General features: G+C 41.1%; 4 protein-coding genes across 6 annotated transcripts; 1 reads left to right on the top strand and 3 right to left on the bottom strand.

The window, feature by feature from the left end:
• Positions 1 to 740: 740 nt before the first annotated feature.
• Positions 741 to 17,974, bottom strand: LOC139657289 (ras-related C3 botulinum toxin substrate 2). Its single transcript, XM_071535073.1, has 7 exons — positions 17,835 to 17,974; positions 13,688 to 13,759; positions 11,907 to 12,024; positions 11,266 to 11,328; positions 4,823 to 4,982; positions 3,508 to 3,641; positions 741 to 1,552 (listed from the first exon to the last, which is right to left on the bottom strand). The coding sequence occupies exons 1-6, from the start codon at positions 17,867 to 17,869 to the stop codon at positions 3,511 to 3,513; spliced, it is 579 nt and encodes a 192-aa protein (XP_071391174.1). The 5' UTR covers positions 17,870 to 17,974; the 3' UTR covers positions 741 to 1,552; positions 3,508 to 3,510.
• Positions 17,975 to 20,241: 2,267 nt separating this feature from the next.
• Positions 20,242 to 36,068, top strand: LOC139657281 (cytohesin-4-like). Its single transcript, XM_071535059.1, has 13 exons — positions 20,242 to 20,345; positions 24,376 to 24,458; positions 24,765 to 24,829; positions 25,251 to 25,317; positions 27,629 to 27,747; positions 28,872 to 28,952; positions 30,240 to 30,352; positions 30,894 to 31,042; positions 32,194 to 32,305; positions 32,654 to 32,730; positions 33,772 to 33,843; positions 34,384 to 34,538; positions 34,921 to 36,068. Exons 1-13 carry the CDS (start codon positions 20,327 to 20,329, stop codon positions 35,000 to 35,002), a joined length of 1,194 nt encoding a protein of 397 aa, XP_071391160.1. The 5' UTR covers positions 20,242 to 20,326; the 3' UTR covers positions 35,003 to 36,068.
• A 1,686-nt stretch (positions 36,069 to 37,754) lies between these two features.
• Positions 37,755 to 48,939, bottom strand: LOC139657286 (protein FAM83F-like). Its single transcript, XM_071535068.1, has 5 exons — positions 48,346 to 48,939; positions 42,283 to 42,450; positions 40,907 to 41,028; positions 39,982 to 40,727; positions 37,755 to 39,384 (listed from the first exon to the last, which is right to left on the bottom strand). The coding sequence occupies exons 1-5, from the start codon at positions 48,808 to 48,810 to the stop codon at positions 39,338 to 39,340; spliced, it is 1,548 nt and encodes a 515-aa protein (XP_071391169.1). The 5' UTR covers positions 48,811 to 48,939; the 3' UTR covers positions 37,755 to 39,337.
• A 1,677-nt stretch (positions 48,940 to 50,616) lies between these two features.
• grap2b (GRB2 related adaptor protein 2b) lies at positions 50,617 to 58,230 on the bottom strand. 3 transcript variants are annotated; one of them, XM_071535064.1, is made up of 8 exons: positions 58,127 to 58,230; positions 57,013 to 57,179; positions 56,154 to 56,241; positions 55,041 to 55,132; positions 53,902 to 54,024; positions 52,581 to 52,743; positions 51,841 to 51,912; positions 50,617 to 51,363 (listed from the first exon to the last, which is right to left on the bottom strand). In XM_071535064.1, exons 3-8 carry the CDS (start codon positions 56,229 to 56,231, stop codon positions 51,178 to 51,180), a joined length of 714 nt encoding a protein of 237 aa, XP_071391165.1. In that variant the 5' UTR covers positions 56,232 to 56,241; positions 57,013 to 57,179; positions 58,127 to 58,230; the 3' UTR covers positions 50,617 to 51,177. The 3 variants fall into 3 exon arrangements, with proteins under 3 accessions (XP_071391165.1, XP_071391163.1, XP_071391164.1); XM_071535062.1 differs by having other exon boundaries at positions 51,841 to 51,915; XM_071535063.1 differs by having other exon boundaries at positions 51,841 to 51,915; positions 58,123 to 58,181.
• Between the last annotated feature and the right edge of the window lie 13,190 nt (positions 58,231 to 71,420).

Consider the following 71,420-nt stretch of genomic DNA (forward strand, 5'->3'; position numbering starts at 1 on the left):
TTTAGTATGCGTCTTTAATTTGTTGACTGGGATTATGTACAGAAGTGGCAGGGTGGCCCAGAGGCTGGAGAGGCCATCCAGTAACTGAAAAGTCAAAGTTTGTTCCTCACAACAGCCTATATGTGTGTCCATCGACAGCTGTGCGTCCAGCCGAAACGTCCTTGAGCAAGACACCGAACACCCACCTGCTCACCCACTGTAAACCACTCTGGGCGAGAGCTGAAATGATTATCGTGTGTGTTGCATGTCTTGCTGCAAAACAGATTAGAGTAAGGATTAGGGCTGCAACTAACGATTATTTTCATTGTCGATTAATCTGTCGATTATTTTCTCGATTAATCGATTAGTTGTTTGGGTTAGTGTTAGGGTTAGTTGTCTATAAAATGTCAGAAAATGGTGAAAAATGTGGATCAGTGTTTCCCAAAGCCCAAGATGACGTCCTCAAATGTCTTGTTTTGTCCACAACCCAAAGATATTCAGTTTACTGTCATAGAGGAGGAAAGAAACCAGAAAATATTCACATTTAAGAAGCTGGAATCAGAGAATTTTGACTTATTTTTCTTAAAAAATTACTCAAACCGATTAATCGATTATCAAAATAGTTGGCGATTAATTTAATAGTTGACAACTAATCGATTAATCGATTAATCGTTGCAGCTCTAGTAAGGATGATAGATTCTTGAAGCTGAACTTGACACCTCCACTCTGGAGAAATAACATTGTCTCTGCAGATCATGTTTTTCACTATAACCAAATATTTAATTTTAATATCACAAGAAACAATACATTTTTTTTTAATACATTTCACTGTAATATAATCTTGTTCAGCTCCCCGCTCTGAGAACAATTACATTATCCCGCCATTTTCCATTATGCATGCTTATTGTTCGTTCCTCTCAAAAACACAATCGTAACACAATATGCACTACCTATACTACCTACCAATACTACCTGACTGAATGCTAACCTCCACATTTTCCATCCATCTGGGCCTGTGTCTGATCATAACACTACGTTTGCTCTCATTAATACAAATTATTACCATTATTTGAAGCTGCACTAGGCAACTTTGCACGTTGCCGACCCCGTTGGCAGTAAGAGGTAGTCTGACTTACAGGAAGTTGGCAGTTAGGATAAGGCCAGCACGCTGCTGTTCACTTCCTATGAGCAGTGCACATAAAGCAACCAACTCCCAAATTTTATCTGAGCAAATGAGGTGAATCCATGGCGTCTTAATTAGGGCAGATGGGACAGCCAGTTGCAGCCCACTTTGTGATTTGGGCTGATAAGTTGGGTGTATTTTTACATAAAAATCTTGCCTAGTGCAGCTTTAATTGTCTCTAAAGCACTTTATAATTCTCTTTCAAAATGCACTGTACAAAAAGGTTTGCTATTGTTTTATTCTAACTGCAAAAGTTTACTGTTATCATTATTATTATAACTAAGGCAATGTCTGTTGTAGTTTCCCATTAGAGACATAACAGGACTTTCAAATCTTCTTCTTTTAACCCAGGGTCAGCAGACCGTCTCTCACCCTCTCTCCTCACTGGTCCTGGGAGAAATACGAGACAATAGAGACAATATGAAACTAGAACATCTTCGTCACCAGACACACACAGGTTGAAATGACAATGCATGTGGGAGAATAGAGACGGAGTATATGTTTTTTTTTTTGCCATCATCCAGAAACTTAATTTAATTTCTGCTTCAACATAACGAACTAAATCGATTCTTTGTCTCAGAGGACAAATGACTCATCATTCCACGTAAAATCGTAAAATAAATTCCCTTTCCCTACCTTCACATTCTCTCCTTACCTTGGCCTACTGCAGTCCCAGCAGGATGTGTTCAGCACCACAATTATGATGGTCATTTGAAAAAGTCAGGAGCTCTAAATTAGCTCTATTTTTCTCTGGTCTTTGTGTTTTGAGGTTGCTAATGTATCTCCTGCGGAGAGAAGGGTCTATCAAATTATTGCTATATTTTCTACCTCATTGACTGCCATTTGTCTCTCTCCTCCTCTTCCTGACAAATTGGAATCTGCCCTTGAGGCTTGAAAATAATTACCCAGGCCCTGCGGTAGGAATGTTTCTCGCATATCAAATGTGACATGAGTGAAAATCGGTTTACAAAGAGATTAAGGAGATCTTGTGAGAGAATTCGGCTTCATCTCCCGGAATTACTTTCAACACATCTGTTTCAACCTCTCTCTTTGTCTCACACTGTCGCTGTCTACTATCTCTATTTTTCTCTCTGCTCCTTGTGTCTCTTTTCTCTTTCTCTTTGCTTCCGTCTCTTTGCCAAGAGATCCAAGTGTCACGTAGAACGGTACTTATGCAGCAGGGGGGTGACTGATGGACTAGCAGTTCATAAATCAATTCATCAGTCTGTGTTCAGTGCATTCCAGGAGTTATTTTGTGATGTAGAGTTGTAATTTACTTTTTTGGTGTACCCACTTTTCCTTGTCCGGGTTGGTCTAAATCTACTTCAGTTTGTGCTTTCCTACATTTCCCAGACTGACTTTCCCCAGAGAACTTGTTGCATTCAGCTGTAGGTGGAGTGAGTGATAATAAGAGCAAGAGAGGGAGAGGTTTTTCCAGTTGAGAAAGAGTCGCGCCCCTTACTCAAAACGTCTTGTTGCTTCATTGCATTTTGGTCTATTGGTCTCTCTCCTCTTCTACGATGGATTTCTCCCTGAATGATTGCTGAACGTCTCTTGGTGCAAAATGGCGGCTCTAGAAAGAAGCCCTCGCTCTTTGATTCTGAGGGACTGACACCAAAAGCTGACGTTTACCGTTGAGGCGAACCGTTAAGGTGTGCTGCTGCACCGCTTTTGGCCCGTGCGGGTGTTGGTTTCCACGCCATTTATTTAAGCACGGTACATGCCAAGGCTCGGCGAGAATGGCGAGGAGTGCGGCGAGCAGCGGAGATGGGTGCAACAGTGAATTGCTTGTGCCATTCAAGCTTACACGCAACCGTAACTGTTCTTCAAGCACGAAATTATGGAAATATGTTTGTTCCAATTCAAGGGAGGTTTCTCAGTCAACTAGGGCGGCTACTATCACGGGTTTTGCTCCGAGTCCATTGTCGTTTGTTTACGCAATGATGTGTTGCTGCCGGCTGACAGATTGTACTTCATCTAAGTGGTTTTCTCCGCCTCGATGTGATGTCATGTTGACTATTTTTGGCCAGTTATCTGTGGGATTAATGAAAATACACCACCAAACAACAAAAGGGTCTCTCTCTCTCTCTCTCTCTCTCTCTCTCTCTTGCTCTCTCTCTCTCTCTCTCTCTCTCTCTCTGTCTGTGCCTCTCTCTTCCCTTTTACCCCTCTCACTTTTTTCTCATTACTCTGTCCACTGACTCCCTCCACCTCCCTCCTTCCCTGCCTCCTCCCCTCCATCCCTCCCTCACTTGTTCCCTTCTTCCCTCACTTGTTCCCTACTTCTCTCCCTCTCTTCCACCCTCCCTCCCTCCCTCCCTCCCTCCGTCTTCCAATAGTCTTACCATTTACAGCAGTGAGCACGGCTTCTTCTTCACTTTGGTGGGCTGGGGGCAGAGGACGGCCCGGATGGCCTCATCAAACACAGTCTTTAGGCCACGCTGGGTCAAAGCCGAGCACTCCAGGTACTTCACTGCGTCTACACACACACACACGCAAAGACACACACACACACACACAGATCAACATGGAGGCACGCAAGAACTTTAGAACTTTAAAATTGTTTAAAGGAAAGTAATTTTGTTAAAAAAAATACATGTCAGTGTTTTTACCCAGGATTTACTGAGTTTGAGTATGATGAAAGGTTTTCACCAATATTGTACTTCATTGATGGACCAAAGATTACCTGCAGCTCTAAAACACCTTTCCAAATCGCAGCAGCAATTGTTCAGCTCTAGTTCCCGTACTTGATGATTTTGGGGGGTTGCGAGTAAAGATGTATTGTCATTTTTAAATCATTATGGTAAATGTCTTTTTTCTTGTGAAATAATGACAGATTTAAATAATAAATCAAGCAAAACAGGGATCATATGATGTCAAAGTTCACCACTCAAGTATGCTTGGAGTGGCTGGATGTGAATAAAGCTTAATCCCTATGTGTCGTTGTTTTTTTTAAACTGATATCTATACTGATATTTTTGGAATGAAGCTACTGATTGCCAATATTTTATGCTGATATTCAACATCTTTCAGTTTGACCATTTGTTTTTACCTGAACAATTCAAAAACTTACAAAGATTCAGTGTTTCCTTGGCAAGGTGGAAAAGCCTCTGAAACAGCTTTTAAACCACGGGACACTAAAACTCTCCACTGAAACCCATACTAATGGATTGGCACCCCACCTATTCAATTGTAGGGGAAACTGTGACACGTGCACATTACTACCTTTAAATGAAGAATTAATTTACAACGACATAACTGAACAATTAAATGAATAAATATAATTTTTAATAGGTTTTACAGGCTTTTCTCAAGGCTGCACTCTTACCAAGGATTTGTCATTTTTAACACATCTTTGTTATCACTTTTAAACACAAGATATGTTATTAACAACACATGCTGTGTTAAAACTATCATTAAAATATGTGTGTGTGTTGTCCCAAAGAAGACATATGTTTTGTTAAAAATGACACATCCTTTCAAAGGTTGTGTGTAGTCAGGGCTGAACTTCCATCATATTAGAGTTGCACGACAGTGACTGGCAGATCTGATATTAATAAAATTCCAATATTCACTTGATATATTGGCAAGCTGGAGTATCAGTCTAACCAGTCAGTAGGTTTTTGGAGGCCAAATAGGTAACCCATCGGCACGACTGACCTATCTCCTTCGCCAGAGCCAGGCCCTGAGGATAGGTGATGGGCGCCAGCTTCTTCTCCTTCAGCTTCTCAATGGTCTCCTTCTCGTCCCGCAAGTCCAGCTTGGTACCCACCAGGATGATGGGCGTGGAGGGGCAGTGGTGGCGCACCTCCGGGTACCACTGCCGGAGGGGAGGGTCAGGGGAACGAAAAGGGACGGGGTGTCGAGGGATCAAGCATGAGAGAGACAGGGGTGATGGAGGCAGAAAGAAAGAGAAAGAATGTGTGGGGGAGAGAAAAGGAGAGGGGGTGAAGGAGGACAAGAGGAGAGACAGGAGGTAGACACAAGGATGGGAGAGTACGGGGAACAAATCAGCTTGCTTTCATGAAATTTTGTGAAATGAGCATGATGACTTAAAATACAAATAACATGAAGAAGGAGAGGAATACATTTTCGCACCATGAAAGGATGATGTGGAGCAGACACGACTAGAAACAGGCAGTAGTTTGATGCGGTAGAAAGTCTGGGTGTGGAGGTTGTGGCGTTGGGTAAGTGTAGACATTTGCCGTCAACTCCAGCGACTCAGGTTTCAATCCCAGCAAGCTTTCATTTTCAGCAAAAGCTTTTCTTATTTAACCATGAACCCAAATCTTATACCCAATCTCTCTCACTTGCTGTCTCTTCTCACCTCCTATCTCCTCTTTTCTCTTTAAACTCCTCACTCTTGCTCTATCGCTCTCCCAATTCACTTTCCTCTTTTGCTTCTTCTGTCCTCCCCACTCTCTCTCTTTCTCCTCCCTCTCTCTCTCCATCTCTTCCCGGCTCAGTGAGGATATGAGAGATGCTATCTGCTAAATGGATAGATAGATTCTGATAGCGCCCAGAGGCCGATGACAGGAGTTTTAGCCGTTTGACTGGCAAATCCAACCTGCATAGCACTGCCAGCCAGTGGACGTTTGGGTATTACCTGGGTATTATGGGTATTACCTGGTAATTCAGACTGCTGTCAGTCTCGCTGTGAGGCCCTAGGTTAATTCTTCTTTTTTAATTTCTTACCAATATATCACCACATCTTAAAGCACCATGTAGTTTAAAGTCATGGATTCCTTGAGTCTCTCTCTTTCTCTCTCTCTCTCTCTCTCTAAATATATAGCTTTCTCTCCATGTCTGCAGGATTATAAAAAAGAAATTTAACCTTAACTCTGATGTCCTGTCTTGCTCACAGACATCAGAAATATATCCAGGTATTTTTAAAACGTAATTTATCAGCGGCGGTTTCCTGAACGTGGTACGCACTTTACAGCAGGGCCCTGCTTCACAGGACACATTCACACCTGACCAGTACAACCACAGTCTTCGGCTTTGGGCCACTGAGCAGCTACACTGGAATAGTTAGGGGTTAAGTGCTTTGCTCAAGGGCACGTTGACAGTAGTTGTTGAAGAAGGGGGGAGCAATACTCATTCACATTCCCCAGATTTTGCACAGATTCCCCTAGATATTCACGCTGCAAAAACAAAAACACCCCGCGAGTTGAGAAAACACATTCATCAACCTGACAACACATGCAGCGCATTTTAGAAACGCACTGCAAAGTCACAGATGCGATGCAATCACATGCTCCAAACAACATTAACAGGGATGGTGGATAGGAGGAGATTAAGCATGGTGGATTCAAGGTGGAGTAAAATGTTATTCTCTTCCTGTCTCCCAGATCGGTGCACGTGTTTACTGAGTTTGCATCGCGTCTGTGACTTTGCAGTGCGTTTCTAAAATACACTGCATGTGTTGTCAGGTTGATGCATGTGTTTTCTCAATTCACAGCGCGTTTTTGAATTCGCAGCATGTTAGGCTCTCTCAACCACCCTAGTTTTGGGGCATTGAACCAAATAGCTAGATTGATGGGGAACCACACAGAGAAAACTTACTCCTTCTGCTGTCAAAAGAAAGCTAACTAATTAACTAAAAACTAACTACAATTTTGGTGGTTTTCCTTTAGTTACATGAATTTGAAAGTTTACATGGTCATGTTCATGTAGCCTATGTGGGGAGGGAGAGGGAGTTTCATGACTGCTGGGCCCTTGAAATCTGTTGAATCCCCACTACCACTGAGAAAATAAGGATTACATTTTTCTTTCCTGAAAAACTGAACTCTTTCAGATATGTGATTCTCTTTTTCTTCGATCAGCAAGCTGAATACAGAAGGCAATTTCTGGTCCTGCTGGTATGAGGACTGATTGCGCTGCTGAACATTGTATTCGGTTTCAGCAAACAGCAGGTGCAGGATGCAGTGGAGGGCTATGGCCATGCACTCATACCTAATCATATGATGATTGTTTATTCCTGATGTTAAGCATACCTACTAGTGTTACCATTGTAGTTGAAGGGTTTTCCTACTTGGCCCAGGCTGTCACTATGACCACTTGTTTCCCCACCACAAAAATATTACAAACAGGCAGTAGTATAACATTAAAATAGCATGGTGGAAAGTAAGGGTGGAAGTCAAGGTGGTGGATGGGCAGATGCATTTACCTTCAACTCTCCAGGTTTTCTACTTTGAATGACGTTTTCATTTCCAGGAAAAGTTTTTCTTATTTAACCATGACCCAAACCTTAACCTAACCACAGACTCCAAAGCTATGGGTAATACAGCAGGATCCTCTGTTTTTCCTCTTCAGTTTTATTTAGTTTAAATTTATTTCAATTTATTGTGTGTTATGTCACTATAAAGCAGTGTCTAGATGACCAAATGGAAGATTGAAGTGCCTTTTTAAATTGTACAGTAAACGCTTGTTAAAACTCAAAAAAATATCCCCCTTCTCTCCCTCTGGTTATCTCCCCTCGACATTCTGTCTTTTATTGTATTTAGTTGTAGTTAAAAATAAATAAATAAATAGTCACTGTGTTTATCATTTGTGTCACTGTGCACCAGTGTCATAGTGACCAAATGAAAGATGCAGTTGCCTTTTAATTTCTCAATAAGTCTTGTTAAAACTCAATCCTCCCCCACCAATCTCTTTCTTCTTCTCCCCCCCCCCTCTCCCATTAAACCCCCCTCTTTCATGCACACACACACACACACAGACACACTCACACCTCCTTTTCAGTTACCCATGATCTTTAGTTGATTGTGAGTCTTGTGGTGTAGCGTGGTGTGAATGCAGTCTGATTGGGGTGTATGGACACTGAGTGAACAGATTGCAGGCCAATCTGTGGCCCATTGTGTCATTACGCATCGACTTGCTGTTGACTTGCCTGATATTTTGCTGCTCTTGTGTCACGCTGTCAATGGGTATTTACCTCTGTGCAGGAAAAGTGAGCTTTCTCAATGTGATGATGGAAAGACGGTGAAAGGAGAGGACGGATTTGTTTGAAGCCAGCTGCTATCCTCACTTTTCAGAAAGAGTCTAAAAACAGGTCCGGATTCATGCATAGTTTGCACAGGGAAAATTACCAAAATAACCCAATCATAAGGTCATGCTATTCACTAACTGTGCACTACGAGTGGAAAGTGTGTCTAATAGTGTTGGTCAAAAAATGAACCCACTTTGCACCTGTCATAGGCATGCGGATGGACATACACATTATATGTAAATGTCATTATTTCATACGGATGGACATACAAAATATATGTAAATCTCATTATTTCACCCACATGCAGGTAATAGTTACTTGTAGGTCAGGCCATGAAAACTGAGATTGCATCCAACTCACTAACACTTTGCAACACCAACTGCCCTAAATGACAGTGCTTATAAAATCCTTTGGAAGGTGGCGTAAAACTTTGCACCTTTAGTTTGCAACTTTGAGTTTCTATCCTAGAATCTAAAACTAGTTCAGAGAGCACTTCAGTAATAAAGGGGCTTTAGGGTGCAAGGGTGCCAGCCTTGGAATAATCTTACAGCTGAAGCATGCAATTTGTTGTATGGAAGGTGCTTTACAAATATAGTTTCTTATTGTTGTTGTTTCTCCTATTTTTGCTCTTTATTGTCTCACTTTCTCTCTCTCAATTTCACTCTTATTCCTGTTTTTGTTCTCAATGTTACTCTCATTCTCAATCTAAGTCTTACTCTTACTCTCATTCTGTTTCTTGTTCAAATTCTTTTTCTTTTTCTTATTCTTCCAAAATGTAAATTTTGCCACTTGCTACGTGTTTGAACCAAAAACAGCTTTGTTCCCTGGGTCTAAAATTATCCCTCTGGCCCTCCTTCCTCCATCAAAGCCTCACCCAATAGATTTCATGTTGTCACCTCATCATCACCCTGTCACTGTCTTCCTTTTTCATTTCCCTCCACACCGACTAATCCAGCAGAAACCGCATTTACCACTCCACTTCCCTGTTACTATGGCGACTCTATAAGGGATTCACAAAAGAAGAGCAAAGCAGCTCTGAACATCATGCTCAGATTAATCTAATCAAGATTTTTGTTGTTGCTTTCTTGTTCTTTCTTCTTTCTTTAGTTATATAGGTGACGTGTGGGCAGAGGGGGACTTGCATGTTATTTGCATGTGTTTGGGATGAAGAGGAGTGAGTGTTTTTTTGAGAGAGGTCAGATCTGAAAGCCCTGCAGAACGGAGGCTCTGATCGTGTTTTAGTGCTCCTCCTAGCCTCATCCTAATGCTGGAGGGAAGCCAAATGGAGAATACGTGAATTTACCAAGAGAGATAGAGCACTTCAGATGAAAGGGCTATATTTGAAGGGTTTCAACTCAAAACACCATATGTCCAAATGAAAAAGAAAAATACAGAGTTTATGATATTCTTGTCCAATACCTCAAAAACTGATGATATAACAGATTATATCATATAAAATGCTAAAGTCGAGCCAGCAATAATTTTTGTAAGGATGGATGCCACTTACACTACCAGTCAAAGGTTTGGACACACGCATTTTTCTTCATTTGTACTATTTTTCACATTTTCATTTCATAATAGTAAAGACATCAAAACTATGAAAGAACACAAATGGAATTATGCAGTGACCAAAAACATGTTAAACAAATCAAAACTATCTTATATTTTAGATTCTTTAAAGCAGCCGCCCTTTGCCTTGATGGAAAAGCAAAGGCTTTGGAAAGAAATTCATACATAGGATCAACTTCACTATTTATATTTGTCTAAGAAACATGTCAAGAATTTAAGCAGAAGCCTTTAGATCAAAATGGCTTTAAGATAATGAAAAACAGTTGTGTCCAAACTTTTGACTGTATATGTATATACTGTAATGTGTACTGTCCATCCTGCAGTCCTATTACATGTATGTGAGGTTCGGATGTCTCTGCAGCATGTGTGTCAGCGGCTGCTGGCCATACTCTGTTGGTGTCCTCTGGTTGAGTGTCCTTGTTGCCATAAACAAAACAAGAACAAATATTCCTGTCCACAGCTAGGCCAGGAAAAAGGTACTAAAAGGTTTTGGCTGCCAGTTACCCCCCTCCCTCTGACTGAGCAATATTATAGCAATAATAGAGGGGAAAGAATGTGTGTGTTGACATTAAAATGTACGGGCAGAAGCGAGAAGATTAACCTTCCGGGCCGTTTTTCTGCTGCCCCACCTGAACGCCCCCCCATACAGTATATATTACATGCAATATACATGCTATGTTATATATTAGAGATGTCTGAAGAGATATAAGACATAAGAAATAACTCGCTCTATCATGAACCGCAGTGATGGTGAGGTGATGCAACTTTTTTTCCTCTCCTTCGCTCTTCACAGGTCAGACTAAAGATAGATAGTGTTGAGGAATATCATAGAAGACACATAATCACGCTCATGCACGCACTCAGGCCATTTTGCATACAAACACTGACACCCACTACCACACACACACAGCAGCACAGTCAGCCATCACTGTCGCCATATGGTTACCAGTATCAACAACTCCACTCAATATAATTATTAAAGCATGAAATGGGAATCAAACTGAACGTATTTTCGATTCACCTCGTGCCTATAGAGAAATATCAAAAGCGTTGTTATATCCTTTTTCCCGAATGGATGTGTTGGGTTCAAACAGAAAAGATAGTTTTACCGTTTTGTGTATCAAGTGTATCAATTTAATTAGAAACGAATGTCACTCCTTCATCCTTCAATGTGTAATACTTTTGTTCATTTTCTGCAGATGTAAGACATTTCAATTGACTTGTCAAATGGGTGAATTGATTGTTCATTGTTAATATACATTGTTGCTTATTTATATCCTTTGTCATTGTCAGTCTAAACATGATTAAATAAAGTAAAAAAAAAAACAACAACAACTTATAAACTGGGTGACTACTCACTCAAGTGACTTATTAACTGGGTAACTAGTCATTCAGGTGACTTATTAAATGGGCAACTAGTCATTCAGGTGACTATCTGGCTGGGTGACTAATAATTCAGGTGACTTATTAACTAGGGACTTATGATTCAGGTAACTTATTAAGAGGACCAGTCAGTAATGTATCACACAGAGAGGAGACTCACCTTAGCTCTGACGTTCTCATAGGATGCTGGGCTCACCAGGGAGAAACAGATGAGGAATACATCCTGGACAGATGGAGAAGCGGGGGGTGAAAAAGAGAAAAGGTAGAGATGGAAAGATAGAAAATGAGGGGATGTTAGCTGGCAGATTATATTATATATTTTTTTGAATATTAGATTGCATTTGTATGTATGTTTTTATAAGCACCTCCTGTTTTTATGTCGTTTATCTCACCTGCACAGATTTGTATTTTTTCCTATTATTTTTCTGCCTAACCTTTGCTGTTCATCACTGTGCAATGAAACTAAATATAAATGAGCTAGAATGCAATCATGTAAGGTTTATGTGTAGAGATTATTATTTGGATTTTTCCTCTCTCAGACATTAGTCACATGGTCTTCACACACTAAGCAGCTTTCTCAATGACCTCTCCTGTCTTTCATTTCTCTCCCTGTCTCTTCATTTAGTGGGAGGTAGCTCAATCAGTCTGTATGGATCAGGCAGTTAGGTGGCATGTCAAGCCTCCTGGGTTTGAGTCGATATCATCCAACGAGTGTTATTCTCACGGAGAGAAAGAAAGTGGATAGTGCTGTTTTTAATGAGCGGACGGTGTGTGTGTGTGTGTGTGTGTGTGCGCATATACCGTCTGTGGGTAGGACAGTGGACGGAGCCTGTCGTAGTCTTCCTGTCCGGCTGTATCCCAGAGGCCCAGGTTGACTGGCTTGCTGTCCACCATCACATTAGCGGAGTAGTTGTCAAATCTATGGGGAACACAGTAAATCAGCAATCAATCAGTCACTCAGTCAATAATTTATTTAATCCATTATTTAAGCAATCAATCATTTAATTTATAAATGCTGTAGTGAGGCCATGGTGCTGTCTCATAGGAAAACATCAGTGATCTACTTAAGTATGATATTATGAAGTGTGGCATCATCCAGTGAGACAGTGTTTCCCAACCTGTGGTCGGGGCCCTAAGGAGATCTCAAGGGGGAGGGGGGGGGCTTGAGGTCTCAGAGAAATTAAAGAAAAGGAAGCATATTAAAGAGAGTGTGAGAAGAGCAATATTCTCATTTAATTGATTGGTGATGCACGGCAGCCAGTTTGCGGCAGAACGCTCACCACACATCAGCTATCTCAGTGGAGAGTAGAGGACTGAAACAGCCAATTAGGTAACGAGGGATGATTAGGTGGCCATGATGGAAGGAAGGCCTGTTTGGGAATTTTGCCAGGGCACCGGGGTTACACCCCTACTCTTGCGGTAAGTGCCATTAGCATTTAGTAGAATAATTAACTCAAACGTCATAAAAACTGAATTTACTTTTTCTGGCCCAACTGACTAGCAAGCTTAGTCTGTAAGTGTGTGCATGTGCTTTCATTTGCACCATGGAGTCAATGGAAAAGAATGACAGCCACTGCAGAAAGACACTGTTGAGATAATATGTTAAGCAGCGCTGCACCCATGTGGTTAAACTGAAACAGTACAGTCTATCTGATGGCTTTGTATTGTGTTTCCCTCAACTTCCCATATACAACATAACCTAACAACATTTGGTGGATGGCTTCATCCAAACAGCCCTACAGCACCATCAGTGCATGCATTTCTAGTATGGTAACAAATCTATTTTTTTTACTTTACATATGCAAGTTAAATGAGCACATATTATACTCTTTTTCTGGAACACCCTGCTTCACATTCATACATTTACACATTATATTCACACCTGGAAGCTTCCCAGTAGAGCCACAGTCTTCTACTGTTGGCCAGTGAGCAGCTGGGGGTTCAGTGCCTTGCTCAGGGGCACTGCAACAATAACTGCTGAGGAAGAGGGGAGACTGTTTCTCATTTACTTTCTCTACTGAGATTTTCCCTGCCAGGATTTGAATGGTTACTTTCTCTACTGAGATTTTCCCTGCCAGGATTTGAACGGTTAGTACCACAGACGTGTGTGTATCTGTGTGTTAAGTGTGTGTATAGATTTGTCTGTATGTGTGAGTATGTATGAATTTGTATACATGCATTTGTGTGTGTGTGTGTGTGTGTGTGTGTGTTATTGTGTAAGTTATGTGTAAGCATTCATGCACTTTATGAGCTTGTGTGTGTGCTCCTGTACCATTTTTGTAAACCAATTTGAGATTTAAACCTTAAGAGTGAAGACATTTTTGCAAAGTGAGGTCGTTTTAGCCGGTCCTCACTTCTTCAAGAGAGAGTTTTAGGGTTAGGACCTGGTTTTAGGCTTAAGGTTAGAATTAGGATTAGGTTAGGGTAAAAGTTACATTAGGCTAGGCATGTAGTGGTGAGGGTTAATGTTAGGGTTAGGGGACAGGGACTGAATGTAGTCAATGGATGGTCCTCATGAAATACAGGGATGTGTGTGTGTGTGTGTGTGTGTATGTGTGTGTGTGTGTGTGTGTGATACTCACACAGTAGGAATGTACTCCCCAGGGAAGGCATTGGTTGTGTAGCTGATGAGAAGACAAGTTTTCCCCACAGCTCTAAAACACACAGGAGAAAAACACACACAGAACATGACAAGATGAAAATGTTGTTCCAGGCAATAACAAGAGAGAGAAAGATGGAGGGGGAGGGGGGGGGCAATGAAAGCGAGAGAGAGAGAGAGAGAGAGGCAGCAGGACGGAATGAAGAGATAGCAAGAGATTGATCTTAGTGTCTTAGTGCAATCACCACATTTATCATAATATACAATATGTACAATATACAATATATGTGTTCGACATCAGATTTTTGTTGAACTGTTGCCCAACAGGTTGCTCAAAAGGTTGCTGCTGTCTGTCACCGCCTGAAGATATGGCACCACTTCTGATTTTGTTATGGAAATCCTGACAGCAAAGCTCTGGAACATAATGGAATGGAGCTAGCTGGTACTTTTTTTTACTTTGATAATCTCTAGCACGACGCCATGCCCTTTCATTACTTTAGATATAGAAACAAGTTAATTCAAGCTGCACTTGGTGACTGTGCTCCTTTAATGGTAATCATAATTTTGAGGTATTGAGAAGGGGCGGCCGAAAGAAAGAAAGAAAGAAAGAAAGAAAGAAAGAAACAAACAAACAAACAAACAGAAATAAAGTGCAAAACAAAGAAAGAGTACAAGAGAAAGAGAGAAAGAGCATGAGTGACAGAGAGAAAGAGCAAGAGAAAGAAGAAAAGAATTGACTTGCTTAATGAAACATCTCACAACAGAAGAAAGAACGAAATAAAGAAAGGAAGAAAGAGGAATTACAAAATTGGCAACGACTGAATGTTGCAAAGTGTGAGGTAACAGGACTGGAAGTGACATCGACAAAGGTTGCGGAGCCGCGTGTCACCATGGCAACGAGCGGAGATCACATGGTGCGCAGGAAGTTGGCGTGTCATTTACAGAGAGAGGAGTTCGGACTTCACCTGTTTCCTCAAACCAAGAACATGATGAAACAGACGTGCTGGCATGTTAATACTATCTTTGAAAAGAAACTGTGCAACTATATTGTTCATGCATGTGTCTGTGTGTGTGTGTGTGTGTGAGTGTGTGTGTGTGTGTGTGTATGTACATAGGATTCATATATGAATGATGACAATGATAGAAGGGAACCACATTAAGAACCCATCTGGAGTGTAAAAGATAGGTACTCATTACTGAAACTTCCATTTTAAGGCCAGCCCAGCCACAAAACAACACGATAGTGCTATGAGGAGAGGCGTGTGTGTGAGTGTGTGTGTGTGTGTGTACGCGAATCAAAATGGCGTACCAGGAACTGATCTGTTTCAAAAGTATCAGTTAGTGTTGAAAACAGGAAACAGCGAAACTGGGCGATCATGAAAAACAGACATCTGCCTCTGATCTCGCTCTCTCGCTCGCTCTCTCTCTCTCTCTCTCTCTCTCTCTCTCTCTCTCTCTCTGCTTTGGTCTTAATCTGGTTTTCCATCAACTTCTCTGTCCCCTGCTGCCACTGTCCTACATCATCTGGTTTTAGCTTGGCAATCTCTTCAAAGGGGATTCATTTATCTCTCTCTCCCTCTCACTCTCACTCTCTCTCTCTCTTAGTCTTTATTCTTCTTCCTCGTTCTGCCTCTCATTCTCTGTCTGTCTTCCTCTCTCTTTTTCCTCCTATATCTATTTCTCTCCCTTGTTCTCCCCCTCTTTCTCCTCTTCTCTTTAGGCCTCATTGTTGTGATCTAACCACCTCAACAACATACTTGAAATGGATTCAGTCCAAAACGGGCCGTCCATCATTTGAGAGATGTGACAGCTACTGCTGACATGAATTTAAAACTCACTGCTGAATATCATTTGACGTTATTAGACAAAATTGATCAGGTTATCCCATTCACTTATTCACTACTGGTACTGATTTTACTGCAGATATATTTTATACTGATTGTATATAACGTTTTATGCCAACTTCAGTGCATATTATGGCACCAGAAACCTTGAATCATTGATAAATAATGTCCTCATCCATCCATCCATCCATCCATCCATCCATCTCTTCTTTGTTTCTAAGCCTAGGAACACTATGGAAATACATTTTGGACCTTTTTTGTCGTCCTTCATGATTTTGAGACTTGTTAATGTGTTTAATAAGTGTCTTTTTAGTGTCCAAGAATTTAAACTAAACAGCCATCCATCCACCTATCACTCCATCTGTCCATCCACCCATTCATCCATTGATTGGTTTTTTTTAACCAAGGGCTGCAACAAAAACAAGGTTTTGATATTCTGTGTCATCCTTGATCATTTTGAAATGCATTTATGTTTTTTAAGTGTAAAACTTAACATCCACACTGCAAAAACCGACAAACGTATGAAGCTATTTTATCTTGTATCCAGACTTATCAAGCCTATTTTAGGATATTTTTAGTGAAATCATCTCACTGCACTGGCAGATAATTTGACTGGTTTCAACAAATTTGACTTTGACTTTTAGGATAATGTAACTTGTTTCAGGATAGTTACTTGTGAAAAAGTCTTGGAGAAGGTTTTGGGTTTCAGAATTTCCTAATTGTTTTATGATGATTTCTTGAAAGAAGTCATATTGGCATGAATCAAGTGAAAGTCGGAACCAGCAAGATTATCTGCCAGTGCAGTGAGACAATTTGGCAGAAAATATAATAAAATAAGCTTGATAAGTCTGGAAACAAGTTAAAATCACTGGACAGCTTGTAATTTTTTGCAGTGCATCCATCCATTGAATTTTAGACTGAGGATCACAGTAGGACTTAAGTAAGGTAATTGTGTCTTCCTTGAAAAATTAGAGACTTGTGTAAGTGCTTAACGTGATATTTTTAATATCCAATAAACTAGACAATCCATCCATCGTTTTTAAGACTGAGGATCACAATAGAAATACGTTTTTGAGTTTTTGTGTAATAGTACTAAGTAATATACTAAATATGATTTGTGTAAGTGTTTGACATGTGTTTTTTTTAATAGACTATAAACTAAACTAAACTAAACATTAATCAATCCATCCATCCAGAGAGCCCAGGTCTGTTTACTGCTCAGCAGGCCGACTCTACAGCAGGACCATATATCAGCAGCATGGTGGCTTATGTACACAGTGACTGAGAACTGACACTGACTTCCCCACTACCTGAGGCCAAGTTCCTCTTGGTAATGAACGCTTTATATCACTCTGTGCTCAAACTGGTTTAGTCACACAGAGACAGGCACACAAACACACACCACACACACACACACACACACACACACACACACATGCACACATAAACAATGTAGCTGCAGAGTTTCTTTAAACATAGCATTGTGTCCTTGTGTTTTGTTAATAAGCGGAGCCTCTCTCTCTCTCTTCTTGTCGTCTACGGAAGAAGTGAAGAAGAAAAGCCCAGACTCATCACTCTGTAACTCTTTAACACTCCAAAGACCAAGCAGCAGTCGCATAATGGATGGTTTGGAAATGTTTAGATTTTTGAAAATTTGAAAATGACCTACTTTCTGCGTGAACCACATTTGGTCGATTTTAAAAAATCACACCAGGAAATAGTAGAACTATAAATCCATCCACCGGCCTTTTAAGGAAGCAATAATGACCAGCTTCAACTTCAACAAAAGTGTGAGTTTTCATGTGTTTTCATGTTTCTATTCTATCCTTATAAGCCAGTCCCAATAGTGTTTCCTGGGTATTAATCTACAGTAGGTAGTCTGCACTCTGCCTGTTGCATGACAGCATTTTCCTGCATGTTGTGGCCTGCTCAGCACATCGAGCGCTCTCACTCCACTGCTGGATCAACACCAGACACCTAACATCTGCATGTTACACTTTATAGATCATGCTCTCCCACTGATTAACATAGAGAGTAAGTCGTTGAGTCGCTGCTGTATCACACAACCACACCACAGACTGTCCAAGTTGTTTTAAATGATTACCCAAGGTCGATTACCCAATGATTAGCCAAAGTTCTGCTGGGTGGAACACAGGCCACGATCAAATATAGATCTCCCTCATCCATCAGCTGCATCGAGCAGCATAACACCTGGTGATTCAATAAGTAGCGCTGGAAAGGCAGCTGAGGTGGTAAAAGGTAAGGTAAGGTGAAGTAAAAGCGTACCCATCTCCCACGACCACACATTTGATAGCCTGCATCCTGCTCCGCTCTGCTCAGCTCAGCTCAGCTCTGCTCCGTCTGGGTTCTTCACTCTGACAGCTTCAGAGGCAGAGAGGAAAGTACAGAGGCACAACTCAACATGCAGTTACAGGAAGTTGTTACACACCTCCCTCGCTCCCCTCCCTCCCTCGCTCACTCGCTCTCTCGCTCTATCTCCATCTCTCTTCCTTCATTTTCGCCCGCTCTCATATCTCCTTCCTTTTTTTTTTTTTGCAGAACAACAGAACATGTGCAAACAGTGTGCGAGGGATATAAAATACAAGTGCAATACAAACAGCGGGGTGTAAATAAAATGTCACATTGAGATGGGGAAAAAAGACATTGCTGCAGTAAATAAAAACTTTGACAAATCTGGCTCAATTTAATGGTCTTGGGTTGTTTTGAGAGTGGGAAGGTCTCACAGTAAGAATTAAAATACAATAAATTACGGGCTTGGTCAGAGTGTGTTTATGTTGATGGATATGGAATTGAGCCAAAAAACAAACAAACAAACAAACTTCCTCATTCTTCTTTCTGCATTCACAATGAACGATTGCATACGTGCATGTGCACACACACACACACACACACGCGCGCGCGCACACACACACACACGCACACACACACCTGTAGTTTAGTTTGCAGTGAACTGAAATTGCAGTTTGCAAATTTAAACTAAACTAACATTGTAAATTGTAATAAAAACTAAACTAAAATTGCAGTTTTTCAATTTTAGTTTAGTTTAAAGTGATAAACCACAGTAATACACACACACACGCACACACACACACACACACGCACGTGCACACACACACACACACACACTTATTTAGTAGACTTATACTGTGATGTTGCTTTTTGACCACTAGGGGGAGTTTTAGCACAACGTTTGTCATTGGTTATCATGACCAAACACTTCAGCATAGAGGATCTGATTCTTTAACTGTTACATCTCTCCACCATTTGTGTTTGCTCCTTATTTTAACACACTTAAATACTCTTTCAGCAGGTGAATCTACAGCTTCTTGACAAGCAGCCGAAGCCTTTGTCAGACCAATCATAAGGAAGTGAATGATACATTTACATTGTGAAAAAACCCTACAATATTCCTATAATATTACTGTAGTGACTTATACAGTGTCTGTGGCATTTAGCATTTGTTATGGTGTTTTTATGATGTTATGGTATCTCCCCAATAGCATACTATAAATAGTGTATAGTTTTGCTGTGGGATTTTGCATAGTGTCTGCAATTTATTGTAGAATTACTATTGTTCCTTTTGTGAGGATGCCTTTACATGTCAGGCTTTTAGCTGATGCTCCAGATGAAGTTATAATAAGTGCCACAGTCCAAAAAGCAGAAGGTTACTGTCAGTCGTCATGCAGCAGGATGCTGTGTGCAGAAGCGCCTGTTCGCCTCGGACTTCTGCTTTAGTCAGAAGCCTCAAACTGCATCAGTTAGTTAGCCACAGTAACACAACAAGTACAGTGATTTTGCTTTCAAAATAAAAGTGTACAATTTGCAACTTTAAAAGAAAGAATCATTAAAGGGGATATGAGTAAGATTTTTAGTGCCACATGGCACAAAATGACCACAGTGTATCTGTGGGGGTTGATGGAGTTATTGGTCAATACCAATGACTCAGTGATTACTTCACCAGCTTCAAGACTTTCCCAAAACTCTAGGAGGAGAAACGTTCTGCTGATGTTGTGATTCTTACATTTTGCCAATAGAGGTCATAGATTACATATACACATACCCCTCATAATCGTATCACAATATCCAGTACAGACACATGAAATATCTAGTGAAACTAAAGCTGTAACACTGATAGGCCTTCTAATAATATTAAGGAGGGCAGCATGCTCTCTTTTGTTCAGGTAAATAAAGCCATTATTGAAAATCTTTACTGCACCTTACATACCTCAGATATTAAAGAAATTGAAAGTTATCCAAATATATTTCAGATTTTGGGTTGTATTATGTTAATTATTACAATTTTGATGAGCTAATTAGTAAATGTAATGTAATGGATTAATGGATTTTTAAAGTAACCTACCCATCACTACATATTTAGCAAAACTGTTGACAACAACAACTCACATCAATAAGGTTTTTGCCCATTTAGAGTGTTTTAGACTATTACCCAACATAAAACAAACACCATACGACTAGCTTGAACAAAGGGCTATCTAACTCTGTCTGGCTGCTCCACTACATTAAGGTTAGGATCAAGGTTTTATTTTGAAAATTCTGACCAGAAGTTCTACTTTTCACTCTGTGTGGCTTGACGCTGTGATGGATGGGGAAGGGGAAGAGGTGGAGTTAAAGAGGACACCGACTTCATCCAAGTCTCGCTGCACTTTGTGCTGAGGAAGCTTGCATGGGATGTCTTGATATTTTGACTTGACTATATTTAACTGTGTTTGTATTGTTGCATTTCTTCTTGGATATCAATGACCGATTGCCAAATGGGTAAGTCCTATTTTTCCCTCTTTCTCGTTCTGTGTTCTACTTGTCAGCTCTCTGATTTAAAAGGATAGTGAATTATAAATTATGTATCTCCAGGAACTCGTGAAATTCAGGAATATGGCATTTGATTTTGTTTGTGGTTTGAGAAATCTGTATAAAGTTGAGGAGTCAGAGGGCAATATTGTATGACATTATCACATGTGTTTTGCCATTTACCAGCCTCAGCTGTCTTTGTAATGTATTCTTGCATATGATGAGGTCATTATCTAACCTATCATCCTTGTTGGTTTATGTATATATTTGTTATATTGCCCTACGTAATGGTGACCATAATACCAACTCCTCTACCTGGGCTCCACATCAAGTAAACAAAAAACTAGACAATATTCATCCTGCTATGGTGCTAAGAACACGCAATTCCTCAGGTTATATGATATCCTCCTCTCTATGAATCAACTGCAAATCAAACAAACAAACAATAAAATACAAATCAATAGCCCATGTCATATTTATTTTTTGGGAGTGTCTTTCTATCAACACATCATAGGCTATTGGTTTAAGAAGTGGCTGCCACACTGCTCTTGAGGTACTGCTCTACTCTAATGTCTTGCCATACAGAGTGGTACAAAGTCGAGCTTTTGAGGTCTGAAATAGGGAAGAGACGGTCATATGCAAAACATACTCTTTTTGATAAGAATCATAAGATTGCACATCACTGACGACAGTATGCTCAGAAAAAAAAACAAAAAACAGAAGTTGCCATCATTGGTTAGACATCTAAACAATCCTTAGTTACTTTTGGCCAAAGACATTTTGAGAATAAGACCAAAATCCAAACTAACAGCCAAGTTTGATAATTTGTGCCCCTCGGGTTTCGGAGGCATGTTGCTCAAGAAGCGTAAAGGAAGGGTGGGGAACTGGAAGTCCTGTGGTCAGATCTCTAACACTCATACACAGTAGTGAACTCTACAGGAAGCTACAGTATGGTTGTTGACTTTAAGTTAACTGTATTACTGTATATTCTACTGGGGAAGACATTTGTTGTCATGGGGAATCGAACCTGGGACCCTCCACTTACATGCCGGTCTATCTGCAAGGAAGCACTGCAGAGCATGGTTTATATGTATATCCATTCAGATCACTGTAACCACTGTATTCAAGTCAGACTTTATTTATATTCATTCATATTCAGTACATTACATTTACATTTTAGGCATTTAGTGGACATTTGTGTCCAGACTGACTGACAATGAGTGAGCAGGTAGGGGTCAACGGAAAAGAAAATCACCTTAAAACATGTTAAAAAAGAGCTATTGGTGGCATAACTTGCATTTCTTTGCCCATTTTGTTGTTTGGTGGTGTATTTTTCTCATTCCAGGTATTCCTGTGAATACCTGGCCAAACGTATGTGACAAGATATTTTCAGTGCAGCTACAATGGAGTTTGATGGCAGAATTTTTTGTCCACTATCTAAAGCATCAACATTTAATCTTCTGTCAGTCCCTCAGAATCAAAGAGCGAGGGCTTCTTTCTAGAGCCGCCAGTTTGCACAAAGTTCAACAATCATACAGGGAGAAATCCATCGTAGAAGAGACCAATTTGTCCACCCACAGAAGCCTCAATAGACCAGAATGCAATGCAGCTACTAAACATGTTGCCTTTTGAGCAAGGGGCACGACTCTCGCTGTTTTCCCCTTGCTGTTACTATGCTCTACCTATCACCAGGGGCGGACTTCGTGATTTGGGGGCCCTCGGCAAACGCAAGCATGGGAACCCCTGAATCCCAACCCTCACCCTTTATAATCCGTCCTTTCTATACATTACAAGGGTTGTGCACTTTTGTATTTCTCTTGCAGTAACTGGTGCAGCGACTAGAAAAATTAGTCAAGTAGTAATATCACAATAGAAGTTAAGTGGAATGGTCCACTATAGCCTGACTGAGGGGCGTGGCCAGCCCAGGACTCTATAGACTGAAATAATTACCTGTAACAAAAAGAGGGGTGTTTTTCACAAACTAAATTTCTTTTAAATTGATGAAAAATATATTCATATTAATTCTAGTCTTGTCTTTTGTGGGGCAATCCTAATGGTAAGACCACCCCTGGTTATCACTATCACTGTCGCTCTCTCCACCCACACAAACTGAAGTTCAGGCACATTCACTTGGGGCTTGTTGAAAGGCATCCTGGGAAACGTGGGACATGACTAACTGATGTAAAAGTAGACAAGGTGGGTTGAGGGGAAAGTTGATTCACTTCAACACCTCCTGTCAACTCCTGCCATGCATTCAGCGTCACAGATGGGTGACATCTAACAGTAGCTGTGTTCACATGGAGCCTTTCATTCCACTAACAATCAGAACCGGCCCGTTCCCAATGAAATTTCATTCCGTTTGAGCGGGGTGGTTTCACTCTTTCATAATCCGGTCGATGGATAAAATTTTGTCATGTAAACGCTCATTCCGATCACTTCCTTTGGTAGGAGTATCTATACGCTACTCTTTCCGCGCACGCTCACCCAGTTGACCTAAGTGACGTCAATGACGTTTACTTTTCTCCCGGAGAATTTGAATGGCTGCGCTTGTTATTAACAGCGGGCAGCTTGGGCTTGATGTAGGCGGCGTAACCGTGACATTTTCAAGTGGACCCAATCGTTGTGGGTGCAAAACAAAACATCTTTTTCTGACACTTCTGATAAAGCTGTTGCTTCATCAGAAAGAACAGTAAAGCAATTGGTGATGGGTGCCCAACGCAGGTCCATCTTTTAAAAACGTAAAATATGGCTCATGTAACCGCAGCTACTGTAAGAGGATCTGAAGATGGATTTTTGTGTCTTGCTCAAGAATATATGGCTGCATAACCTGTTGCAGGGATAAGGACAGAGAGGACTGATGCTTAAATGGAAGCATGTATGCACTAGTGAATAAAAGTGAATAAAAAACAATAAATATTATGTTATGAAATCCTCCTCCTTTTCTTTCAGTGCACTGTAAGCCAAGACATTTATGAACCAGAACTTTAACTGCTGTATCCTGTATTTCAGGATTAACAGCAGTGAAGTTGAACAGCAATAGCACCAGATAGTCACAGTCTAGTTTAGCATAGTGTCTAAAACAATGAAGATGGTTAAATGAAAGCCTTCTCACAGTATGACTGCATAGGATATTTATAATCCATATTTCCCTTCTGTATCTGTGAGCTTCTATGAGGTAGGAGAGGAGAGAGATGGTGGTGGAGGCCGACAGACTTTTAATAGGCCTCCACACAGTGTGCATGTGTGTGTGTGTGTGTGTGTGTGTGTGTGTGTGTGTGTGTGTGTGTGTGTGTGTGTGTGTACATGTGTGTGTTTTGTGGTGAGTATAATCTTTCATGAGAAAACCAGTCCAGCTGCTGCCTTTTCCAGTGAAACTTCCTTCCTTCTGCTGCGGTTAATGATATAATCATCAATTCATTTGAGTATTACTGACCTAAACTTTCAGTGATTGCAAAAAAAACCATCCCAAAATATTTTACAGCCTCAAAAGCCATGTCAAACCCATGTTTAGCTGTCATGTACTGTCAGCCCTTGTAAATAAAAGTCAAAGAATAATCTCATAGTGGAAAAAATAAAAGCTTAAATCCAGTAAATATAGTAAATATGGTAAATCACTGTATGGACAAAGCTGGTTGTGGAGTGTCAGTGTTTCAAAAGAAGGCACCATACTGAAAGCACAGATTTCATATTTTAATCATTTTAATTTCTACCCTTTGGTTTTCCAGGTGCAATACTTTCAAATGAAAAGAAACAGCATTATTGAAACTTCACCATCCCATCCTAACTCAAATTACAGAGCTATAGTGTATTTTACGCAATTGCTGACAATCAGTGGAAACACTGGATGATTATACCATCAAAATACATACTGTTGACTGGAAATCCTTATGTTGAGAATGTACTTAATTTTAGGTGGAAATCTTTTTTTCAAACTGGATGACTGAAATCTCTATGGACCTGTGTGACCTATTTCTTTTGTTTCCTTTTGTTTTCTCCACAGTGTCCTCAGACTTCACAGCAGATGAGCGGTTGGAGATTGAGACCATCAAGATGTACAAGAAAGACCTTCTGGACGATATCCAGGTGAATTCCCACATGCTGGTTCAGACACCCAAATATACAAGTGTTCATGTGCATCTACACATACGCACATTCAGTTGAGCATCCTTTTGCATAAATCCATGTCTCTTTTTTTTCCATCGCTAAAACATCTCTTAATCCTTTCTCTTCTCCTTCCTCTACCTTTCCATTTGTGACTGACGTTTATTTTAGTTGATTTATATCTATTTATTGGGAAAAGTGAGTTGTCCTAATGTTTTGTGCACTCAGTATAGATCACACGGATATTAAAGACATAACCAAAATGTTGTTTTTTTCTATCCTATCCAGAAGCTAAAGATGGAGATAGACAACGTCATGGCGGGTATAATGAGCTTTGAGTCTGCAGAAGAAAAGTGAGTTTCAAAATGCAAAAACCTCACACTATTTAACACGTTTTCTATACGTTTTCTATATTTCACATTGGCTCTCCAACAATTTTCACCCGCTCTGTCTATTGCTAGTTTGTTGTACATTATTTTAATGTTTTCTGTGGTGGTAGGGTTGGATTGTTTACAACAATTGAATATTTTCATTCCAAAATAAGATGTCCACCATTTGAACATAAACAGATGCCAACTTTTACAAAATACTATGCTGCCGTGAAAATGAAGCACAACATACAACATAGGTTTTGAAGGTCATGAGTCATCTTAAGATCAATTGACTGATGATTTCAGGTATCAAAATCTTTTCAAAATAGATATATAGCGTTTTTCGAATCAGACCCTTCATTAATAACAAGGATGAATTTCTCCCATGTTTCTTTTATTGCAGCAAGACCATAGAGAAGGGCAAGCAGTTCTCTAGTGGGAAGAAGAAATTCAACATGGATCCCAAAAAGGTGAGCGCGGAGGTGTGTGTGTGTGTGTGTGTGTGTGTGTGTGGACCTGGTCGGTATTTAGTGTCTTGCTCAAGGACGCTTCAGCAGGTGAACAAAAGGCCAGCTTAGCAGCTGTCGTAACCCCATGAATGATGCCTGCGTCACTCATGGGGTTACGACATGAATGATGAGGCATCCCTTGGGCCAATCAGCAACAACGTCATTTTAAAACACCAACACCCTGCCAAAGCACATCATCCCTCCATATTTTGCTAAAATCAGACAGTTGTGGCCTTTCAAAGTATTTATTTTTTTAAGTTTAATCTCAGTGGCCTCGTTGGACCAATCACTGTAATTTTTTAAACGCTGGAACAAAGATGCTCCCCCACTTCAAGTTTCATCAGAATCAGGCAGTGTCTGAGATTTCACCTGTTTGCATTTTTTATTTTACCGCTTGGGGCAGGGTCCTAAATTACCTACCGGCAAGCAAACTTTCTAAGACATTAAGATATGAATCCCTCGGTTATATACAGTCTTTAGTCTTTGAAGGTTCTCAACTTTGTCCCTGCTGGCCACCGTACACACTCTCTGACCGTGAACAAATCAAATCAAAGCATGACAATGGCTCTGTATCAAACAGCCTGTTAATTTGCTCTAAATTGGCTCTTTTTTTATTATTATTCAGGTAATTTCTTAGTTTACCAGTGCTTGGCAGGTGAGTCAAAAACTCAACTTCGGACACTGTGTGGAGGATAAAAATGAGTCACATACTGTATTTTAGCTATACAATCTTCATCTACATACAATCTGGGATTTAGAGAGTCAGCTATTCTCCCAATATTTGAAAGCCTTTTACACCTCACTTCGTCTCTCTTGAGAACCTTCAGCCTCTGTTTGTTCATAGATCCTCATTACTAAGTAACAGTTTCTTGTTGTTGTGTAGACTTCCTTTCTGACTCAACCACAGTGTAATTCTTGTGGGTCGGTATACTGACAGTGACATAGGCCCACAGCTCAGTTCCGGCTGTGGTTTTGGTAGCAGGTCAAGCTCGTTACAGCTTGTCAAGAGAATTGTTTGCAAATAAATAATAAAATTAAAGCGTTAACATTTTTTCTTACCCACTAACCTCTGCTCGGCACATTAGCTGGCTGGAGATTTTGGCCCTCATTTCTTACCTCAGAGTGAAGAGCTGCATCTACATTTTATGTTTTTGGCATTTAATTTACACTCACAGAGTGACTTATAATGACTGCAAGAGTAGAATAACCTTACATTTGTACATTACCAACATTACAAGCAACCAATAGTGAGAAGTGCAAGGGTTTGTGCCGTGACAAAATTCCTGTGACCCAAGAAAGAGAAGAGTGGAGTGGTAGGAAAAGAAATAAAGTGTAAGAGCGAAGGAAAGAAGTACAGTATACGGGAACTATTTTTACATAGCAAATATACATTTACGTAAATATACATGGTGTCACATCTGGTGCACCACGGTTTCTTTCTGCGTTCTATGTGGTTGATGTTGTCTGTTTATATGTTTCCGTTCAGTAGTTTGGGTTCTGAGTTTGAATAGAAACACAACACCGCTGTCAAGAAAAAACACGTAACTGCAACTTTGGTGTTGGCCTTCCTCTCGCTTGAACTGAAAGTCTGTGTGGCCATTTGTGTGTTGAGAGAGTCTCATGGCCCTCGCTCGGGCCCTTGAAAAAAAAAAACGCACTTGCATAATTTCAAAAATACTTCGCTGTCATTTGGAAAATAAGAATTCTTTCCTTCGTTCCTGCTCAGTGGTTGCTGCAATTGTAGATCATACCTTTAATAGGAAAAGGTTTTTTTCCCACACCAAATATGCGGTATTATATACATTCCTGTCTAAGCAGTTGCGATGGAGAGAAAGAGGAAGAGAAATTGGTTTTAAGGAATTGGGATTACAGAAGCTGTGAGCTCACCGACAAAACCGCAGCATGAGGAGTCTGCGCTTGCTAGAAACATGGAAATGAGATCATTATGAAACTAACATAAAACTTCCAATGTCAAGGACAAAGCATGCCTAACCACAGCATTTGGTGTTTGTGTGTGTGTGTGTGTATGTGCGTGTGTGTGTGTGCGTGTGTGTGTGTGTGTGCGAGACACGTGAAGTGCTGCTCACATATTAACTGAAAGTATATGCAGAAATCTTCTATTTTTATAAGCAGAAAATGTGGAACTACTTACTGTATACTTCCAATAAATGATGTACTTGGTGTGTGTGTGTGTGTGTGTGTGTGTGTGTGTGTGTGTGTGTGTGTGTGTGTGTGTGTGTGTGTGTGTGTGTGTGTGTGTGTGTGTGTGTAGGGTATCAATTACCTGGTGGACAATAAGCTGCTGGAGGGAAGAGCCCAGCCCATCGCTGAGTTCCTCTATAAGGAGGAGGGACTCAACAAGACCGCCATTGGAGAATTCCTTGGAGAGAGGTGAGGAAGAGGAGGAGGAAGAGGAAGAGGAACAGGGGTTGGACAGACAGGAGGATGAGGATGGAGGCAGAGGAGGTGGAGAGGGGTAGAATTGGAGGGCAAATCAATTGGGCCTGAGGGGTGGGAGAGGAAGAGGGGGAGGAAAAGGAGAGCGGGAAGGAAGAAGAGGAGGATGTGGGTGAATGGAGAGGAGGAGGAGTAAAAATTGTGGTGGGTGACAAGAAGGGGGAGAGAAAGGAAAGAGGCAGAAGGAAGAAAGAAAAAGAAGAAAATGAATGATTGAAGGAAGAGGAGAAACAAGAAAAGGAATGAGAGAGGGAAGGTGCAGGGTGAAGATCGGGCAGAAGGGGAGAGAGATTGAGAGAGTGCAGAAGAAGAGGGTGAGGAAGACAGGAAGAGAGGATGATGGAAGCGAGGAAAACAGCCAGGGGCAGAGGAGGGGGACGAAAGAGGAGAATCATGGAGGGGAAAAATGTGGAGAGGAGAAGGAAGAGAACTGAGGAAGAGAAGAAGTCAGAAAATGAGGAGGAATAAAGAGAAAGAGTAGGAGAAGGAGGCCTGGTTCCAGACTCCTGAATCTCGTCCATGCCCAGACGATCAGATTTTATCAAGCGATTCAGAGAGTCTGGTGTTGCTCTAATCAACAGAAACAAAGGAGCCAATCAGCACCTTTGTGGGCGGGACTAAAGTTTGAACCTTAAAGTTTGTTGAAATCACCCCCTTAGCCAACATATTGTCTTTGCAAAGACGATATTTTTGTCAAAAACAACCGACATTCTTGGTGAAGTTAGTAAATACACCCAGCATCAGTGTGACTGAAATAACATCAGAGCGGCTGGATATGTCAGTCACTAGTGATTGGTTCAGATACGTCAGTCACTAGTGATTGGTTCAGATACGTCAGTCACTAGTGATTGGTTCGGGGAAAATCAACCCCCCACACACAGAAAACAGCTAACGAGGAGGAATAATGGAGTGGGAACAAAATGGCCCTTCAGTCTGAATATCAGGCTAAGTAGGAGGAGGAGAGAGGGATTGTGAAGACACAGGTCCCAACAGATAAAGTGTCTACTGCACCATGCCTCTGGTTTCATGTGTCTTCTCCCCACCTCCGCCCCCCCCAGAGAGGAGCTCCACCTCCAGACCCTGAAGGCCTTTGTGGAGCTCCACGAGTTCTCCGACCTCAACCTGGTCCAGGCGCTCAGGTCAGCTCCTGTCATCTCCACTTTCCCCCTCTCATCCACCCTAATTTACAGAGGTGGGGACTCGAGTCACATGACTTGGACTCGAGTCACAATTTTAATTGCTTGAGACTTGACTTGACTTGGGTTCTGGTGACTTGGGACTTGACTTTGACTTGTGCTTTGATGACTTGAAAAGGTTTCTAAAGTCTTGACAAAAGATCTTGTGTTTGTGTAAATGACTTGGATTGAAAGTGATGAGATTTGTTCCAGCAGACTGAATTTAAATTCTGTTTTCTGAATTTGTATGGAATGATTGAATTTATTGAAGTTGAAACTGATTATAGAAATCAAACTCATGATGCTCTTACCAAGTTTTAATCCTATTAAAACCATATTGCATTGAAAATTCCTAGATATTTAGTTTTCTTCAAGATATTAAACTGATACTGGACTCTTGATTTGTTCTGACTTGACTTGCTGTTTTACATTTAGACTTGAGACTTGACATTAATGACATGGACTTGGCTTGGACTTGACTTTGTAATCTACTTTTAAATTTAGGACTTGACTTGAGACTTGCACCTCAAGACTTGAGACTGACTTGGGACTCAAGCAAAGTTGACTTGGTCACACCTCTGCTAATTTCTCATAATCATCATCATCATCACTCCCACCAACATTCACATTTACATGCTTTTAGCTCTTGTTAATAAATTCTTAATTTAAAGGCAATTATGTATCCCAGAGTTGGGTGGGTCTTAAAGAACTGCCAATCCTAAAATAATTTAATTACTCTGGGTTTCAATGGAGAGTTTTAGTGTCCCATAATGGTCTAAATGCTGTTTCACAGGCTTTTATACCCCGCTAAGAATAGAATCCTGGGGGAAACACTTTATATGTGCAATTTTTTGGACATTAAAATTTAAATATTGCCACAAAAATATTGGTATTGACCTTCAAAAACCCATATCAGTTTAACCCTAGCATACAGTATAATCATGTTTGTGTGTGTGTGTGTGTGTGTGTGTGTGTGTATCAGTGTTAGCATTAGCACAGTCAGTATAGACAAGACAAAGAACACACACAGTGGCTGAAATCCAGAATGACTAATAAAATGTGCGTCAGGATCATCACTTGGAAAATAGGGATCTGCTGGCAGGAACACACACTCACACTCTTCCAAAGATGTGTCTCTGTCCATGTGCTGTGGCTGTTGAGGAGGTGTATCCACACTGCACAGCACAGGCATCACTAAACGTGTGAGTTCAGCTCTGGTCTTGACATTCTGCTGGCTCTGTGCCGTGACAGACAGTTCCTGTGGAGTTTCCGTCTGCCGGGTGAAGCCCAGAAGATTGACCGCATGATGGAGGCCTTCGCCACACGCTACTGTGACTGCAACGCTCACGTCTTCCAGTCAACAGGTGGGCTTCAATTAGTATACATGTGTCAGCTTCCTGTCTGTCTGTGTGTGTGTGTGTGTGTGTGTGTGTGGGTGGGGGGGGGTGACTGACCACAGCACCTTTGCTCTTCTGTCTCTCTGTTTCTCTTTCTTTCTTTGCCTTTCTCTTTCTTTCTCTGTGTCCCTCTTCTGATTTCACAGTTTTTTTTTTTTTTACCTCACTGTGTTTGTGTGAACTACATTACACTATCATTACTTAGCATCTATATCAGTGAATGCTTCCTCTTACTGTGAGTGTGTAAGTAAGTAGGTAACTTTATATAGCACCTTTCGAGGGCAGAGACGTCACAAAGTGCTTCACAGAGGAAATAGAGCATAAACATACATACAGATATAAAACACAATAAAAACAGACAAAAAAACACAATAAAAACAAAAGTAAATAGAAAATTACACAAAGGCAAGTCTAACAAATGGGTCTTGAGCTGCTTTTTAAAGGTGTCCACAGATCTTAAGTGTGTGTGTGTGTGTGTGTGTGTGTGTGTGTCTCCCTGTAACACTAGACACATGCTACATCCTGTCCTTTGCCATCATCATGCTGAACACCAGCCTCCACAACCCCAACGTGAAGGACAAGACCAGTCTGGAGCGTTTCATCTCCATGAACAGAGGCATCAACAATGGAGGGGATCTACCCAATGAGCTGCTCACGGTGAGAACCGCCGGCCAATCACAGCATCCGCATCAGACGTCAGGAAGTAATAACTCCTGAATGCTAATAGAGCTGAAACAGGACCAAGGATTGAACCTTTTGTTATGTGCAAGAACTCTGATTGAACATCACCCACTTTCACACACTGACAGTGTTACAAATGTAATCAATTACTCTTTACTTATTACTCATTTAAAAAGTAATAGCTTTACTTTACTAATTACTCAACAGGAGCAGTGATTAGTTACATTACTCATTACATTACTCTACGTTTCATTGGCAGTAGAGGCTCCTTGTTTTTCCCTGAGTTTCACATTGCTGTGCTGCATATTAGATGCTTTGATAAATTGGATGTTGTGTTTTTCGCTGTGTGTGTGTGTGTGTGTGTGTGTGCATTTTTCTGCCACACAAAGTTTACAATATATACGCGAACACAATAATGTTCTTTGCACCCTTGACTGAGATCAATTCAAAGTAATGGGAAAACTTCCAGCTGCTGAAAGTCTGCGTCTCTCCCCCACCCTCCATCTTTTGTTTTGCTTTTTTAGCTAATAGTGTGCTGCATGTCTTTAAGATACAGATGTCGAAAACACCAAACAGGGATTTAAAAAAAAAAAAAAAAAAAACTCTTTCAAACTTTCAAAAAAATTCGTAGGAGAGAAAAGGTTGAAGTGAGGTTCAGGTTGAAGTAATGCAGTAACAGAGTGTTACTGGGATTAGTAACTGTAATGTAATTACTGAATTTGAAATTATAATCCATTACACAAAACATTACCGCCCAACACTGCACACTGATATCTGCACACTGATATCTGTCAGACAGGTAATTCTGAAACCACTACAGGAAGCTGATATGTGATAATGTGTGTCGAGAGTGTCAAAAGCCATAGAAAGGTCAACAAAAACAGCAGCATAGTTTTGTCCAAAGCAGACGCAATGTTGTGTAAGACTAAGGTAGTGGCAGGACAGTTTTGAAATAGGGTGATAGTTGTTAGGATCGCTCTTTCCTCTACTTTATGCAGAGGTAAAACATGAGCAGCTTTCCAGACTTTGGATATTTGACCTGCCGTGTTTTTCCCTGAAAAGCATTCATCCACTAATCTACGGAGAGTGATTTTTTTTTTTTACCATTTCACCTCCTTCCTACTCAGAAACTGTACGAGAGCATACGCAACGAGCCTTTCAAAATCCCAGAGGATGATGGGAATGACCTGACTCACACCTTCTTCAACCCGGACAGAGAAGGCTGGCTCCTCAAACTTGGTAAAACACCTCTCTTAATGTATCTTTACTTATTATGAATAATTTGGGCCTACTACATATAGGGAGAAGTGAAAAAAAAAAAAAAAAAACAGCAAGGAAGGAAGTAACAAGAAAATGACTCAGTAGCAGGATACACACTCATACATTTCCTTGCACATTTTAGGGTTGGAGCTTAACAAAATCGAATTAAACTGAAATAACCTTAGTGATGTTAGACCTGTCAGTTTTTACATGTTTGCCTGTCTCCGCTGTCAGCAGATAACTTTTACAATAACTCTAAGGGCTTTAAGAGACAGGTAGCTCGTTTCTTTTTCTTTTTGCTTCATTAATCATCATTTTGTATTTCAGGAGGAAGAGTGAAGACATGGAAGAGGCGATGGTTTATCCTGACAGACAACTGCCTCTACTACTTTGAGTTCACCACTGTAAGGCTTCACCTTGACATCCGTCTGAACCTCTGCTCCATCCTTGCTAATACTAATCCTACCAATCTTTTCCTCAATTTCTATTTTTTTCCCCTTCAATTTCAATTCTGATCCACACTCCTTTTCCACAAGTGGGGTGACACAGCCCAAAATAACAGACTTGATTGGCAGTATAGCGATATATGACAGTATTTAGTTTTTCCAATACAAATGATTCTTTATGAAAGGCGTATGATCAACTCTTGGAAAGGTTTACATTACATTCAGATGGTTTAGTCTTCATACTGTGCTTTGAAAGTAGGTAAAAATGTGGTAAAGCTCTGAAATGCATGTCCGAAAGTACATAAGCTACCGCCTTAAAATACAGTATATCACTATCGATATATTGGTCAATATATCTTATGGTAATCCGTGAGTTCCTCAATTTTTTTGGCAACATCCTTGTTGCTCAGCGCTCATTGCTGTGGAGTTTTTGCACTGCACTTCCCACAGATCACCTGTCAGTGTGGGCGGAGCTTGGATTTTCTGTTGATGCAGTTTGAGTTTCTCTTTTCTTTGTCTGTTCAGTCATGGTGGCTATCACTGCTCACGCTAACTACCCAGTTCTTCTTCTTCTTCTTCTGTTTATTCCAAACAAACCGTTGTTGCTGCTGCCGAAAATGTAGAATGCTTCATCACTTCCTGTGCGCCAGAGGGTTTTCCCCAGGAAAGAGACACCAGGCAGGCAGCGGGTGTTTAGAGCCACACATTTAAAAGCTTTCATGAACTGGGTATAGATCGAATCACTATTCTGTCCCATCAGTCGGCAGAGAGTAAAACATGCATTTATGTATATGAAAATGCCATGGATTATTACTTTAAGTGATTCTCAGTCTCTTAAGCCTCCCATCTTCTGACCACAGCTATTCCATCTTTACTCTGTTCTTCCTTCTTGTCCTCCTCATCCATCCCCTGACTCACTCCATCTCTCTATCTGTCTGTCTATGTCTCTCTTTCTGTCTCTCTGTCTCTCTCTCTCTCTCTCTGTCTGTCTGTCTAAAGGATAAAGAGCCCAGAGGCATCATCCCTCTAGAGAACCTGTGTGTCAGAGAGGTGCCCTATCCTCGCAAACCTGTAAGATACTCTCATCTTATGTTTTGTATTATAATGTATTATAATTCTGTTTATTTTGTAGTTGTTTATGTTACTCAGTTGTGTCAGTCAGTTGTCTGATTGATTGATAATGTTTTCTTTCAAATATTTTAGCACAGATATGTTTGAATAGCTTTTTATGTTTATTTTAATTGAATATGGAATGGTAGATAGATAGATAGATAGATTGATTCATACATACTATATCTTGGTTGTTTGGTTGATTGAATGATAATCGAGTGATGGATTGGTAGATGTATGGATGTATATATGTATGAATAGAGGGTTAGATCTATAGATTAATGATTGATGAATAAGATTACTCTTAAATAATTAGAATTTAATCAAAAGATGAAAACTTGGTGAAAAGCTGAAAAGTTACAAATTAATCAATAACTACCTTTACATCCAAACTAAGACTAGAATTTAATCAGTAATTTTCTTCATATTAAATTAGAACGATGCCAGTGATTTGTTGCTTTAGACTGATCATGCTGCATACTCTCTGCTGGGCTCGTCTAGTACTGTCTGGAGTTGTACAACCCCAACAGCCGAGGGCAGAAGATCAAGGCCTGTAAAACAGAGACAGACGGCCGAGTGGTGGAGGGGAAACACCAGTCCTACACCATCTGTGCCGCCAGTGCCGAGGAGAGAGACTCCTGGATCGAGGCTATCAGGTCTGAGCATGCACATACACACACACACACACGTTTGTATCACTATACTTGTGAGGACACTCATAGGCTACATTCATCCCCTAACCCTAACCCTCTACACTTCATGCCTAACCTTCAACCCCTGATCTAAAAATCTAAATCCAAATCCTAATATTAAATTTAACTCTAAATCCTTCTAAACTAGCATCTTGAAGAAGTAAGCACCTGCAAAATGACCTCACTTTGGAGGATTTTCTACCTTTCTATCCCTGTGAGGGCATTTGGTCCCCATAAGTACTGAAATACAAGAACACACACACACACAAACACACACACACACCCATACCACTATCTCTGTAACAACCTCTCAACCTATCATGACAATCTCCTTCACCTCAAACAGAGCGAGTATCACCAAGGATCCGTTCTACGACTTGGTCTCAGTCCGTAAGAAGAAGGTGATAAACCAAGCCCCGCAGGACTGAGCTGCCTGGCGCCCCCTATGGAAGCATTATGGTACTGCACCCCAGTGGGGGTCCACCCCCCTTTAGACTGTAGCAAATACAGTGCAAGTCGACTCAACGGGCTTGGACACTGGAGGCTAGACAGTGACAAGTTCACAGAGGTCGTTTGGGATAAAAGAAGGACTTCTCTTTCCACTTCTCATTTTTTGGGACTAAACTAAGAGTGTCAAAGGTGAAAAAAGTTGGCTAATTTCTGTTATTCTCACTGTCAACGACTAGCCAGACATTGTTTGTCGGCAAAATGGCGGAAGTGGGAGATTAAGAAATGTCTGTCACATACACGTTTTGGACCGAGCACGTGTGTGGATATTTTTCTGCTTCAGTTCACAGTACTGAAAGGTGGCTGTGTACTGCATGTACTTCTCTCTTTTGCCGTGAAAAGACTATTGCTTTTTGGTTGAAGACTGTTCACAGTATTTACTTTATATGAATATGGGTGTCAAGGAGACAAATCAAGCATGTGACATCCCATCAGTTCTGTGTGTGCTATTAAAAGAGAGATGCACAGTCTCCCGGCTTCCTCTTAGCTCTCACATGTTACAAAAGTAGACATTCTCGTGTCACACTGTTTGAAACAGCTCTACTTCTGTCCAGCTGGTCATTTCAAGTCTCATTCCAAAATGAGATATCCACCATTTGAAAGAAGTGTTGCCTGTTCTTACAAAATGATTTCTGGGTAAAGCACATTACCGTTAAAGTTAGTGTCAAGGTGTCATCTCAAGATGAAATACTTACATTTGTAAATATAGAATTGTGCTCCGAACTGTTGCAACATTTTTGCAAAATGAATATACAGTGAGTTAACTCTTCATTTGTTCAATATGTTTTAAAGTTTGTAGTGTTCTGTAGAGTGATCCAGAGTTTATATTTCACTTAGCTTTTAAGTACAATGTACAGTGCAATATGCAATAGGTTTGCTTCATTTTAACTGAAATGTGTAACTACTGTATCAAAGAAATCCTTTACCTGTAACATATGTGTTTGTAACTACTGTATCTGTTCTGTTTTGATGAAGATATTTAATAAAAAGTGTTTAGGTGCATGTTGACATGTAAAACTACATCCTGTTTTTGGTGTAAGGAGAATACTGTCACCTGTGTTTCCGGCTGAACGCACTGAAACCACATCACGCCTTATTTCCTCATATTCAATGTGTGTGTGTGTGTGTGTGTGTGTGTGTGTGTGTGTGTGTGTGTGTGTGTGGCAGTCCCTCAGTTTGTAACCTCAGTAGTGGTTAGTTAGTAGTTGCAGTTTTACTAAAAAGATACTGACAGAATCTGTATTCCCTCTGTGGTTTATTGTGCCATGGCATGTAGGTTAGAAACACTAGGTCAGCAATTCCACTTTCTTTGATCATTTCTTTTTCAACACGCTTTGAATTAACTCTTGCTTGCTTAACTCTTGACTTGCTGTATACAATGACTTCATCACCACATGGAAGACACATATGGCCTAGAGTTACAGCCATGGATTAAGCCTAATACAGTATTAGAGAAACATGGTGTTTTCAGTGGAGATTTTTATTGGGTAAAATTGATCTAAGCTTGTATCTGGATTTTGCAAGTATCTGTTGTCTTTTTTTTTTTTTTTTACTATTTGTAGAACTTGTGACCTTCTCATTTATGGTTATCTAAATAGGGAGAAACAACATACAGACACATTTTCCCTTGATTTAGACAGCAATGAAAATAAGGTTAAGTATCATATTTTTCTGTTTTAGTGCAAATATAGCCTATAGGACTGGGCTCAATCCAATTTGGTCAAACCAGTGTCTCTCAGGTGAGACATTTGGAGTGTTGCTGGTGTGTTCATGGACAACTCATCTTGAAATAAAATGACTTCTGTCCAGCCAAAAGTTAGCCTTGTTACCTGAAATGCAGAAACAGCAAACAAGTCAGAGGACAGCAAGTAGTTGCAATGTTGCTGGAGAACCATTAGATATTAGTGTTACAGAAACTAACTAATGTTCAGGCCTGATGTGTGTCAGTAAAATTAGTCTATATATTAGCGTGACTACACCTCTTCCTGCTGCAAGTCTGACTTCCTGTTTCAGTGTTGCACCACCTCGCCGCACGCAACCCCCCACCCTCTCGGGCCAGAGTTTCCATCAGGCCTGTAGTTCCTCTCTGAGGTTAGAGCTGTCATCGAGAGAGATGGGGGGGGGGGGGAGAGAGAGAGAGAGAGAGAGAGAGAGAGAGAGAGAGAGAGAGAGAGAGAGAGAGAGAGAGAGAGAGAGATAGAGAGAGAGAGAAAATAGAAGCTATGATGCTTTCTCACACATCTGTAGCTTTCTCTAACTCAGCACACCCACACAGGGGTTGTGGGGCTGTGCAATGCACTTATCAGTTTTAGAGTGTAGGATTTGATGAGCAATTGCTCATCAAATCCTGGAGCACTAGTGTGCGTCACCACTAGGTGGCTCTGTCCTCAAACTGATGCCTCGTGGCTTTAAGGGCCAAACCCTCACTCAGAAAGGGCATGAAAGGATATTTCTGTCACGGGAAACTTAAAATTGACAACTGATTGCAAGCAATTTCAAGTCTAGAATTTGTGAATATGTTCTTGTCACAAGGGCTAGCAGTGTCTGAGAGTAAAATCAATATCATACTTGTAAGCACAGGAGTAACATGGAGAGTTCCACTGTCCAACAATCCAAGCCTTAAAAAAAAAAAAGATTGCACCTTTAAAGCTGTTCATTATTAGAAACCATTTATTGAGCACAATGAACAAGACATCCCACAACTTTTTAGTGCATCAAATACAGACATTGAAACAAATACCATGCAACATTAATTCACAGATAAATGACAACATAGAAAAACAAAGAATGCATTACAGTACGGTTCATACAGAAGGGACCATCACGATTCCTGTGACATAAGCGACACGCAACCCAAGCCCAAAATACTCCAGACCTCCTCACCGTGATAAAGGACAACATATTTAAAATTTTTCTCACCTTTAATGATTGTTTATTTCTTTCTTCCACACTTTCTCTGTGTAGTTGGGTCTTTGAGCGTGCCCTGTTTTCTTTGGCGGGGGAGTGGGGGTCAGAAGGAGATCCCATCCAATGTCTGATGGTGTCCTCCCTGAGGTTTCCATTGATCTGAGATGGTCTTATATGTATTTGGATCATCACCTTGTAGTCTTAGGGTTTTACTCTTAAAAGGCCAGTTGTGGTGCAGCTGCACAAGTAATCCCTGAGGGGGAAATACTCTACTTTCTTTGGATTCTGGTGGAGTAAGAATGTTGTATGGACTTACTTTTGCAGTTTAAAGCCACACTAGACAACTTCACATGTTGGCAGGTCCAAATGGCAGCGAGAGGTGTGACTGTAATATTTAAAATAAGACTTCAAAACCCCAAAATAATTGCACATTCCTCGGAGTACAGCTTTCTCTGGATGTGTTATATTCATATATTTAGTATTTTTTTAATTGCCTTCTTCTTTAGTTTTAGATAACCATTTGAATTTTAATAATGCTCTTGGTAGAATTGTAAGTGAGGTTCGCCCTTCGATGTTCACTAAGATTAAATAAAGGTTTGGACTGGATTGGATGGAGCGCTCAATCACTGTTCTTTAGCAGACAGTTTAGTGTTTTACTCTTAAGTTTTGATTCCTGTGTACCAAGAAGATTTCCGGCCATTGAAGCAAACAGGGCGAGTCTACGGCGTCTCACTTAGTGGGGATGGGACGCTCTTCTCTGCTGCAGCCCTGCCTCGTGATTTAGGCTGATAAAACCGGAATAATTTTACATAGAAATCCTGCCTAGTGCAGCTTTAATCATTCTCCAGCACCAGTGAAAGAGGTGGATGTGCTTCTCACTTTAATGCACTCAGCGTCCAGCAGGGAAGTGCTCACCCCCATCGACATCCCCGCACCACCCAGGCCACAACAAGGTCCAGAGCACGAAACGCGAGATTCAAGCCGTCACCGCCACATGCAGATAATATTGGCAACAGACATCCCACAACACATTGATTATTGACTTGGCATTAGACTTTGGCATCAAACAAATAAAAAACGACACGTTCTAACACCTGGAAGACTGTACATTCACTCGGTCGTAGGAAAAACAACTCTTTTCTGTAAGGCACTGATATTGTTAGATTTCTTATTAACCCAAAACACACACAACGAACATACATTCAGTATGGCCCGATGAAGTATTTACTATATTGCACAATCAAAGGTGACAGGAGTTTTAAGGAAGTAATTTTGGAAGCTGTTTTTAGAATGTGTGACCGCATTCTGTGGTCAGAGACTGGTTGGACCGCGTAGCCCGGGAGCTCGGCTCAGGATACTGTACAAGATGGTTTTGAACGCTGTCGACTCGTCATGCCTGTGACAAAAAGAGAAAGGACGAGATTATAAAAGAGAATGGTGAGGAGAGGAAAAGAAAGAGAGAGAGACAGAGAGGAAAAGAGACAAACGGAGAAAAGGAATGCGAGAAAAAGCAACGAAAACATGGCACAAGAGAGAGGGGAGACAGGGAGGGACAGTGTCACGTTTTTCATAGAACGAGAGAGGAAAGAGGAGAGAGAGAGAGGGAGAGAGAGAGAGAGAGACAGAGAGAGAGAGAGAGAGAGAGAGAGAGAGAGAGAGAGAGAGAGCAGGGGACAGTCAAACATAGAAAAGAATACACTCAAACGTACATACAAATAGCATATGAAGAGTTTTATTCCAAAATGCTATATATTCATTATGGGAAAAAGTCAGTTTTTCATTCAGTATCCCTAAAATATAGAAGATAGTGTCTGGAAATGTGTCTGTATCAACCAATCCCTAACCCTAACCAATTTACGTTATTTGACCAATGAACTACCATTATTTTTTTCCATCAATCATTTTGTAAGAGTTGTTATCATAGTTTTCAAATGATGGATATTTAATTTTAGAACAAATACTTCAAATGCGCGCTCACTCAGTCCCGACTTACTCTCATTGTCCTGTCCAGTGTTGAACGCCGGCACAGATTCACTCTTGGCGCCCATTTTAGATAACTTCTTACTCTTCCATTTGGATGAGGATTTCACCACCACGTCAAAGCTGTCCTCGCCCTCATCGATCCTATTGCTTTCCGTAGGGGAAGGGCACCTGCTGCTTGCCATGCTGTTGATCGAAAGCTTACTGCCCGACTTTCCCGGGAAGAGTCTCTGCCTGAACGAAGGCCTTGTCTTCTTGTCCTGTCGGACCCCGTTGGGCCTCTTGAAGCTTTCGTTCGGTTCTTCTGAAGGCAGCGGACTCAGCCTGTCCATCTTCTCACTGCTGGCCCCTCTTGGCCTTCCCGGGTCCATCTCCTCAGGAACCTCCGCCAGGACCGACGCTTTCCTAGCTCCCGGCTCTTGCAGGGACCCCGTTGGACGCGGGCGGTCCCCGAACACCAGGAAGTATTTGGGGTTGTGGTATTTGTGCGCAGGCACCTTGATGTCATCCTTCCGTGAGTCGCCTAAGCTAACCTGGAACCGGGACGTGGTGGCTGGTAAAGGAGGACGTTTGGGCCCCACTTTGGTGTGGGTCAGGGTGGCCGTGTCGGCGGGCGGGCTGATGTGGAACTCTTTGTAGAGGTTCAGTTTGTCGGAGATGGCGTAAAGCTCGCGGAAGTCCCGGTCAAAGAAGTCGACCACCTGGCCCGTCATCACGGTGATCATGTTCCGGTCCATTCGAGACGTACACCAGGAGAAACTAGGAGACAGAAAAAACATTTTTAGCTTAAATTTGTTGGCTTCGTAGCAAGTATTAAAAACAGCATTACATAAAAATATAAGACTAACAGGCATAACAAACAACAGTCAGTCACTAATGCAAGGTGTCGATGCAGAGTTACAGGGCTGCAGCATAACACACACACACGTACACCTCACCTGTAGGAGCCGAACATGACTTTGTCCCCATCTACCAGCATGTACTTATTACAGAGCGAACCGGGCAGTCTGCCGAAGGACAACGCGAAGCCAGTTCCTTGGAGCGTTCTGGTACGGATGTTCTGGAGCCACAAAGGGAAAGGTTTACTGTCAGAACATTTTTGGGAATACTGCACACCAACACCAAAGTCACTAGGGTTTGACCGATATGGCTTTTTGAAGCTACCAAATATGCCAATATGTTTAGACTGAAGTCACGGATTGCAGATATTTTGGAAATTAGGCTTATTTCTGGTTTTAACAGTTGACATTGTACTTCATATAGCAGGGTTTATAACTTAAAGGATAAGGCCGGCATTTTTTAATGCATTGCTTACCGTCAACAAATCCTATGAATATAACAAAATCAGCAATGCGTTTGCTCTACTCCCGTTACTTTCTGACTTCCCAAGTACCGTTTTTGGCTCCAATTGTAAGCTAAAAACCTTGAAATACAGCTCACAAAGACATAGTTTACATTTTAAAAATCGCTAACTGTTACCACGAAAAGTCAGCCAAATCAAATTCAAATGGGCACACGGACACACGCCGGGGACTATTTTCGGTGCTACGGAACTACTTCCCTGAGATTGCGTGTTTACAGTCGGCTTATTAAGTTGTTTGAGGAAAAAGTCGGCCGGCCCGGTGCACCGCGACGATGAAATATGTTGCCCAGAGCAACGGCATGGCTCTGTGACGTGTTTTTAATAGTTTTTTTAATACAATGGAGTTCTATGGCTGCTGGGACATGGCTGCATTGGGCACCGGCTACATGGACGAGATTTGCTGGCAAAACAAAATCATTGCTGATTTTGTTATTTTCATAGGATCTGTTAGCAATGCATTAAAAAACACCGGCCTTATCCTTTAAAGCTGCACTATGCCATTTTAGAGATAACTGTTTGAATTTTGAGAAATCATGTAACATGAGATCAGTCTACTGCACACAGCACGCTCATATTTACCAACCCGGTCTGTGATTGCTTTATGCCAAAGATATCAAACAGAGAGAGAGGCAAAAGATCAAAAGTTTTGCACAAAGAGCCTTCCTTTTAAGGTAACTTGATATCTTATATTTTTATTTCAAAGACACTCATAAAACCTGCATTTTCTGCTGTCGATCTGTAAGGAATTAATAAATCCATTGACAATGCATTGCAATGAGAAAAAAATGCATGCATGGTGAAAAGTTTGACGTAATGAAAAAATAAACATCACTGACAAAAGTCAATTCCTGAAAGTTTGGCTGTTTGGATATAAGGGCCTAACAATGTGCAAAATCTCCAGGGTCAAAGTCCTGAAGGTCTGATTTATCTTCTATATAAATGCCCTCTCACCCGTAGGTGCTGCGCGCCAATCTGCAGCCTAGAGCACATATCCAGGAAGTGCGGCACGCCTTGGGCATCCAACAAGATGTAGATAGGCACAGAGCGACGCCAGGCCGCATCCATCAGGTCCTGGAGGATGTGGAGATCTGTGAGCATGTCCATCACTATGGCTATCACCTAGAAGAGACAGGGTAATCATTTTATTTTACGTACATACATTTATGTCAAGTTACACTTGAAATAAAGTTCAACTTTGCAAGACCTAAAACGATGCGATAGGTCTTTCCTCTATTCACCTTGCTAGGACTAAAACATCAAACATACAGCACTTCAATTCCTTGCAGTGACAGGGTTCAACATCAATATTGAGACTAAAAGGAAGTCAAAAAAGAGACAGACACCATCTGTAATAGCTGAAACTGAAGAACTCAAGAGGTAATTTGCAAAAGGTAATTTCCATAATTAACTGAACTTGTCCATACCCGGGGATGCACGCGCCACAACTCCGTGCAGACTTGCCAAAAATGCGCATAAACAGCGTAAATTTGGGAAAATGGAAAAATCAGTTTCGTCAGTCCCTGCCTATGCCAATGCTCAATGCCCATGTTCAGTTTCAGATTGATTGGCCAACCCATCGAGGAGCAAAATGGATGCAGACAGATAGACAGACAGACGGACAGAGTTTTCCTCATTTTATAGTAGGATTTCATCAGTCAGTATTTCAAAAGCACAGCAGCTGATATTATCCCCCAAAACATCACTATTATGTAAGCAAAGGTCTTAATATGATGCATAACGTCAAGGCAAACCCATCAAAGGTTCATGCTAGCAATCTTTTTGTAAGAGTGGATGTCACTTTTTGGTACAAGAATCTTCAATTTTACAAGGGTGGACCGACACACAAAAAAGGATGAATTTATAAAAAAAACCCAACTCAAATCTGATTTCCCCAGTGGGTCACTTTTGTTCACACTGCGGTGAGAATATAAATTTCTCACAGTTGCAAGAGGATGAATCTCAAGTCAGGCTGCCCATTCTCTCGTCTCTGTTCCCTATCCACAGCCAAGAAGAAAAAATCCACAAAATGCTTAAGGGTGGACTGCCTTCCTAGACAGCCAACAAAGAAAGACACAGCAGGTGAAGCTAATCTGTCTGAGTGAAGCATTTAGTGACACACTAATACCCTAACCCCGCGGGTGTGTTGTAAAGCCACATAAAACAGTCTAAGCTGGCCTTACAACAGCAGACTCTGTGGGGCAAAACAATGTATTATCCCTCTGCTGTCTTCGAGTCAGGCCAACAGATCCTGCTGTGGAGATAGAGCTTGAGGAATCTAGGACTTTAATCTCAGTTTTTATCTTAAGAACTCTTTCAACAAAGCTTTCACTTTCTCCTGTCACAGCCTTGCTAGAAGTTTCCCCTCTGCTTATAACAAATAAAGGAATTCCCCGGCCGGAATTTTTATTTAACTTTTATTTTACCAAGAAACCCATTGAGAGCCAATTTATCTTTTGGCCAAGAGGCAGCACAATGGTTGTGGGTATAACAAAATGCCTCAAACCAATAAAGGCTAATTATACCAAAAAGAAATGTACATGAACATTTTTGGCATTCAGATATCACTCGTAGATTTGGTGCAACAGCAGAATGAGAGTAAAATTCTACATCGCCAACATTACAAGCAAACAATGTTAAAGAGTGCAAGGGTCACAACTGCAGTGCCCTGACAGTATTGTAGATGTAATAAATTTTGCATTGTTCCCATAACGATAATGCCCCATAAAGGTGCAAGTCTCACAGCAATAGAGGCTGATGGCACAAAACATTTCTACAATTAGCTGACACTTCTAACCAGAGCAGCTTGACTGCAAACTGACAATGACTGCAATAGTAGAATAATAAAAATAAATCCTAGATCATCAACATTACATGAAACTGTGCCGCTAAGAAAATTTCATAGTACGATTATTCAATACTTTATTGCCATGTCAACACAGTTGATAGGAATTTGCCTCAGTGCAGCTCATAAGAACAGACAAAAAACACACACATAAGTAAATAAAATATATACAATAAGAACAGCAAAAACAGTTATCACATTTATACATTCAAACATACATAATATGATAAAGTCCTAAAGTGCTTTGTGCTGCTACATTCATTTTAAAGTGCTTGTTGCCTTGTGCTGCTACCTACCTTAAAGTGCATGTTGGTTAATGCACTTTTCTTGCACTTATCTTGGCCAAAATTATCTCAATATACAATATTATCCTACTAATTATTAATATGAAGAAAACCTTAAAACCAGTACTGTCAAATATGTATGTAAAATATTGACTTTTTTGTGTTTTGTAATTCAGCCTCCCAACAAGTCGGCGGTTGTCACGGCGGTCACAATTAGGGCCGCTGTCATAACTGTTATTATTTTTTACCACAATATATTCACGATTCAATACAACCACGACTCAATGTAATAAATAAAGTGTAAATAATATACTTTCAATGGAGAGTTTGTGAATTGTGATGGTCAAGCCGTGATTAATACAGCAGAATAAAACTGAGCTAATATCGCGATTCATTTTTCTGACCCACTATACGAATTGTCACATTTTTGTATCGCAATTTCGATATATCGTCCTATCCCTAACAAACAGTAGATGTTATATACTGTATTATCCTTTAAAACAATGGTAATGTACAAAAGGTACAGGTAGAGAAAGAAATAGGTAAAGAAATGAGAGCCACAGGGGGAAAAAAGTAAACAGTGTTCCTTTTAAACATGGGAATAATAATAATACATTTGTTTGTATAGCACTTTTCTAAATACTCAAAGACGCTTTACATAGTACAAAAAACACATAACAGACAATATCAATAAATAAGACAGAGAATAAAACATTTCAAATAGGGAGAAAGACAAGAAAATGAAAATGAAAATACCAGGAGGCCGGAAGAGAGTTAGAGATTAAAAGCAGTTTTAAAAAGGTGTATTTGAGTCCAAGTAGAGCATGGAGGTTCATTCAGGAGATGTTTCCCACTCAGCTGTTCCGATTTCCTCGACAAGCAAACTCATGGAAAATGTGTCTCTCTCTAAACTTGCAACAAATGTTCCTCTCTGTCTCAGGCAGAAACGGCCTGTTGTTCCCAGCCATTGTCTCACTGAAGAAATATGCTGAGTGTGCCTGTGGCAGTAACAACAGAGACACACGCTGGGACTTGTGTACAGTAGCCCCTGCTGCACTGTCATGGCGACATATCATCATCATGCAAGCACAATAAACAACACGGAAGAATACATCTAATATCTGTGTGGAGAGATGAGCATGATAGTACTTGGAAAACCGGTTGCTCAACATGTGTTATCTCTAGTGAGTGTGTGTGTGTGTGTGTGTGTGTCTGCCTGTCTGTGATTATTTCATGATTAACTTCCTCCCTTTCCCATAAGTGAAGTTCAAAGCATCTAGGAATCCTGTTTGGCAAAGGCACACACACACACACACACACACACCCACACACACACACACGACCTACATAGTTCCATATTTAGTTACATACAGGTATGGCAACTGTGGGGAATACGTCAGCACCGTAGGAAGAGGCATAAAAAATAACAATAACTGAAGTATATAAGTACATGTATGTATATAGCAATCTTGAGATTTGAGGGTTGCCAGTTCTAATCCCTGGATTATCTGGGGGAATCTGAGCAAATAAAGTGAACTAGTAGCTCTCTCTTGTCCCTCAAAAACTATCATGGTGTTGCCTTTGAGCAAGACACTCAGCCAACAGTAGAAGATGATGATTGGGAGGAAGGAAGGACAGAAGGTAGGAAGGAAGGAAGGAAGGAAGGAAGGAAGGAAGGAAGGAAGGAAGGAAGGAAAGAGGGGAGGGGAGGGGGTAAATTAGGACAGACAGGTGTAAGGAAGTAGCAAAAAAAATAAAGGGAAACAACAAAGGAATTAAAAAAAAAAACTGAAAGGTACACAAAAAAAATCGCATGAATATAAAGAGACAATGGAACAAAGATAAGGAGAACACAATAGGTGGTAGGCATTTGTATTTGGCACAAGCTCGTATTATCTTAAAAGCTAACCCTAAGATAAGTTCAGGTCGTAATTGACCCTAATGGGAAATGTGACTTGCTGGCAAGGCAAGATAATCACAATAAAATAGAAATACATGAGTAAAACAAATAAAATGGAATAAAAGAAAGAAAGAAAGAAAGAAAGAAAGAAAGAAAGGAAGAGCAAAAGAAAGAAATAAAAAGGAAGAAGAATGTAGGAAGGAAGGACAGAAGGAAAAAAGAAATACGGGAAGGGACAAAGGGAATTTCTAAAGGAACTTAGGGGAAAAAATGAGTAGAGCAGTTACGTAATGAAGGCATTTAAACAAAACCCAACAGTAAGCATTAGTATTCCTCCATGACCCAGTTCAAAGACACGGGCGGCAGGGCGAGTCGGGTGAAGCCTGTCACTGTGTGAATGGGAACAGGCGGAATGAATGACTCAGCTTAGCTACTCTAGTCTGTGAGCAAACATTATGATGGGCAACTCAAATAAGCAATCCACTTCGGCCTGCTGTTGCTGTGTGAGTAGGTATTAATCACTCAAACAATCACACACCATGCCATTTAACCGGGCCTTGTGCAACACACGGCGCTGCGAAGGGCACATATTGGAGTTTTAGTAATACAAACACTTCTCAGAGGCAGAGCTGCTTCATCTCATGGGTGGAGTTACATCTCAGTGGGCGGAGCCAAAGAACTGCAGTTTGTCTGGCAAAGCAATGTTAGGCTGAACTAGAGAAAAAAGCAAGAGGTAAGAGAGGAGGTAGGTAATATTATGAAGCCTAGCGCTCTTGCTATGAACTGAAAAAACTGCAGTCTTGCCATACTAAGTTATCTAGGTTAGCTAGTTAGCCTAGCTGGCCTAGCTGTGTTGGGTGTCCTGGTGGATCAGTAGTCTACCGTGTTACCGTGACGTCCTGGGATTGAATCCAGCCCAGGACACTTGTCGCCCGATCTTTGAACTGTCCAATAAAGGCAAAATGCCCAAATAATAAAAAAAACAACAACAATAATGATAGTAATTAAAAAAACAAGGTAGGCCTAGTTAGGTAGGGCATGAATTCCATTAACATGAAGGAATTTAAAACAAGAAGCCATTGCCAAATCTCCTTATTTGCCATTCAAGTTTGCCAGTTAGCTACCTTGCAATCCAGAACCCTGTGGTTCTATAGCTCCGCCCACTGAGGTTTTACTCAACCAATAAGATTATTTCTGCCTGCAGAGCAGCTCTGTCTCTGTTTGTAGGTTATAACTAAAAGTCCAATCTGCCTTCAAAGGCTAGAGGCATTTCTTTATGTGGTGTGAAGGCACTGGCTGATGATTCTCACACTAACACTGACATTAGTATGTGTGTGTGTGTGTGTGTGTGTGTGTGTTATAAATCCAGTGCTGCTGACTGAACTGGGGCAAGGCAACGGGGAATGTTTGTGTTAAAAATCTGGCAGGAGTCATTAGTTAGTAAATTAGTTGTGCACACTGCACAGACAGGTTTCCACCAGGCAGTGAAGGCATCAACAAACAAAAACAGTTCCTGTACTGTAGGGCTTTGAATTAGTAGCTGACATTTAGAATAGAAAAGAACAGTCTCTCTCCCCTGTTCACTCACTCACTCAAATAAACATACACTTTCTTTGTCTCTCGCCCATCGCTCTCACTCCCACACACTCGCTCTCACTTTCTCTAACACTCTCTCCTTTGTATTCTCCCTCTGTAACACACAACTTAACTTCTCTCTTTTCTCAAGTTTTCTCTCTCTCTCTCTCTCTCTCTCTCTCTCTCTCTCTCACACACACACACACACACACACACATACACACACACATCAATACAAATACACACACATCAATACACATACACACACAGTACACAGTTCGAGGGCCAAGCAGCAGTTATGTTTATAATGCAGAACACAGGCTGGGTTTAACACACACACACACACACACACGCTAATGTGAAACCAGGATGTGGCCCTCTTTACGCAGTGACCTTACCCCACCACACCTCACCTTGCTGGCCTCTTGGATGAGTCTGCGCACCACCTCCTTGACGTGTGGTCCGTTGTCTTTAGGCGGGTGTGTGTGGACGGCCACCCGGGTCACCCCTCTGAAGAACCCCCCGCTGGGCCAGCCGATGTCCAGCGGTGGCACCTCGGTGTCCGACATCTGGGGCCAGTAGGTGGAATGGACCCCCGAGTCTGTGTCGGAGCTGGCCCCCTCCTGCGCCTTGGACTTGCTTTTGTTCTCATCGTTATAACTTCTGAAAGCGCTCGTTATCCATTTAATTTCTCGGGCTGACAGAAAGTCCTTCGTCTCGTCCTCCTGGAGTCGCGTTTTGAAGGCGCTGTCCCCGTTCCTGAGGAGCTGCTCGATAGCGGCGCGTTGCTCTTCGCTGTAGTAAAACTCCGGTTTGGACTCCGGGACCTTGGCGTTGATGTGGCCGTCCTCCATGCACATGAGCTGGGATTCGGCCATGGCTGCGGCGGCAGCGGCGGTTCCCCCCCCCCTCTGGAGCTCAGACACTGTCACACCTGTTGTGTTTTTTAAGCTTGTTTACCTGTGTGACGCCGGACAGGTAAACTGAAAGCTGGGAAAGTTTTCTTACCTGGCTGACTGAGACGGAGGGAGGTGGGGCTCGGGGCAGGCAACTCATGCTGCCTTCAAGGGCTATCGGAAATAACGCAATTACGTGCTGAGTGTAGCCTGCTTGAACGCCCCAATGAATAGGACTGGGAAAGAGGGAATTTTCTGTCTTCAAGCTTCAATTTTGTACTATTTTGTACTTTTGTACTAGTGAAGTGATTTGCCTTATTCTTTTTTTCTAGATATTGACATACATTTCTAGAAATTGAAACTGCATTGGAAAGAAGTGGAGTTATCACACCCCATTTGCAGAATTTTTCTCTTGTTTTAAAAAATATATATATATTTGAAGGTTGAATATGAGACCAAATGACTTGTTAAGACAGACGTTTTTTGCAGTGTAGCCTATCAACAATTGCAAAATTATGTAGGCTATTTTATTTTTCTGCTTTTGTTTGGCATCCAATGTAAATAATTAGTATTGTTGTATGTTTTTATAGTATTTTTTAACGTAATAGTTATCACACATTTTTGTTTTTAATAAGATAATGGAAACATTAATTTCATTCTCCCACTGCAACACAAAGTAGGCTAGCTTTTAACGACACCGAACTGACAAGAAGCACTTGAATGCAGCATTATGTTTATGCAGAGAGGGCTGGTTCTTTGGAAAGTATTGAACCAAGGAGTTTCTTGTAACTCTTGTTCCTATTGTAAAAACTCCAACTGTCCCAGTTATAAAATGTTCAGGCCACACTGCTATAGCCCACCATATAACCTGTAAACAAGACAGGCTGTGTCACATGCTTTCCTGGAACTGTTGACATTTCCTGGACATTTCCCATTTTTGATTTGACAAAGGTTTATTCCATATACATATTAACATGATGCCATGATCCCCTATTAATGCAATAAACTCAGTGGTGTCTCCTAAATGTCTTCACTGTATACTTTGAATGCATTTCTGTGATCAATTATAGATTATTGTAATATATGTAGCTTAGGAATTCAAGATGATTTTACTGTTGCATTCTTTATACGTCACACTGGAGTTCCCCAGCTGAATGCTCAAATGCAAATTTGTATTATGGGCTAGAGTATGTGCATATAGGCTTATGGGCTTATGGGCGTATGTATGTATGTATGTATGATATGTACACATGTTGTCTCCCGGTAGTTTTCCTTTTTTTTCCCCCTTGAACATTTGGAGAGCCTTTGGTTAGGCTATACATTTTTGGTACTAAGTTTGGGACAGCATACAGTATTTGATGTATATCACCAGTAATGAACAAGTCTACACATAATAATAAATGTAGGCTATATAGGCTTTGTTGGGCTGATCATAATGGACCGAATGAATAAATCAGTCAGATAGGTCAGAATAGTATTTTGCTTTAGCAGAGACCTTTTGTTCTGAGGAAGCTAAGCAATCGGCTATAACTTCACAGATTCCTAAATTACAAAAACATTAAATGGACAGTAAATGGACAGTAAATGGATAAATCATATTGACATAAACACCATGACATGCCAGAGTTGCCTTAAAATACATGGGACCATTGACCTGAAATGGGCTTTTTGTTCTTCTAATGTTTGGATTTCCAGTTCTGTTTAAATTTATTGTCAGTTATCAATAGTAACTCTTATCACTGTAATTTATGAAAAAATTAAACATCTTTTGAAAATAAATATCTTTATTTGTATTACCTTCATAACCAGCATATTGTAGATTATAATCTTTTCACCAAACAGTTAAATAAATGATAGATGTGGAAGGATAGTTAAAACAGTTAATTCCATTACCTCTTAATTGTTTTAATTTTGTGTTAGCAATCGATGTGGGAAACTGAAAACCTAGATGTGCTTCCCTCAACCAACCAGTTTTTCTTAATTCCTGAAAAGCTGACATTTTAGACAAACTATTCCTTTTTTCTACGCTGGATGTGACTCTGGAAGACTGGGTCCCTACCAGTCTGTCCATCAACCAGCCAGTCTTTCTTCATTCCTGAGAAATTTAGACATACAGAAAATGTGTGTGTGTGTTCCTGCATTTCTATCCTTATGAGGACCAAATGTCTCACAAGGGTATACAGTGGATGTAGAAAATCTTCCAAAGTAATGTAATTTTGCCAGTCTTTACTTCTTCAAGGGGCTAGTTTAGGGTTCTGGCTTGGGTTTATGGTTATGTTTAGAAGGATTAGGTTTGGGTTAGGGCTAAGGTTAAGAGTGTGTGTGTGTGTGTGTGTGTGTGTGTTCCTCTCAGACAGGCTTGGTATAGTTAGAGGGGAAGAGGCCTGTTTTGCCCCTCAGCTGGCCTTTCCACCAGGACGGGTCGGAGCGTTCCAGGACCTCGATGACGTCGCCGGCGCTGAAGGCCAGCTCGTCTTTCTCCTCGGCGTGGAAACTGTACAGCGCTCTGACCTGCAGCGTGGACGAGGGGGGTTGCTGGACGAGGAGGACGACATGCAGCAGGGTGAGACACAGACAGACAGGCAGGCAGACAGATACATGAGCCAAAAATCCATGAACCCAGGCTCATATAAGTTTACAGGAGACCCATGTTTCATCAGAAAAAGGGTGATCAAAAAGCACTTTTTGGTTTAGTATTAAAGCTGCAATAGGCAATTATGTTACCAAATTATTTGTTGATCCCTATTGTGTAATATAACATTTTAAGGCTCTGAAAGTAAAAACCCAAAATCTATGAAAAACAACAAAAAATATCTCCCATAATGTGCCTGTTTTTCCATGTTCTGTCATATATACGTACATACATATGCATGGTCTTATGATTTATCTCTCTCTCTCTCTCTCTCTCTCTTTCTCTCTCACACACACACACACGCACATACAGAGGGAGAGAGAAAGAGAGAGCACGCACGCACACACACACACACACACACACACAGTATTGCGGAGTACCTGTGGTGGTGGTGCAGGGTTCGGTGGGGCACGGGTGGCAGGGAGAGGTGGTAAACGGTCTCTGGCTCCTCTCTGCTGTCAGGACACAAGCAGTGTTTGTTTAAGGGGGAATAACATTCACCCAGCTGGAGTGTGCAACAATCAAAGTTGGGTCTGCAGTGTTCAAGTTACAGTAACTGCATTTTCAGATTTTGCTATTTCTAATTCTTTTTATCAATGCAGAAAATGTTCATGTTCCCACTGGAGGAGGAAGGCCTTAGTGCTGAAACCTTTGTGTTGTCCACATTAAGTTCTTTATATTTTTATCATCTTAAGGCAAAGAAACACCAAGATAAACAAAAATCTGTTTTATTTTCATATTTTAATTTGTACTTTTTTAATTTAAAAGACCTGATATACCAGCTTTGTACTACTTACTATGATGTTTACTATGAATAGTATACACAGGTGAGTAAATGCTGTTCTGCAAATTAAAAGGGGGTTAAACTACGATTAGGTTTGTTTACCCTCCACTACATCCCCTGTATACATCATTTAGTGGACGCCGTAACCCTGCAATGCCATAAGTTTACATATTTTTAATATGGGTGGTCCCATCGAGGAACCCATAATTCTGGTAGTGTTAGTGCCATGTTCTATGGAGCAATACAGGACCACGTAATTTCTATCCTGTACAGCACAAGATTGAAAATAGAATATATATAAAAAAAGGAAATTTAGGTTTCCATTCGTAGCTCTACCTGTTGTCCTGGCTCGAGCAGGAAGATCTGACTCTGTTTGGAGATAGAGTTCCCCTTGTAGTATTCCACCAGCTGGTTGAGGGAGGGGAACTTCTCCTCCCAAAGGTAATACTGCCCCCTGCTGTCCCGCAGCACCTTAAAGTGCTGCACGTCTGCTCCGTGTCTGCAATGGAGTGGAATAGAGAATAGTAGTATCTACGTATGGTTTTCCTCGCCTATTAAACTCTCATGGTGTCCAGGTAATATTTACAATTTATACTTCTGATCGTTTCTCTACATTAGTGTATTAGAAAGAACCATTTGTTATAGAACATTTTCCTGGCTTACAGCTTCTTGTTGGGGTTCATTCAGCCTATAATAGGTATTGAAGGTATAGAAGGTGTGTAATACAACATATATACAGTGCATAATATATGAAGTAGCCTTTATTTTCTACTAAAAGCCGTTCTGGTGCTCTTACAGCATGTTGAACCCCCCGTCCCTGAGCAAAACACACCACAGTGACAATCCCACACCACCCTATAAACCTCTGTAAAAGTCAGACAGAAAGAGAGAGGATGAGAAGTGAGTGGGTGATAATAAGGTGAGAAATAAGGGAGAGAGGAAGGAGAGGGAGGAGAAAATGAGGGAGGAGGATAGGTCAAGAAAGGTGAAATAGAAATGGATTTTGGGATAGTGAGGTGTAGGAGAGAGAGAGGGAGATTGAGGAAAGGCTGCAGAGGGAAGAGAAGATAGTGCTACTTTGTTAAAGCAAAGACCCACCCTAAAACACTTTGCTCAGTCCCTCAGAATAAAAGAGCAAGAGCTTCTTTCTAGACATCACCATTGTGCACCTACATTCAAAAATCATACAGGAGAAATCCATCATAGAAGAGGCAGAGAGACCAGTCTCTCCTCTGACAGCAGCCTCAATAGACCAGAATGCAATGTGGCCACAAGACATGTCTGAGTGAGGGATGTGACTCTCACTTTTATCTCGATCTGCTATCTATCACTATCTGCACCTGCACATAAAACCCACAGCTGCATGCAGCAAGGTCATGCCCCTTCTCTGCGGGTTGCCAAAATGCATTCTGGGAATTGTAGGAAATCACTAATCTAAGTAGAAGGAAAAGGGAAAAGTAAATGACAACACTTCATCACAAAATAACTCCTAGAACATTATAAATTGATGATATATGACAGAGTTAGAGTATCCGCGGGTGGATTTTTCCTTTAACTTTTGCCCAACATGCGACCCCTACCCGTCCCCTTCTTCACACACACACACACACACACACACACACACACACACACACACAGAGAGAGAGAGAAGACTGACCTGACAGAGATGGAGAACTCTCCCGGTGCACCTGTTTGGCTGCCCCGTATGAGGAAGGCCCCCGCAGGCTGGGCCATCAGCTTCTCCTGGGCATCGCCACGACTGGCAGCCTCCTGGTACCAGCTGGAGCCATGGAGGAGGGAGGGAAGGAGGGAAGGGAAGAGGAAGGAAGGAAGGAAGGAAGGAAGGAAGAAAGGAAAGGAGTTGAGGCAGGGAGCAGCCAGGCCAGCATAGCAGGGAAGGAGTGGAAGAGGAGGGAAGATAGGGAAGGGAGGAATGAGGGAGAGAGTTAGGGTGAAATGATCAGGGGAGAAAGAGTGGGTGAGGGTGGGAAAGGCAAGAGAGAGGGAGGAAGGGAGGCAAGTAGAGAGGATGTGGGAAGGAGAGAGGAAGGGGGAAATGAGGGAGGCAGGGAGGAGGATAGGTCAAGAAAGGTAAAATAAAAATGGATATTGGGAGAAATGGAGGATGAGAGAGAAGTAGAATGAGAGGAAGGAAGAGAGGGGGATATTATCGTCCATAAATATTGCTTCTATTAACTCTCCTTAGCTCTTATTTTTATTCTCCAGTTCTTCTTCTCTGGTTGTGCCCCCTTCACTGTTGGCCATTTGTAATATGGCGATCAAGGAAATACATCTTACTCTACTGTTACATTCAAGTTGATCTGGATCAGAGCATCAGCTGAATGTAAAATATAAGTGTAAAAGACACATTGAGGTGCAAAAGGCTTGAAAAATTGCGAAAAACTGAAGAAGAAAAAAATCCAGTTCTCTGTTATTTGTGGCTGCTGGAGACAATTCATTCATTTCTTAAGAGTGATGGGTATTTTTCTAGTTAAATTTAGCAATCCACCACCCAAAATGAGGAAATACAACGTCATTGGGTTTCACATTTTTTTTTCCTGCTCATCTCTCATCTCATCTAGAAAATGTGCCTCAGACAGCAACATTATACTGCTTTATTTCAATTAATCAGTAAGACATTGTGTGGTGTTTATCCAGTGTCCATTTGCTTTCACGTGAAGTTGACTCTGTTCTCTGTTCTCTGTTGTTTCTAAGTGATAAGTCTCTTTAAAAATTATCAAAAGTCTCCATCCTTTTCTCTTTCATTCTCTCTGTGCTTTCCTGTGAGAGTTTTACCTGGGCAGGTTAATGTTGATGTAGTTTTTGGGTACAAAACCCTCGTTTCCATTAAGCTCAGCTTTGTACCAGTCATCACTGGTTCCCAGGATCTGACAGAGAGAGACATACACACACAGTGCAGCGAAACACACAAAAACAACCAGAATCACTTCGTTTGTCAATTACAATGAATGTACAGGAATTTGTCTTGGTGGCATCGGTTTGGAACAGAAACATTAATTCATACAGTACAGCCACCATGCTCTGCATTTTGTACTGCAGAGCTCTTGCACAATATGAAGCTAATGACTCCCTGTCTGGTCTTATCAGCTGATACACACTATATATGCTTGGGTAATTTGTTTTGTGTTTTATTGTTTCAATTATTTTTTATTATGTGTTTTCATTGTTAACATACCAAATTTCCCTTCTGGGCAATAACAGTCTGACTGAACTAAACCAAGAACTGAGTTCTGTAACATAACAGAGGATCTTACTTTCAGTGCAAGCTAAGTAAGCTTCTCTGAGCCTAGTTTACACCAGGATGGACATTTTTCAACCTTTTTTTTAAGAATACACATAAAGCTTTTAATAATAGTGCTATGCATTTAGGATGAACGTTCAAGTCGCATGGCCCTATGAACTTCACTATAGCTTAAGAGGAAGTGTGACACTTCCTGGGGCAGGAGGGTGACACCGCCCTCAGACCCAGAAAGGCTTCTCCAGAAACCTTTCCAACAGCCTCTTAGCACAGACTTAGGCAGTTTCATAATGCATTTTCACAATCTGCTGCAAAACTATTTCAAAGTCCTTCTGAAAACAGTGGCATGTTGATGCAAATATGTATTACTCATATGAATGTGGTAGAATGTCAAGCTGTCAAGTTTACACTGACAATTACAATATATACTGATTTCCATGCAAATACTGCCACCACTGTAGAAACAGTCCACATTTGAATGTATTTCATATTGGGTTTATTCAATTCATAGCTGCCTAGGTTTGTTTACTGGCTTGTTGAAAGCATAATCAAGGAACTATGCAAAAATCGTGAAAAGTGTTATTTAATGTGTGTGTGTGTGTGTGTGCGTGTGTGTGTGTGTGTGTGTGTGTGTGTGTGTGTGTCCTTACCTTCAAGTAGTCTCCCTTTCTGAAGCTGAGTTCGTCGCCGGCTGTTGCGTCAAAGTCATACTTGGCTGTAGCCTCCATGCTACAAGGACTGAAAGATGGGGATGAAAAGGAGGAGGTGTGTGTGTGTGTGTGTGTGTGTGTGTGTGGAGGGGGTCGGGGGTGATAAAAGACAGGGAGATGAGAGAGAGAGAGAGAGAGAGAGAGAGAGAGAGAAACCTTGAAGATAGTTTGAGGTGTGAACTTAAACACCACAAAGGGCTTCTGACACATTTGGACTGTGCAAATAGTTTAAAAAGCAATCTTTAAAGACATTTTAAGTGGTTTCTTAGAGCGAAGTGTTGTTGTCTGTTATTTCACTTTACTGGGTGCATTTACAGTCGTATTTACTTTGTAAGAATTTAGCTGACACTCTAGAACAGTACAACAAGCTATAGACTATAGACCAGCACATTCTAAAGGAATAGTTCACCCAAAAAATAAAATCAAAAATGGTCATTATCTACTCATTCTCATGCCAGTACAAACTCGTGTTTTTTCCTCATACAACTTACCTGGAGTTCTCCAGGCTCGCTGCTTTGAGGAGTTTGGACAACATACAATTGGTTTACGGATTCAAAAAGACCCCATGTTTTCAAAACAGTATAACATTCATATCTTCTATAAATAGACCATCTTCCATAGCGATTTTTCGTTGTACCCTCAATGCAGTAGGAGGAAAGTCTTATATCGACTCCTCAGATATGTGAGCGTTTGTTTGCATTGATAATCCAAATTCTGCAGTAGCAGCTAGCCAAGAGACCATAATTCAAAACGGCATCTGTACCGCTTTGAAAAGAGACAGTGATATTGTGTTACTCACCATGTACGTGTTGTTCTCCCTGCTGAGCCGATATCATACAGACAGTATCATACAGTGGACACAGTGAAGTGACAAACTGCCACTGTCAGCTCACAGGATGTACAGTTAGACTGCAGCTGCTGCTGAAACAGGCCTCCTGCTGCTGACCACTTTGGGGATGTAATGCACTTGAAAATACATACAAGCACACACTGGAATAAACACATGTGCAAGTGGATGGTTCATGCACATGCATAGACACATGCACACACACATACTCATGCACAGAAACAAATACTGCATGCACACAAAGTCATGCATGTGCACATACACATGCACACACATATGCACACGCAGCCTTACGTGTTAAAGCCACAACCATACAAAGTACTTTTGTAGCCATAAAGTAAAGTAGATGTATGATCTACGGCTGAATCTCTCTCTCCACTGTTAACTATAGGCCTACAATATGCAATCACATTGGGTACTAACAACCCTCATCAAGCCTATCCTCTAAAGCACAGGCCATCAAAACTTTTTGATTTTCCAGGAAGGGATCCACAGCGGAGTTTTGCACTGGGGCCCCGTTGAGAAAATTATTGTCTTTATGAAGGAGGGGGGGGGGCAACAGTGGGGAGACAGAAACCTACGACTTGTGTAGACAGTTTTTCTCTTGAGAAAAATTTTAGTTAATGAAATAACGCAATTTAACCAATGTTCATTTGTCACTGGACCTTCTGGGATCCTCCCAAGGATGCAAAGTAAAATAGGGTAGGTAGGTGGGAATTTGGAAAAGACTGGGCTTTACTGTTGGGTCTAATTCACCCTAAGCCTAAACCTAAACCAAACCGTAAACTTAAACCTAAACCTAACCGTAAACCTAAACCAAACCAAACCATAAACCTAAACCTAAACCTAAACTTAAACCTAAACCTAAAGGTTGATGGGAAGTGCCCAGTTAGGAACCCCTTCGCCATATCCTCTAACCCCTCCCCAAGGTACATAATAAGCACACATCCTAGTTAGACAGCACAATGACAACAATATATAGTTACAGCAGATCTTTTGCATCTTTTGCATCTGCAAATTAATTCTATAACACAAGGAAACAATGAGAATTGCTTTACTTACGTACCAAACCAGCCAGAGCAATTAGCAGCACAGACATGCATCGGAATATAACGTCTTAGCTTTGGTCAACATCAGCTCGCTGGTGACTGAAAAAGGGAAGTTTAGTTCCTGTAAAAGAAAAAAGAGTGTGACTCGTGAAAAGCATGTTGTATGTGTGTATGCAACATTTCTTTCAGCGGCTGACACTTTGTGGTTGTGGTTTGTCAAACTTATTTCCTTGGATGGTACTTCTGCTGTGTCTTGCAATTTGTGTGCACATGTTCAGCATCATGTGAGCATGTGTGTCTTTATTAACCACTGGCATTAATTCAAGGAGATCAATCACTCAAGGAGATGTTTTGTATAGTATTTACTGTGTGACCGAATAATTCATTACTTTGTTTATTGAAGTTTCCCAGCTTATCCCTATCAAAGACCGAGAGTCGACATGTCAGGTGCTGCATTGGCTCTAATGAATGTATGATTAAGTGTAAGAATTTGAGTTTTCAGCTTATACTACAGTAGACTTAATGGGATTACAGCACAGCAGACATCTACTTGTTTTGCTATCTCTGCTGTGAGAGCTGTTGCATGTCTATTTTCATTAATCTCTATGCCTTCATTCGCTCTTGTTATTCACACCAGTAAAATGTGTGACACACATTGAAGAATGAAGCTTAGACACATATCACAAGACCCTGTAGGAAATTCCATCCACTGTGTACAATTCTTGTTATTTAGCTTTTAATTACTATTATTTACTTTCACTTATCATATTTTAATCTTTAATGTCAGTTATGGTAAATTAGGATGTTTGAAGGTTAGACTGAGGGTTGGATTCTGCTGTATGATTATTTTTCGCCACAAGATGGCAGCAGGTTATAAGAAAAGTCGAGCCTTGGGTGTCGAGAAGTTCCTCGTCTCAGATGGCTCTGGACTTGGTTCAAGATCAACCTATAGACACTAGATTGCTCCCAGTCCCACTGGTATATATTAAGTGACAAGCCTGAACACAAATTCAGGTTCTACTTGTTCTGCAGACCTGGGTGAGAAGGTAATTGCCAGAAATTCCAAGGGTTTATTTTTTCCTGTTGAAGTGCCAGATACGCTGCACCAGTTCAATTCACTTTCACAACAAGCATTTTCGGAGCGGTTTATTTGAAGTGGAGCATTTACTCATTTAGTTCTGTTTGTTTTGGCAGGTGAGAACAATGCCATTCGAACTTGAAAAATGATCGCTCCAAGACGGCTGAAAATAGTTCTCTGTCCTCCTCTAAGACAACTGCAGTGCTGTTTGTTAGGAGTGAGGATGTAATCATACCATTTACAGGAAATGACCCTAAGACAGAAGGGTTTATGGGTATAAAAAGATCGATGTTGTCATCTGATATCCAGCAGTTCCTCATTCCTGGAAAGCCTGGCGGAACAACATGAACAGTTGTTGGAGTGATGCTCACTTTCAGTCATTTCCTCATGTGATCTTAACTGGTATAAACACCAGAGAAGGCAAATTACAGCAAAGAGTCCAGACAAGTCCATCTTGCTTAGCTACAGTTACAAGAACTGGAATCAGATTTGTTTTGACTCCACCTAACACAAAAATCTCTAACCTGTCCGATAAGCAAGCTACTTGTTAGTCATTTGACCTTTGTTTACAAGCCCTGGTTAAACTATAACTGGGATGTGTAAACCTAAATGAACAAAAATGCAGCAACAACTTGTCCACTATAGTTCGGATCAAAGAAAACAAACTCTATGTGATCGCACCTATAGTGTCAGGTGAATTGTCAATCACAGAAAAGTAGCATATAGGCCTACAAGAGAGAAAGGTAAGGCAGAGAAATGGAGGGAGAAGGAAGGCGTAAATCTCTGAAAAACAGAAGAATAGACTGACTGAAAGAGTGAGAGACAGAGAAAGAAAGAGAGGAGAGAGGATGCAGGGATGCAGTCAGTGGCATTGAAAGAAAATTCTACCATCACCAAGTCTCTCTCTCTCTCTCTCTCTCTCTCTCTGTCTCGCTCTCTCTCTTCACTGTCAGCATCAGTGGCTATAGAGTGCCATAAATGCACAGATCCACATGTGGTGTTCAGTGGGGATTTGAGCCTGAAAGGTAAATGTGATTTTAAAAAAGCAAACCCTCCTATACCAATCAGCACTCCCACCATGAGAGGCTTGATGAATGAACTCCATGTGCGCTGATAGGGCCATAGATTGTGTGATTGATTGTGTGTGTGTGTGTGTGTGTGTGTGTGTGTGTGTGTGTGTGTGCATGTGTGTGCCTGTGTGTGTACAATGCTGAAGGAATTATTTGCCTCCTGATACCTGTTGTCAAGTTACATCAGGATAGATTTTTTTTCACCTATGGCAATCGTTCTGTTCTCTTCTTAAAATAGGTGAAATAATGTCAATGGAAATGACGTATGATGAAGTTATTATTAAAAAATTAAATATATATATTTTGCGAACAACCATGGTGCGGATGTTGCGTAATCCTCGCTTCACAAAGCCATAAAATGCCGTAATTAAGTATGGTGAAATTTTTTTTTTCACTGCAGCTTCAAAACTCATCAGAACCCACCTCAACATAAAGAAAAGCACAGTAGAGGATCTCAGTAGAGAATCTCTGCAAGATGCATTAACCATAAGCATAAAGGCTTTTTAGCTTTTCAATGAGAGTCACCTTGGATTTTTTGTTAGGATGACCATTAGTTCATTTTAGTTAGTTCAAAAATTGCTGAGAGGACAATTATGCACCATCAGGAGAAAAAAACAGGCACAGGTGTTAACTATTCAAATGCAAATGTGTGTAAGTGTGTGTGTGTGTGTGACATACCAGTTCTCCATCAAACTGTGTTTAATGGGCTATACCCATGAAATATCCCATCTAGCCTCATGATAGAGCTCATAAAACTCTGTTTAAACAGGTGGAAAGGACTCTTATGTCTGAACACAGTGCTGCCATTCAGTGTTAATGGGCCCATTAACTCTGCTCAGAGTGCGTGAGTGTGTGTGTTTGTGTCTGAGTGACTGAGTGTGTGTCTGTCTGTGTTAGCACTCTGCGACAGTGGCAAAGCACTGACAGTTGCGTTTTTAAGGTGTCAAGGGACTTCAAACTCGGCAGAGAGAGAGAGTGCAAATGGAAGAGGGGGAGAAGACTGAGAGCAGGACGAATGTATTTGACAACAGAGAGACGGAGATGTACGGTAAATATGCTCTGAGTAAACATCACATTTCTGTCTGTTTACCTTACCCAGCTCTGCTCATCTCTCTTCTCCCAAACCTCTGTCCTCTTACCGACTCTGAAGAGGCAGAGGGAGCAAAAGAAAGTATAAGCAAGAAAGGAAAGACTGACTTTTGAAGTTCTTCAACAAAACATCTCTCTCAAAAACCACAGAGACAAAAAAATAACCCAGAAAACAGCAAGACCGACAGCAAACCTAAGAAGAGCAAAATTCCCTCTAAGATTCATAAATTAAACAGTATCATCCCTCATAGAAAAATGCATGCACTCCATAGAAAGACTGAATGCAGAACGATAGGAAGATCTTCCAGAAAGAGATCAGAGTGAAAGCTGTCTGTATGCAAAATGTTACAAACGTTACATCTTCAAAACAAAGGCATCTGAAATTCACAATTCCTCAATATTAAGCTGGATGATGATCTGGATGACTACTGCCCCCTGATGAAAGAATATTGCTAAAATGCTGAGCCCTTATTGGTGTTATTCTTTTGAACAAACATATAAGTTTGATATTTGTGCATAATCATCAGTTTGTTGTTGTTGGGTTTGGGTACAAGTGCATTTCTTTTGAATTCTTAGGGTTAGGGTTAGAGACGTTCAAAATCAAATAAAATGATAACCGTTGGTTTTGTTGTGTTTATATAGCTGTTTTGAAGCCTTGTTCCAATAACTGGATAATATTTATGAAATATTTTAACTTGAAACAGGTAAAATTTGACCCGAACACAATAGGAGGGTTAATGTCTGTTAACAGAATATTGAACTGGGGAACATAGGACCCTGGGAACATAGATACGCTCCCGAGTGTATGTTCGTTTTCGTAAAATATCAACTGAGGCAGTGGATGTGTCGTGTTCAACTGAAGAAAAATAGTGTCTCCCTACCGACCGAGAAAGGAGTAAAGAATATCATTACCGACTCCACCGTCGCTACAACGCCGAGCAAGCTAGAGTCGGAAAGTCTCTGTAATTTGGCTAAAAACAACCCAAACAACCCGCTGTGGAAGAGCAAATCATTACACACGTTGTAATTTCCTCTGTTTGGTTCGGACTTTATCAAAGTTGATTTCACACCAAAATGATCCGCATCACGGTCCGAATGGAAGAGGACCGAGACCGCCGTTTTTTGCCAAACCTTTTGTAAGATTATGGTCAGCACCCGAGTCCACATGCCGCGTTCACACCTTTAAAAATTATCCGAACTTAGCAAAAAGGTCCTAAAGTCCCGCAGGAACGATGCTGGCGTGAAAGCTGGCTAAAAGTGAAAAACCCCTCCATTGCTTTTGTGGGGTTTTTTGTTTGTTTTTTTGACAAGAGTGCCCTGGACAATTTATTGCTGGTATCTACTGCTTTTGACTGGATTTGAATGTATATACCAAGACTTCTCTTGCGTTGTCCTGTTCTGACCCGCCACGCCATTTGAATGAGGCTTGAGGAGAGGCTTTGTGGTTGGAGGCAGGCTGCATGTGAAGCAGCAGTGACTGCTGGGTAGAACAACATGGCCGACAGAGCGGGAAAAGACCAGGAGAGAGAGGGAGAGGAGTAAACACACACTCCAGAGGGGTTTCCTCCTTCGACCGTAACAAATAAAGACAGATGACAGAGAGATGGCTACTGCCGCTCCCCAGATGTGTGTGTGTGTGTGTGTGTGTGTGTGTGTGTGTGTGTGTGTGTGACGCTTCAGTTCACACCAGGCATGTTTGGAGCGGTTTATTCAAACTCTGCAGTGTTTCTTCCTTTAGTTCAGTCCGTTTGTCCAGGTGAGAACGATGACATTTGAACTCTGGTGGCACCAAATAACGGCGCAGAGAGTCTCAGTCCTAAACCACCCCAAAACGCAAGGGATTATGGGTAGAAGGAGACGGATGTTGACATCTGATAGCCAGCAGTTCTTCATGCTTGTTCTTACAGGGAATGTAATGGGATTTGTTTTGCCAAAATCTCTCACCAGACCGGATGACAGGTCACCAAAACTCCGTCCAGTAAACAAGCTTCTTCTAGTGGGGTGAAAGGTGGTGACGATTCTAGGGGCCCACAGCTGGAGAGGGCTCACAACAATTCCAGAAAGATGTATGAATTCATGTTTCTATAGATCCTTCAAAGGCATTTGATACTTCAGAATTAAAAATAATAAACCCACAAAGTATGCAATATGTGATTAAAGTAGTTTTAATTTTCCAATCCATCCAATTGATCCTCTGCTGTGTGTTCGGAAACTGATAGAAGGCAGAAGTGAAGTCGGGGTCGGGACCATGGGTCAGACAGCATGTCAGGTAAAAACATAAATCTGGAAGTCAGAATAGAAAAGAGAGGAAGGAGGGGAGGAGGAGTGCAGGGCGCAGCTCATCACCTCTTTCTTTTCTAAGAAAGGAGAGTTTATTAAGCGACATTAGCAGACAGAGGCTAACTGAGACAGGCTGGTCAGGCTGCTGGCTAAGCTACGTTTGTTAAGTAACTAACTTGTTGTCAGCTCCCAGCAGGCTGTCACCGTCCCGTGTGATATGGACTCGTCACTAATGAAGAGCAAGATGTTGCGTTCCTTAATAAGTCAGAATGGACCCTGATTTGTTCTGTAGTTCCCATAGGGATGAAAGAGAAAAGAACACAATAATGGAATGGGTAAAATGGGTAAATTTGATAGAAAACACTACAGCCGGTCACCAGCATCTCCATCTCTCTCTCTCTCTCTCTCTCTCTCTCTCTCTCTCTCTGTCACGTGTGTCCGCATTGGTTACAGAGTTGTGAACGTATTGCCTATTACAGTATTGGAATTTTTGTTTGTATAACAAAAACTGTTACTGTGTAACTGTGAAAAAGTTAAATACTTGGAAGTAGTCTGTAGTATTTTCAGTATTTCTATTGTGTATAATCCTTTCTTCCAGTATAGTACATAGTAAAACAAGAGGTCCAATGCTGTTTTACAAGCAAAAGTAAAATAAGCAAATTATCTACAGTAGCCTATGCATATTTTATACTAGCAACCAAAGATCCATATAACACAAAGGCTCACTGCAGTATCGACTGCTGCTCTTAGTGTTTTCTTTGGTCAGTGTGACAGAATCTGCTGTTTTGGTGACTTATTCAGTTTTGGGATGTGTCTTCATTGTTTTCAGAGCTTGATTGCTCTTAAAACTGTGGCCTTTTCCAACCATCTGCCAGCTGTGGCAATTTGGGCTACCTTGACACTTCAAGTTAATGTCAATATTAATAGCCAGTTGTAGATCAATTACTCTTTAAAACATGCATTTGAGTTTTGAGCCAACATGCAAAAGCAAGATACAACTGAAAAGTCTCTGATGCACTGTAGGATCTGCTGCAGACCCTGATGTGACCCCTATTTCTTTTTCAGTAGTTATTCATGAATCTGAGTCATGAATCATGAATATAGCGATAGTTCAATTTATAATTCAATGTTACTGAAGATGAAATTGAGGAATTTAATTGTTGGTTCCACTTGATGCTTACTGTCAGAATGACATCACAATGAGCTGCTCTTTCCACCTCTGGATGTAGCACGTTGGTGTAAACTCACTCTAAGGGCACTTTCACTCCGCAAAGTCCGCTTAAAGTCCGAACCAGAGTTCACATACAGGAGCCACTGTGACAACAAGACCTCTGGCCTAGTAAATTATGGCTCAAAGGTTACAGCGAGGTGACCATTCATCATGAAACAGTACATTCCCAGAGGGGGACCCCAGTTCAGCTGTTAGTACATGTATGTTAAATGTTCTTCCACAGCTAGGTTGTTACATTGTATTGGTCCAATTCATTTCACACCGACTATAATATCCCATATATCAATATCAATATATGGGAGTACAAAAAAAATCAAACTAGAATGACACCCAGAGGCCGTTCACATTACAATGCTACACCTTGTCATTGTACTCTCCTGTCAATGCATCTGCATAGGTGAGTGTATGGAGTCATTCCTATGTTCCCCAGATTTATATGGCACATAATGGGAACATGACAAAGGGTCCTATGTTCCCAGGGTCCTATGTTCCCCAGTTCTAGGGTTAGGGTTAGGGATTGAAAATATAACACAATATAATACAACTTTGCAAGCAGCTTAGCAAAATTTGGTCTTAAAGGAAAAATCCACCCACTGATACTCTTACACTATTATATATCATCAATCTGTGATGTTCAATGCATTCCAGGAGTGTGATGAAAAGTTGTAATTTAGGTTTTTTTATTTATTTTTTTTGTACCCACTTTCCCTAAACCTTATTATTATTATAGTTATAGGCAGAGGTGGATATAGGTGGAGAGAGCAATAGTGATGTAGCAAGAGAGTGAGAGTTTTACCAGTCAAGAAAAAGCGAGAGTCGTGGCCCTTACTCAAAACATGGCTTGGCTGCATTGCATTCTGGTCTATTGAAGGCACTGTGGGTGAAGAAATTGGTCTCTCTCCTCTTCTACGATGGATTTCTCCCTGTGTGATTGTTGAACGTCTCTTGGTGCAAAATGGCGGCTCTAGAAAGAAGCCCTCGCTCTTTGATTCTGAGGGACTGACACCAAAACCTGACGTTTACCGCTGATGTTTTAGATGGCTGAAAATATTTCTGCTATCAAACTCCATTTTAGCCACACTGGAAATATCTGGACATGACATCACATCGATGGGAAAATGCAAGATACTTTATAAGAGTAGCTGTTGTTTTAAAGTGTTTTACGGTAGATTTTTCCTTTGATAGTGTGCAGCAATCAATAATCCTCTACAACTCACCCTCAAAAAATGTCCTCAATGTTATTAACCTCCTTAGTCTATTCACATTTTGGGCAGCAGGGTGGCTTAGTGAGCAGGAAGACCACATCAGGTTGAAGCTGCTGTGTCAGCACGCATCCACCCTTGAGCAAGACACTGAATCCCTACAAGCTCCAGCAGTACCTGACCCTGACTTCCCTGTGGAAGGGGCACAGGTGAAGCGGATCAATACAATATCACATTATTAATAGGCCTCCCTTGCCATTCTGTGTCCTGGCCTTGTCCTGGGCATAATGATGGAGATGGGCCTGTCAGTCAGAGCCCATACATCACGTTCAGCCTCTGGCCTCATACATCACCAGCTCATATCCATGCATCATACTGCATCACACCGACATTCAGGTTTTAAACGGCTGTGAGATCAATGGTGGGGCCTCAACTGGTAGGGGAGCAAGTCTGGAGAGAGAGTCCATCAAACAGAATGGGTCCTGAGCTTATCGTATGCTGGAACAGTTGAATATGTCAGGGTTCAACTTTCTATCAATATAATCGTATAGTGGTGGATTTTCTTCTTATTTCAAAGACTGAAATTCCTTTGTCAGAAAAACAATCCAATGTATAAATTAAGAGTTTTAACTTAAATGCCACATGTCCATTTTGAAAAAAAGTTAATAGACTGAAGTAGATTGAATCTCTAAAATATAGAGGCTCCATTCTGTAAATGCCACCTACTATCATATGTTTACACTGTTAGTTATCATTCATCTGTAATGTTCAATGCATTCCAGGAGTTATTTTGTGATGACGTCTTGTAATTTACTTTTTGGTGAACCCACTTTCCCTCAACCTGCCTCGTCTGCTTCTACTTCAATTAGCGATTTCCTACGTTTCCCAGAATGCCTTTCAACAACCCCCAGAGCACGGGGGTGAACTTGTTACATTCAGCTGTGGGTTTTATGTGGAGGTGGAGAGACCGATAGTGGCAGCATAGTAAGAGAGTGAGAGTTTTTACAGGCGAGAAAAAGCGAGAATCATGCTCCTTACTCTTACCTGTCTTGTGGCTGCATTGCATTCTGGTCTATTGAGGCTACTGGCAGCGGGAAAACTGGTATCTAAGATGGATTTCTTACTGTACGATTGAACATGCAAAAATGGTGAGTCTAGAATGAAGCCCTCACTCTTTGATTCTGAGGGGCTGACACCAGAAGAATACCTGAAAACTTTTCTGCTATGAAACTCCATTGTAGATGTGCTGTAAATATCTTGACGTAGTGCCACGTCGTCTATGTTTGGCCAGTTATCTGTGGGAATAAGAAAGATACACCACCAAACCAAGAAAATGGGCCCAGAAATGCAAGGTTCTTCACCGGTAGCTGTTTTAGGGTGGATTTTTTCCATTAAAAGTGCCATTTTTTGATTTAAGGTTTTGATCAAGCAATCTGATTGGCCAGGGGCCATCCTAAATGGGTGATAACATCACAGGTGCCTCATCACTTCTCCTGTATTATTCTGCTTTGTTTACAATTGAATTTGATACACTGTAGGTTTGGTTACAGTCTAGACCAGTGGTGTCCAGTCATTTGCCATGGAGGGCAAAGTCTACAATATGAAATAACCAGGTGTAGACATTGGTTGGAAGGAAGACCTGCAGACTCTCGGTCCTCCATGGCAAATTATTGCAGTGTCCGCTAAGAGTGCTGTCAGCAAACTAAGCTAGCTAGCTAACAAATGGATATGTTTCAAAATAATGGCTTGAGCTTGAGGACCAGGAAGAATATGATAATGTTATGAACATTAACGTTGGCGACAGCAACAACAACCAGTCAACTGGACACTGACATGCATTAGTGGACTTGAGAGGGCAAGAAATGACAGACAGCAAGGGCTATCAGGAGGAGCTGGGCAGAATACTACAGCTGAGTGCGTAACACCAAGGGGAAGCTTTGTGGTGTTCGCAGCTACCTCGGGCTCAAAGCCGGACTGAACAGATACCTAAAGGACTCCCCTATCAGTTGGTCCTGGTGTATCATGAGTTCAGCTAACACCGTATTCCTCCGAGTGGTGAAGAAAATGAGACGGGAGGGCAGGGACACCGCCACACACCACCAGGTGCTGACACCCAGTGATGAGAAAATAATACACCGCTCATACGCCTGCGATCCGGACCGCCCCAGAGGCCTACTTAACAAAGTTTGGTTCAACATTCAACTTCACTTTTGTTGCAGGGAAAAGGAGGGCAACAGTGAGCTGAAACCATCATCATTCCTCTATAGAACCAACAGAAATGGGTGGAAATACAAGCTGCACCATGAGTTTTAATGAAGAAACAAAGAATTATAAAGACCCTTTAGAGACGGACAGAGAGAATATCAAGGGGTTCATGTATCTTGGCAAGATTCCAGTAAATGTTCCAGAATTTTATCTGCACCCAAAGAAGACTGCTGACATCTTATGGTACTGTGCCAGTCCGCTTGGACTAAATCAGCTTTGTTTGAAAAGTGGTGTTGTTTTTTTGGTTCAAATGGCCACTCTCTTATTCTGGAAACATACCCTTCAAATAAATGATTGAAAGGGGATTTGTCTGTCTGTCTCTCTATCTATCTATCTGACTGTTTAAGCTTTTTGTAGATTCTATGTTATAATAGTAAACCATACAGCAGAAGCAGGGTTTAACTGTCAGCTTTTAACTCTTTTAAACTCTGTGTCCGTCCACTTAATTCCAGGCATTCCAGTTTCACCTTTTTTCCATATTGACTTCTGTCAAGTCCAGACCGATCTGAGAATCTCATGAAAATACAAACAACAAAAAGATTGTGAGATCGGTCTGGAATTGACAGAAATCTATATGGAAAGAGGTGAAACTGGAATGCCTGCTGGCACAGCATGAGCAAAATGTAGTCCTACAATCAGCTTCAACTTGTCATTTAAATGGAAGACTGCTTAATGGAATTCTTTGATCCTGCAGACCTGCTTCCGTGTGTGTGTGTGTGTGTGTGTGTGTGTGTGTGTGTGTGTGTGTGTGTGTGACTGACAGTCCAACAAGGTGAGTGGGTAAGTCAGGGTTGCAGAGGACACACTCCACACACCACTGCCCTCAGCAACACCTCTGTTCTGCTGAATTATTCAACTCCCTGGCCTGGCAGGGGGCCGAGTGTGTGTGTGTGTGTGTGTGTGTGTGTGTGTGTATGTGTGTGTGATGTGTGCACGTACACTCCTTATATTTCTGCATCTGTGCCTTTATGTATTGCTGCATTCCTTTCTCATCTTCACCATCTCTTAACCCTCCTTCCCTCCATCCATCTTCTCTCTGTCGATGCTCTACCCCCCCCCCCCCCCCCCCCCCCACACACACACACACACTTCCCCCCTTTCTCTCTGTGTGTCATACAGATTAAATGAATATGCATGTTATTGAAATGAGGGTCACTTCCTCAATGTTTGCAATAGCAGGACACACATGGGAACCGTTGCCATGGAGAAGAGCACCTCCAGTCAATCGAACCCCCGTACACTCTATTTTGTAAGGTTTACTTATTTGCATTTATTTGCATTTCAAATGATGCCAAATGTCCATCGAAATTGATTAATAAATTGATTTAAAGTGATAATCTGCGAGATTTGGGATTTTGGCTCCATCTTTGGTGCTCAGCGCTCATTGCTGTGGTGTTTCTACACTGCAGTTCCTAGAGATCACCTGTCAATCAAACAGAGTGGGCGGGACAATGGCGTTTCTGTTGATGAAGTTTTAGTTTCTGTAGGTTCAGCTGCTACAGCAACTATGCAGTTCTTCCATTCAAACATCATTCCAAACAAATCACTGTTGTTGCTGAAAAACGTAACACACACACACACACACAAACACACACACACACACACACACACACACACACACTATATCTTGCTCTTATCTCTGTCTCTCCTTCTGTCTCTAGTCCTTCCTTCTCTCTTACACTCTCTTTTGTATTCTCTCTCCGTAACTCAGTCAATTTCTCATCTCTCTCCTCTCATTTTTTATTTTCTCTCTGTCTATCACACATCACACGCACGCACGCATGCACACACACACACAGAGTATAACCGAATACAGTGACCTTTTTGTAAGAGGTTAGCATTTTGCCCTGTGTGCAGAAACATTGAAGCTGAATAAATCACCATCTATTTGACTAGACTGTGTGCCAGTGATTTGTTTGGCCGATCTGAACACTTGTTAGAGGAGCTATTGATTTATTCAGAGGGAGAGAGTCCGAGAACAAGAAGGGATGACTGGGAGAGAGAGAGAGAGAGAGAGAGAGAGAGAGAGAGAGAGAGAGAGGAGAAAAGTAGAGAGAGAGGGAGAGAGAAAGTGATTTTGAGGGAGAAAAGAGAGAAAGAGAGAGAGAGAGAGAGGATGAAAGAGTAAGGAGAAAGTTAATCGATTATAATTTTGATAAGCGATTAATCGTGTTAGTCATTTATCAAGTAAAAATATCAACCAATGACAATTTGCTGGTTACAGCTTCACAGATGTGCTGCGTTTCATATTATTAATTTCATATATTATAAAATTAATGCTTTGGGTTTTTTGTCTGGTGGTCAGACTACGGAAGAAATTTGAAGAATCGGGCTCTGGTAACTTGTGATGGGCAGTTGTCATTTTTTTTTTTACATTTTATAGACTAGATGATTCATTCTTTAATCGGAAAAAAATGATCGATAGATTCATCGATAATGAAAATAATCCTTAGCTGCAGCCCTAATTTGCTGCCAGAGCGTCAGACAAATAGATTACCCAAATTGATTCTCACTGCCAGCACAAACAACGTAAGAGTAGAATGAAGTAGAATATGTATTTCCATATGACCTGGACCGATTTAAATTGCTTTTGATGGAACGGAATGGAAAACATAGAGACATAACAATAAGTAGACACCAAACACAAAACTGAGTGACTGACCACAAAAGGGGCGAGATGAGTTGATAATGTAAATGGCATCAAATAGTAAACAGAAGCATGGAACATAGAACATGAAGCGCAGTAAGTGGAGGCTGTACTTTTCCATTTGCCGAGGTGCAGACATTGACGTTTGTTGTTTACGACAACACTGAGCGGAGGTGGTGTGGTGACAGGAAAGGTGAAGCGTCCTGGTAGCAGTGATGGGGAAGAAGCTGGCTTTGACGAGTGTGTGCTTTTAGCGGAAAAGTCTTCAGGAGGGGGGGGGGGGGGCGACTGGAGGAGAAGCTGCATGGGAAGCACCAGTAATCCAGGGAGTCTTAAAGATACAACCCAGATGTTTTTTCAGGCTCAGGATCAGAGTAATGTTCTTCATGATGTTTTGCAAATGAATGCAGTCTAGCTAAAAATTGACTTGAATTAGATTGAATGAGTTT

This window comes from Centroberyx affinis, unplaced genomic scaffold (genome assembly GCF_046629955.1).
Source record: "Centroberyx affinis isolate AG114_WGS23_722 - 3 ecotype Tasmania unplaced genomic scaffold, CSIRO-AGI_Caff_v1 ptg002651l_1, whole genome shotgun sequence".
In the NCBI taxonomy this organism is placed as follows: Eukaryota; Metazoa; Chordata; class Actinopteri; order Beryciformes; family Berycidae; genus Centroberyx; species Centroberyx affinis.

Coding starts and splice junctions, on each gene's coding strand:
- LOC139657289 (XM_071535073.1), bottom strand. CDS start 17,869: ATGCAGGCTATCAAATGTGTGGTCGTGGGAGATGG. Junction 11,329..11,906: donor CACTGTCCTACCCACAGACG/GTATATGCGCAC, acceptor CCATCTGTCCAG/GATGTATTCCTCATCTGTTT. Junction 3,642..4,822: donor GGCTCTGGCGAAGGAGATAG/GTCAGTCGTGCC, acceptor GTGTGTGTGTAG/ACGCAGTGAAGTACCTGGAG.
- LOC139657281 (XM_071535059.1), top strand. Junction 24,459..24,764: donor ACCTTCTGGACGATATCCAG/GTGAATTCCCAC, acceptor TATCCTATCCAG/AAGCTAAAGATGGAGATAGA. Junction 24,830..25,250: donor TTTGAGTCTGCAGAAGAAAA/GTGAGTTTCAAA, acceptor CTTTTATTGCAG/CAAGACCATAGAGAAGGGCA.
- LOC139657286 (XM_071535068.1), bottom strand. CDS start 48,810: ATGGCCGAATCCCAGCTCATGTGCATGGAGGACGGCCACATCAACGCC. Junction 41,029..42,282: donor TTGGCGCGCAGCACCTACGG/GTGAGAGGGCAT, acceptor TTGTGGCTCCAG/AACATCCGTACCAGAACGCT. Junction 40,728..40,906: donor GTCATGTTCGGCTCCTACAG/GTGAGGTGTACG, acceptor TCTGTCTCCTAG/TTTCTCCTGGTGTACGTCTC.
- grap2b (XM_071535062.1), bottom strand. CDS start 56,231: ATGGAGGCTACAGCCAAGTATGACTTTGACGCAACAGCCGGCGACGAA. Junction 55,133..56,153: donor GAAAGGGAGACTACTTGAAG/GTAAGGACACAC, acceptor TCTCTCTGTCAG/ATCCTGGGAACCAGTGATGA. Junction 52,744..53,901: donor GAGTTCTCCATCTCTGTCAG/GTCAGTCTTCTC, acceptor ACTCCATTGCAG/ACACGGAGCAGACGTGCAGC.